General features: G+C 42.3%; 2 protein-coding genes across 2 annotated transcripts; both read left to right on the top strand.

The window, feature by feature from the left end:
* Positions 1-21,727: 21,727 nt before the first annotated feature.
* LOC306894028 (putative nuclease HARBI1) lies at positions 21,728-28,311 on the top strand (the record flags this gene model as incomplete). Its single annotated transcript, XM_079456247.1, has 4 exons — positions 21,728-22,160; positions 22,323-22,438; positions 27,739-27,850; positions 27,938-28,311. The coding sequence occupies 4 exons, from the start codon at positions 21,728-21,730 to the stop codon at positions 28,309-28,311; spliced, it is 1,035 nt and encodes a 344-aa protein (XP_079312373.1).
* Positions 28,312-32,789: 4,478 nt separating this feature from the next.
* On the top strand, positions 32,790-41,514 carry LOC306894281 (galectin-3-binding protein A-like). The gene is made up of 5 exons (XM_079456697.1): positions 32,790-32,939; positions 34,178-34,378; positions 35,103-35,234; positions 39,926-40,184; positions 40,263-41,514. The coding sequence occupies exons 1-5, from the start codon at positions 32,876-32,878 to the stop codon at positions 41,299-41,301; spliced, it is 1,695 nt and encodes a 564-aa protein (XP_079312823.1). The 5' UTR covers positions 32,790-32,875; the 3' UTR covers positions 41,302-41,514.
* Positions 41,515-72,089: the final 30,575 nt, after the last annotated feature.

Genomic DNA, 72,089 nt, shown 5'->3' with positions numbered 1-72,089 from the left:
ATGGAGGACCCAAGTGCATGCAGCCAAAACAGGGATGACGGGGTTAACAAAGATTTTAATTATTAAATAAACAAATCAAAAACCCACAAGGGGGTAAAACAAGACAAGATAACTAAAAATTACAAACAGGACACGGACTAACTAAACTAGGAACATAAACACTAAGGACAAGACTAAACTAACTCACCAAAAACACGAGGTAACAAAACTAGACACGATGCAAGACTTTACCAAGCTTTCAAGGAAAAACATTGGACGTACAAAGGACAAGGTACAGCACACAATGAACGAGCACAGGACTATAGACAAGAGGAGGCTTTAAAGGGAAACAAACACAGGATAATTGACAAGGGTCAGGTGCGGGTACTGAAACACTCAGGGAAGGTTAACGATGAAACGAGATGGCGGGAAACACTGTCGAGACACGAGAAAGAACATGGCAAGTCTACATTTCATAACAAAGCCATGCCTTTCTCACACAAAACCTAAGGCTATGCCATGACTCCGCTGCAAGACCAAGAATAAACATGACATTATAGCGGAGTCATGACATAAGCCCCCTCTTAAATGAACACCTCCAGGTGTCTAAATTACGTCGTTACTGCGTACCTAAATTACGTCATATGCTGTCATCATCAGATGCGGAGAAGCTTATACATGCCTTTATGACATCAAGACTAGATTACTGTAATGCACTATTAGGTGGTTGCCCTGCAGGCCTATTACAAAAACTCCAACTGGTCCAAAATGCGGCAGCTCGAGTTCTTACACGTACAAAAAAGTATGAGCATATTAGCCCGGTTCTGTCAACCTTGCACTGGTTACCTATAAAGCATCGTGTAAACTTTAAAATCTTGCTTATTACCTATAAAGCCTTGCATGGTTTAGCTCCTCACTACTTGAGAGAACTTCTTACGTATTATAGTCCATCACGTGCACTACGCTCTCAGGCGTCAGGTCAGTTGGTAATACCTAGAATTTCAAAATCAAGTGCAGGCGGCAGATCCTTTTCTTATCTAGCGCCTAAACTTTGGAACAGTCTTCCCTGCAATGTCCGGGAGGCGGACACACTCTGTCAGTTTAAATCTAGACTAAAGACGCATCTTTTTAATCTTGCATACACTAGATTATCATAATATATGTATTTCAAAGATCTAGGCTGCACTAGTTAGATCAACCGGAACCAGGGACACTTCCAATAACAACTGATGCATTTGTTGCATCAAAGAGTGCAGAACAGTACTCTACTCTCAGCCAGTCTTGTCTCATTGTTCCAAGGTTACAAGAGCGGAGCGGGCAGGGCGCAATCCATTCCTAGACCTGACAAATGCTGGACGAAGGAAGTGACGTCCCTACAAAACTTCAGCCACTATTAGATTATTAATGATAATTTTAAATCAAATTTTTTTATTTTCGCCTTGTTGTGCAAGCACTGTTGAGCTTGTGCAGAGGCTGCAGTTTTTGCCAGAGGGGAACTGGAATCCCCTGGTTAGGCCTGGTTTCCCTCCGAGGTTTTTTTTCTCCTCCAATGGAGTTTTGGGTTCCTCGCCACCGTTTACATACTGTTTTGCACTGTTTTGCCTGGCCGGGGGGGCTGCTAGAATTTGTTAGTCTTATTTAATTAACACTGCATATAGGAATTTATTGTGTGTCTGATATTTGACCTGTGTTTTGAATTCCATAACCTTTTATGTTTTACTTATAGTCATTTTTTCTTGTACAGCTGCTTTGTAACAATGAAAATTGTAAAAAGCGCTATATAAATAAAGCTGACTTGACTTGACATGATAGCGGAGTCATGACAGTAATACAGTCAATATACTCAATATTTCAATAACTAACTGCCATCAAGTGCATTTTGATGTACAGATGTGCAAATGTTCATCGAACTACAAATGCACTCAGTCATGATGTTATGAAAACAAAACACATCGGCATCAATCTGGCAAAATTGACCCACTACATAGTCACAAAAGATAAATAAGCAACGACTTTCAAAGCATCCAATATTTATTTAACAACACCTACTCCAAACACAAATGATTGAATTGAATTGATAGAGCCATCACAGAGGAAGTTCACAGACAAGACACAAACAAAAATCCATAGAATCCATCTCCTAGAATCAAGTAGCATTTTGGTCCTCATCTTATTTTAAACAGAAATCACTGTCACCTCAGAATTCAATAGGACTATCAAGTTATAGCGCAATATAAACATTTTTACATTTACATTTTAAAAAAACAAAATGTACAGCATTTACATGGAGCCACCACAAGGAACAAATGTATCAAATGCAGTATCATCTGCTCCTTCACCGCTCATCACCGCTTCCCTCAATGTCGCACTCGCAGCAGAATCCGGGTCGTGGTTGAAGATGCTGCTGGGGGCTCTTTGCTCTCGGGGCTGTGAACATTAGCTAGAGCCGGCAGTGAAGAAATGTCCTGGTTAGCTAAGCTGTCCTCGTTGACGGATGGTGCCTTAGCAGACTAGTTGCTATCGTTTACTAGCGTAAAGAAATTCCCTATTTTCGGTCTATATTTTAAATTTTCTGCGTTCCTGATATCCTTCTCTCTTTTAAATTTCCGATTAGCGCTCCCACTTAGCTACTCAGTGTTTGCATTTTTGAGTTGTGTTGTAGCGCTTGCCGTCACGCGACCGGCTCAGTGCACGTTGATTGGTGTCACCGCACGCGGGGCCCTTTAGAGGCCCCTTGCCCAATTGCCCATATGGTTAATCCGGCCCTGCTTTCGTGGGATAACATGGAATTATTTTTGATTCCATCATGGATTACATGCTCACACACAATAATGTATTTATGACACAAACCCGATTAAAAGCAAGACAGATGTTCTCTGGTGTTTAACCTCACACACGTCATCTCCACAACAATAAACTGTTGTGCTTTCCTTTGCTTTGCTTTTGTGTGAACATTTGTGGTTTGCTCATACTGTATCTGATCTGCTATTCTGTTTTTTACTCCACAAAAAAACAATAAGTATCAAGCCATTATGTAGCTGTATGAAGGAAAGAGATGAAATACTCTCATATGCTCATATCTTTCAAAAAATTATTTGGTTCATATGTTTTTAATTTTTAAATGCAAATAATAGTCTTTGATATGAAATAAAATCACTGTCAAAAATAAATGTACGTAACTGAAAGAATTTGTGTGTAATATTATTTTATTCGTGCGTAATTTTAAAAATTGTATGTAATTCAACTTTTTGTGAGACTTTGATTTCAAAATCTTCGGCCACAACAGTTTACAAGTACGACAATTTGTTTTATTTGTTAGATTACAACTTCAAATTCTACGACTATGACATTTTACAGACACAACCGCAACTCCGTTACGTGCACGAAGTGCGAATTACGAACACGAAGCACTGTGTGCGAAGAGACTGTCAAAAATACGTCATCAGCTCACAGGCATTACTATCCGAAGGAAGATTGATCGATTCCACGACGTAGTGCGCATGCGCCCCCGCTTAAACAACTAGCGCCAAAATGACAGCTCAACAGCCAAGCGTCTCAAGTTTTAATTTTAATTCGGACACGATTAACAGTTACTTATTTCTAGTAACAGATAGGAGATATATTATAGAGACAGATTCGGTTACGTTTAGCTGCTCAAAGAATAGTTTAGCCCCCGACTCTAATAAAACAAACACAAACAAGCTTAATCAGGTTTTATTATGTCTTGCGAACCTACTGATCTTCACTGCATTCCTACTAGGGTGGCCATTTCCATAACACCAAAAAGGAGGACACTTTGCGGCATTTAGTGAGGCAAGAATAACTGCATCTGGTGTACTCGCAAATACAATACAATTTTGTCTATCATATCTATGGTATCATGATACAGTGATTCTGAAATAGCCTACTCTATTCATTACCAGACAATTTGATCAACAACATATCTTGATGTAGACCTATGTGTAACAGAAGAGGCAAAAAAGTGTTTGTTCACAGTATTTGTATTTCTTCAAGACACTCCTGTATGACTGGTGATGCTTGACTGCATGATAGACTTTACAAAGCTCTGCAGCGGAGATTTTGTCATCCTGAGGTGATGCTGCCTCTCGAAATTAAGACCTAAGGGAAGACGCACCAGCAGCTCTTTGGTTACCTTTATGTTTTTCAGTGCTGGCATGTCGGTCAATGGCGGCTTTCCCTTTACTACTAACGTCCACTACACAGCGACATAGTGTGCAAAATCCATGGAAAGCATCTCTACTGCTTTTTGATATGAATTCGTGGTCTTGTGTCCATTCCGGACTAAATGATGTTGGACGTTTCGGCATGTTAACGTTATGATGTGACGTAGCCTGTACGTGCCCCACCTACACGTCGTGAAGGCTTGTTTACGTTTTTAACCAATTATATATCAGATATTTATTTGACATCTCTTTCAGCCAATCATCTGTTTGACAGGAGATCTTACGGTGTCAGACGCGATGCTGCTGCGTCCCAATAAAGGTTTTACAGCGCGTTTTTTAAGGCCGATTCAGCGCAACTCCGAAAAGGAGGACAAATGAGTGTCCGGCTTGAGGCTGCGCCGGACGCCAGACAGGGGGCTTAAAATCCGGACTGTCCGGCCAAAAGCCGGACGTATGGCCACCCTAATTCCTATGCTTGCAGTAAAGCATGTTCGATAGCATTTGGTTGTCTGCTTCATGAATACATAACAGTGTCCGAATTAAAACTTGAGACGATGAGTGAGCGCTTGGCTGTTGAGCTGTCATTTTGGCGCTAGTTGTTTAAGCGGGGGCGCATGCGCACTACGTCGTGGAATCGATCAATCTTCCTTCGGATAGTAATGCCTGTGAGCTGATGACGTATTTTTGACAGTCTCTTCGCACACAGTGCTTCGTGTTCGTAATTCGCACTTCGTGCACGTAACGGAGTTGCGGTTGTGTCTGTAAAATGTCATAGTCGTAGAATTTGAAGTTGTAATCTAACAAATAAAACAAATTGTCGTACTTGTAAACTGTTGTGGCCGAAGATTTTGAAATCAAAGTCTCACAAAAAGTTGAATTACATACAATTTTTAAAATTACGCACGAATAAAATAATATTACACACAAATTCTTTCAGTTACGTACATTTATTTTTGACAGTGATTTTATTTCATACTTTGAAAGCAATCACTTTTTTGCCTCCTGTTAGAAACATTTCTGTTGTCCTTTCTGTTGTTTGCAAGCGGGTTTCTGTAATTGGTATTCGGTTTGGTTGTTTTTCAATTTGTTCACGTCACAATATGGTGCACTTTCACAGGTTACTACTGTTTATAACTCATTAATAAATGGTTCACAGTCGTTCACTTTGACAAAAAGACAAATGGACACTTCTAACATATTAGATACTGTATATATCATACTGTATATAACATATTCATCCATCAATCGCTGTATTCGAGGCTGTGTGGCGAAATCTGGCTTTCTATCATTCTCAGAATCTCAATTTAATATTGGAGCGAGTCTGAAACAGGAACGTTCTTCTATTTATGAAACCTTTGAATAGCCCCTGTGAAGTCGTGGTTTACAGTGATTTAATAAGAGGCCCACAGCTTTTATAAATGTGTGAACTTCATCACGATGAAACCACATGAACAGATGACAGATTTCATCAATACCGACACCACTCACTTCATCGATTGTTAATGGATGTCCTTTTTCCAGTCAGTTACTGTATATATTTGGTCCCCGGTGTCATTCTGCTCTACTTTCCTGTCGCTGTGTATTTTGTGTCTGTGCTAAATGTGACAGTCACTTAGAGAGTGTTTTTTTATGATCGATCGTGTCCATTACAACCAATCCTACATCTCATAGCACTACAGCAAATACATGCCAATCATTAACTGTCTTCGTAATAACAGTCACGCATTCTCTTTTACGTTGCACCGTTTATTTATGCTATTATATTGTATAGCACTATTCAAAATGCATATTGTTTGAAAGAAGTTTTAAAGCCCTCATTGAGTTACCCAAAGCAACAGTTGGAAGAATTGAAAATATATAAGCTAGTAAAGGTTTATGAAAAAACAGCCCATGTCAAATGTCAAATATGATCTGGTTACATAATGTCAAATTCAGTGGCTGAGGAAAGACATTTGCTCATGTTATTATAACTGTGAAAAAGAATTCAGCAAACTGATATTCCAGTCATAGCGATTATTCGATCTGCGTCCACAGACAAGCGTCAATGTATTCAAAAGCTTTTGGTGTAACATCATTTTCAGTCAACAGTCTAATGCAGGGCTATTCAAATACATTTGCAGAGGGCCAAACTAGGAAATTCCAAAATTTGTGAGGGCCTGACGGACATATTTATACATTACATTATTCTTTTTGTTTCCTTCAACTTGTATTGATTATGTAGCAAGTGGCGGTAGCGGGTGTGTCGACTACGCCACCCCAAGATCTAACCCGGGGAAATAAAAGTAACCACCAAGGCTTCTATAGATTTAAGCAATCAGGTTCGGGCATGGAATAAACAGAGAAATGCTTCCATATTAAACATACAATTTTATTAATCAAATACACAGCAAACGTAGTAAACACTCTGGAAGCTGACGTCAGCCTATTCTTAAAAACACTACAATCGGGGCGAAGGTCAATACCACATCAAAATACATCCAAATTCACAGCAATCCAAACAATTCATACAATCCACAACGCACACCAATAAATAATACACAAAGATGTGTAGTTCAGTATACCAACAGACTCTCTCATACACTCACAAAACCGGGCATGAGGCTTACTGGTGGGCGTCCAGCGGCTCGGGCATGAGCGTCCAAATAATCCACTCCAAAGCACGTGTACAGCCACACAACCAGCACAGCAACGGTCACACTGTGAAAGTACCCACACTGCACACAAAAGAGGACCCACCACCTCGAGCACGCTGTCCCCACCGTCAGCACTCAGCTCCTCTACATATAACAAAGACAAAATAAACCAAATTTAACTTCAACAACAATAATACTGATAAATGAAATAAAGAATGAAGTATTACGATAAACCAACAAGGATCATGAAATAACGTTACGGAAACAACAATACAAATAAACAAAAGGGCGAAAGAAATAACTTTAACAAATGACTATAACGCTGGTAAATAAGATAAACACACGAAAGGGGCAAAAGAAATGACTTTAACAAATGACTTTAATGCTGGTAAATAAAGTAAACAAAAAGCAAAGGGAATGATCTGGCCAAACAGCTAATGCTGGAAAATGAAATAAACAAACGAAAGGGGCAAAAGAAATGACTATAATGCTGGTAAATGAAATAAACAAACTAAAGGACGAAAGAAAATGACTTTTACGAAACAATTCTCACTCAATCGATCACAAAATAAATCACAACCACATCCACTCGTGAATATTACACATCCGAAAGCAGATATGCAATCGGCCACACAAGTGGCCTATGAGGTATTTTCGCTAGCCAAATGAGCGCAGTCCATTAACTCTGACTCGATGAAAAGCCCAGAACAGGAAGGTGACGTGCGTTAACCGCACTTTGAGCAAAGCAGCAGTCGCCCCAAGGCAGGCCGCAAGCGCTTCCTTGCTATGATAGCTATCCCCGAACAGCCATACACAGCTACACGAATCTTGCAGACAATGCGCTGTGCGCAAGTTAGCAAAGTTTGTTACTCCGTTCAATTAAATAACAAAATGGGGTAGCCACAACACAGCAAGGGATTCTGCGACACCACCACAAACTAGGTGAACCGAAACATGAGCCTCTAGCGTCACGTACTGCCACCAAGGGGTACGTTCGGGTTATAACACCCCCCTCCTGACATGATTGGCAACCAAGACTACACCAAGAGCCAATCGTAACCAAGTGGGGAGGAGGGGCTACAATTAACCACAGTCCATCCTGCCACAATTAGGTCTACAACAAAGTGCAAAACTGCAAAGACTGAGACACATACACAGCTTTTCCCCTTAAAACAGTAAACATAAGTAATAGCTTATATGTTGATAAAAATCAAACAATCAAAATAAAGCTGTTATAAGTGCAAAACTGCAACTGCAGTTTAAAGTATCAAATCTTATTTGGGGAAATAAGAACATTCAAATATCCCTGATATTCAGTGAAGAGTATGTGACTCAGTGGGAGAAGTGCTGACAACGATTTGTTTTTGCCATTTTAACATCATCTGGCTCAGAGGCGCAAAAAGTGGCTATGCGCTATATGCGGCGCATAGGGGCGCCGCACCATGGGGGGCGCCAACGCGATGGTTTAAAAAATTAGAAATAATAAAAGTTATATACATTTTTATAACTTTTTAAAAGTTATTGTATATATAAAAAGTTATATACATTTAAGAGGACTAACAGGCTAGGCGGCACCGGTGCCCTCATAAGATTCCATCATATAATTTATTTAGACATAGAAGGGTAAAATCGCGAGTGGGCGGGGCGCCGTGAGTTACTTTAAGTACGCAGTAACGTCAGTGAGTTGTCGTTGAAATTAGAATTTGAAAAAGATGGATAAACCAAAAAAGCTGTCGGGGGCTAAAAATAGAAAAAGAAAGATGGAAAAAGAAGATGGCCTGTCAAGGGATGCGACAGCAGCTAAATACGTGGATGGTGAAAGGCAACAGGTAGGATTCAAAATGTGACGTCTATTCTTGCAAATACAATATTCATGTTAACAGACTAAGGCCTGTGACACACTGGATGCGTGGCGTGAGCGTCTCAGAAGCATGGCGTGTCCGTTTTTAAATCGGCTCCCATGTTAACAGGTTAGAGCTTGCACACTGCCTGCGTGAGACGCGCGGCTCGAAAACACGTGCATGCTAGGAATAGGACCGACGCCTATTTTTCACGCGACACGCAAGCGTGTTGGAAGCGTTTCCAGGCAAAATAGAATAGGAAAAAATTTTGCATTTTTGGAGAAACAACAAGTGAATATTGAAATAAATTATACATTAATATTCCTATTAAGTTTGAGATATTATTACTAAAATTTTGCAAATTAATACTCCAATTACACTACTTTTTTTCCATTAAATCTTCCTCCAAGAAAATGCTTATTATATTTGCATAAAGTAAAATCGTGCATCAATTAATTACGTTACATCTTTAATAACATATCTGAGAATCATCTTAATACGAATTGTGGTTCGTATCAAACCCCAAAATGTATTGGTGACTGAATTATTTTTGTTTTTTATGCGCTTAACAATGTGATTAAAATGGAAAAAAATATGACACACTACAATAACAACGTAGTCTAGTGTGTCATCTGAGTGACGATCCAACATCAGGTAATAAAGTTACAAAACATTTGGAAATGTTATTTAAATAAACAGACAGCCCTATTACTTATTTTTCGGATTTTGGAAGGTGTAGGTTACTTGATAAAAGTTTAAACTTGTTGTGAATACAAGACCCTTGTCTGTCGGCGGCCTCCCTCTACGTCACCTATAGCAGCAGCAGCGCGCCAGTGCCGCGTCAGGCACGGTGCTGGTGTGCAAAGATACAGAAAACGTGACGCAGCCGCCACGCAGCTGACACGCAACAGAAACGCCACGCTCACGCCACGCATCCAGTGTGTCACAGGCCTAACGTTAGCTAGTGAGCTTGCTGAGCAACCGACCATGGAATAAATAGATTTGCTACCAAACTTGGAGGCTTGCGAATATAAATGTTGACTGGCAAGTGTTTGCTAACTTAATGCAAAGTAATGTTGCTGCTGATATCTACATTTATATTTTGGTTAAACCCTATTGTACCAATGCCATGCATGACATATCTAAATTTTATTAAAGTAAAATAAGAACTGGTAAATATAAGGTAGCATGCACAATAAATGACTAGAAGCTGGAAAACATTACTTATGCAATAAAGCTGGTTTATCATGGATTGTTTTTACCATTAGCTTCATGTTAGCTCAGCTGTGCTGTCAGACATACAGGCTACTTTACATCTGCTGGGTGACATGGAAGCTGCAAGGGCCACATTTCTCTCTCTTTAAAGATCTGTGCTATATGTGTATGTATGTATATATATATATATATATATATATATATATATATATATATATATATCAGCACAGACCTTTAAACAGAGAGAGATGTGACCCTGTAATGACTTTTCTATATGTATATGTGCAGAGCCGGACAGTAACGGAGTACATTTACTCGAGTACAGTACTTAAGTACAATTTTAAGGGATCTGTACTTTACTTGAGTATCATTTTTGGGGAGTACTCATGACTTTACTCAAGTACATTTGAGAGGCAAATATTGTACTCTTTACTCCGCTACATTTCTATCTATAACCGTAAGTACCCGTTACTTCTAAAAAGGAAAAAGAAAAATCTCGGAAACCACCAATTTGTTTTGTCCCTCTCAAACGTGATTGGATTGTGCAGGCGCCACTTATTGGGACAGCCTATCAGCAACAATCACCCAGACCTCAGAGCTCTTTCATTTGCTGTACACAGCTGTCAATCATCTCACGTCTGCATGACACGTCCTGTGTACACTTCCTCATTCAGGACATCCGCGATGAAGCTAAAGTGACATTTCTTCACCAAAACAAGAAGCTAATAAATGCACGATTGAAGAATATGTGTTTTGTGTGTATTTTCATGCGATTTGGGGGTATTTTTATACGAATAAAGAATAAAGGTAAGGGAAGAGTAGCCAATAGCGTCATATAAAATGCTAAATATAACATGAAATGAACTTGAAAACATCGCGACCGGTCAGCTGATTTTCTTTAATCATTATTATCTTCTCTTCTTTGCTCTATGCTGCGTGTATAACACGGTCAGGTTCAGAGGTGTGTCAGAACATTGCTATATCACCTTCTTTGCTGTTTTAGGTTTATTGATTTCAGGGGCGGCGTTTGTGTATGGCCCTAGCGTTCAGAAAACATTGTTGAAATAAAGTACGTGTGCATAATGAGACTCATTAAAGATAATTAAACTACTTTACACTGATGTGTACATGTAGCATAGGCGTCGGAAGCATGTGTATTTGAGAATGTATAAACACCGTTAATTCACATAGCGTCATTGACGTATAGTCGGTAAGACCGAAGATATGTAGTTTTGACGTGACATCATCGTAATGTTTGTTCGAAGCTCTTTTTGGCTAAACTCGTTTGTCTGCATTTTCCACATTTAAGATCATATACAGGCATTTATTTTCAATAAAACAAAGAAACTGTCTACAAAATGCCTAACAGTGGTTTTGGAATCAAGTGTGAGGTTATGGGTAGTGGGGATGGTCTTTATTTTCCCAATTAGTTGGCATCCATTTAATAATTTTAATAAATCGAATAATTTACACTATTGTTATTGTATTTCATTCATAATGTACAACGCTATCTGTGAAAAATTAAAAAAATATATTGTACGGAAAGACTTTGTAGTGCAGTCGCAGTTTAGGCTATTATGTATTTTGCGATTTGCCACTAGCTATGCCAGGATTAGCTTAAAAATGAAAAGAATCGAGGCTTAACAACCCTGCGACAAGGTAAGACATGTTTTATATTTAATCTTGTTTGCTGAATCTGATCAATGGTTGGTTTATATTTTAGTCTCATAGTCGATTAACGTAGTCGTTGGTGGTGGTTATGACAACATCTGGCTGTGGGTTATTTTTTACTACTTTAAGTTTTGTGGTTACATATATGTGGTATCATTTGGTTTCATTGTGGTTCGTTTTTTTGTATGGTCTGAGGAAATTTCGCCATACCCTAGGTTTTGATGAAACGCCACTACTGATTGATGAAAAAACAGAGAAACTCACATGTACACACAATTGTTAGCTGAATTGTATTTTCTAATATTACTCATTAATGTAAGCAGAGTATTTGCTTTGATGTTCTTGAGTATGCGGTGTGTTGTTTAAAACTGTTCGGTTCAAATGTGGGTGCAAAAAATCCATTAAAACTCTAGCAGAGGTGAAAAGAATAAAGCATGGTAAAAAGATTAAAATTACTTTATTTTACTTTAAATTCCTTTAACATTCTCCAAGGTATTAACATTAACATTTTTCATAACTCCATGTAGGACGTTTCTGTACATAAATGTAAGCACTGTGGCAGTAGTAATGCAATATTTAGAAAATGTACTCTTGTACTCTTGATACTCAAGTACTTTTAAAAACATGTACTTCAGTACTTTTACTTAAGTACACATCTGACTGTAGTACTTTTACTTGTACTTGAGTAAAATTTAGCAAGGGGTATCTGTACTTTTACTCAAGTAATGAACCTGTGTACTCTGTCCGCCTCTGTATATGTGTGTGTGTGTCATATTAGTACTTTTTAAAATCCCAAATGTTAATGTAATTTCAACAGCAGCACAACCTTACTGCATTATAGTTGTCTATCTGATGCCATCCCTAGGCTGATTTAAACATTTTATTTAGGCTGCTATATTTAACAGCGAGTTCATTTTATTCAGGTGTGAGGATGGTGGATCAGGAAAGACAGGGGAAAGCAACAGGATTGGGTCTAACATTAGGTGGAAGTGTAGAGGGAGCTTGATACCAACTTGATACCAACAGATTAATTTCTTAATATTATTAATATGGAAAAGGTAGGGGTGTAACGGTTACAACGATACACTTGTGTTTCGGTACGGATCGGTACGTTTTAGATGCAGCAAAAAGAAAGAAATGGCAGAGAAATTTCCATGAATAAATTTTTATATATTTGTGTTCATATACCATATAATTATGGTAGGCTTACAGTAGCTTAAAATATACTTTTAAAATAAACCTTTATTATTTCAAGCCCATACATGATGATGTCCGGCACACTTTTTTATTTAGCAGGGGGGTGCCAAAACTGTTTTTGCATACCCCCCTAACATTGGGTAGTTGCGCCCCTGATCTGGCTCATATTTGGTAAGTGCAATTCTCAGGCACTGGGATAACTTATCACTATTGTCCATAGTGTTTTTTAATTCACCGCTGAGCTTCGCGCGCAAGACAGACTCGTGAATAATGCCGATAGCTGCCACAGCTGACAGTCTGGCTGCTAGTCCTTGCACTCTTCCGAGCATAGCTGGTGCTCCATCCGTTACTAGCAAGCAAACCTTTTGTATATCCAGTTTATGCTCACTGAAAAATGCAACAACATTTGGAAACAGCACTTCACCTGTCGTATGTCCCTCCAGTGGAATGAGTCCCAGAAGCTCCTCACGAAAGTGAACTCCATCGTAAAATCTCACATAAACGCACATCTGGGCCACATCACTTGTATCTGTCGATTCGTCAATAGCAATGGACATCAGCTCCGTTTTTTTAATGTTCTCCAGTAGTTTATCAAATACCTCCTTTGCTAGTAGATCCACTCGACGGAGAGCTGAGGTGTCTGACAGTGGTACTTTTTTAATAGATGAGGACACGTAGTCTTTCATTTTTTGGTCAACAATGATTTTGTCAACAACCGCCAGCATGCAGTCTTTAATAGTCTCTGACTCGGTGAAGGGCCACTCGTAGAGAGGCAATGAAAGCTCTCTCTTGTTCGGTACAAAACCCGCCAATTGCACGCTGACTTTGCTCAAAAGAAGTTACCAGTTGTCTCTCCACAGAGCCCTCTTGGTATTGCGCAGAAAAAGACGAATGTTTTGTAGTAAAATGTCTCTTCACATGATATTCTTTTGCCACAGCCACTGATTCGTTGCACAGTAAACACACAGGTCTATCGGTCCCTCGCTTGCTTGCCGTAGTTGGCACAGTAAGTCAAGTCAAGTCAGCTTTATTTATATAGCGCTTTTTACAATTTTCATTGTTACAAAGCAGCTGTACAAGAAAACATTGACTATAAGTAAAACATAAAAGGTTATGGAAGTCAAAACACAGGTCAAATATCAGACACACAATAAATTCCTATATGCAGTGTTAATTAAATAAGACTATCAAATTCTAGCAGCCCCCCCGTCCAGGCAAACAGTGCAAAACAGTATGCAAACGGTGGCGAGGAACCCAAAACTCCATTGGAGGAGAAAAAAAACCTCAGAGGGAGACCAGGCCTAAACAGGGGATTCCAGTTCCCCTCTGGCAAAAACTGCTGCCTCTGCACAAGCTCGACAGTGTGCGCACAACAAGGCAAAATAAAAAACAAATTTAGATTTAAAATTATCATTAATAATCTAATAGCGACTGAAGTTTTGTAGAGGTAAATAAGTACTTCTCCGTCCATTCACTCTGAAACTTACGATTTTCTCTGTAAACTTTGCGGTTTGGCTTGGACAACGCCCTGTTAGATGCATGTGTCACAGGCAGCGTGAGAACATCGAATCAGCGAGAACGAGAGTGTAACACTCCCGTCCGTTTCCCTGCCGGTTTTTCCCCATGGACTTATATTCACTATCCCGCACCTGTCCGTCATTTGTGATCACGCTGTTCCCGCACCTGCCAGCCATCATTGTTCGTTATCAAAGACTATTTATACTCTGTGTTTCCGTTTTTCCCATTGTCAGTTATTGATTGTCTTGCGTTTTGTGTACCAGTCTGTGTTAGTGATTAAAAGTTTCCCGTTTTTTGTATGCCTGCATTCTCGTCTGTCTCGATCCGGCACGACACCGTGACAGAATAACTGACCTAGTATGGATTACATCTACGTCTCTCCAGTGGACCAGCTCGTGGGTCTTCTTCAAGACGGACGGCCACTGGAGAGGTATGTGGAGGAGTTTGTTGAGGTGTGTTACCGGGTGGGTTGGGACAATCCCACACTTAACCGTGTGTTTTTGACCGGTCTGGACGACGACCTGCTCGCCGCCGTTCTGCTCCCGTACGCGGACGACCTTCCCCTGGAGGAGTTGATCAATCAGGTTCTCCCGGGGGAGGAATCCGTGGACCGCGTTGGGGAGCTGGACGGTGGCTTGAGCGGTTCGCGTCCGGTACCGGTCATCCGCGTGGGGGTTGTTCTGACTCACTCCGGGACCGCGCCTCACTCCTCCACGAAGTCCCGTCGGCGCCATCCACGTCGGAGGGCACTACAGCGCAAGCATCGCGAGTGCGCTCCTGAGATTCCGCAGCAGCGGAATATGGAAGGCCGTGAGGGTCAAAATCCCCGGCCTTCCCAGGCACAGCTACCGGTCCTGATCGCACCAGAGGCACTCCGGGAGTTGGATTCCCTCTGGTGTTCCGAGCCAGCGCCCCGATGCACTCCCGTGCCAGCGCCCCGATGCACCCCCGTGCCAGCGCCCCGATGCACCCCCGTGCCAGCGCCCCGATGCACCCCCGTGCCAGCGCCCCGAAGCACTCCCGTGCCAGCGACCCGAAGCACTCCCGTGCCAGCGCCCCGAAGCACTCCCGTGCCAGCGCCCCGAAGCACTCCCGTGCCAGCGCCCCGAAGCACTCCCGTGCCAGCGCCCCGATGCACTCCCGTGCCAGCGCCCCGATGCACACCCGTGCCAGCGCCCCACCAGGCCTCCGTACCCGTGCCCGAGCCTCACCAGGCCTCCGTACCCGTGCCCGAGCCTCACCAGGCCTCCGTACCCGTGCCCGAGCCTCACTATCAAAGACTATTTATACTCTGTGTTTCCGTTTTTCCCATGGTCAGTTATTGATTGTCTTGCGTTTTGTGTACCAGTCTGTGTTAGTGATTAAAAGTTTCCCGTTTTTTGTATGCCTGCATTCTCGTCTGTCTCGATCCGGCACGACACCGTGACAGAGAGTTTGTCACCATGGAGACGACGTGCTCCGCTCTAGAAAATTTGCCTGTGCGACGCGGCTGATTCAGAGATTTTTTTAGACTTTTTTTTATATTTGTTTTTTAATCTGCCGCGGGCCAGAATAAATTCATATCGGGCCAAATTTGCCCCCGGGCCGCTATTTGAATAGGCCTGGTCTAATGAGTCAGAGACATGCAGTTAACACAGTTATGTTACCATATTCCTTCTAGCGATGTAACAAATAACATTCCAGCAATGTCACTTTGTGATGACAACATAACATTGGCCGTTACTGGAACGTGGTGATTACATCCAAAGACGCACCTGAGGGGTATTGTACAAAAGCAAGATAAGGGATTAAGCTGGGATTTTCCAGTTATCCTGGCTGAATTTAGCCCTTACTCAGTTGCATGAAGGGTGGCTGAATTAATCTATGGAGATTTACACTTTGCAGCTAGCCTGCTCCTCCCTAAATCCTACTAGATATTAATGTGTTTTAGTCACTTCTAAAATACTAGATATACAATCATTCATATAAGTATGCGTACTGTTATTTTAGTTATTATTGAAAACTGCTGTTCATTTCACTGTCAGAGGTTTGATGAATATATATATATATTATTCGAGATTTAAAGCGTTTATTGTCATACATCCAGTGAGGAAAGCAGATTTTTTGAGCAATTATTACTTTGCTGTCGCAATGAATGCCAACACAGGGCAGAAGAACTATACTATACTATATGAGAAATAGAATGACTATGTATATGCAAGTATAGAGTAGAAATGTACTGTTGAATGAGAAAAAATATCAATATATTATAGCAGTTGATGAGATAATGGAGACAATGGCTCATGAGATAATAATGAGACAATGGCTCATGAAGTTGCAAATGTGGTTTCAATTAAGTCCGTAACGAGGTCAATATGTAGTATATATAGACTAAAGATTTGTGTTTCTCCGATTCACAATGGCTTGCCCTTTGTTGAATGATGTAGTTGATGAGGAAGTTTTCATACTCAGACGAGCATTCAGGCATGAAAGAGTCTTCAGAGATAGGGCAGACCCATTGGCCTTTTCAGACCAATATCTGACTGAGAGGTACAGATTCTCAGGTGATGGCATCAGATATTTGTGTAGGCTGCTGGGTCCAAACATACAGCACAGGACAGCACGGAGCCATGCTCTCACTGTCCCACAGCTGGTCTGCGTAACACTGCGATTCTTTGCAAGTGGCATGTTTCTGTATTCTGTCGGTGATGCAGAAAACCTCAATAAAGCCACTATTTGCCGCACAATAAGAAAGGTAAGTCTGGCATTGAAATCTCTTGTGCACATATTTATCACCTTCCCTGGTCACAGAAGATTCATCCACATCAAGGAGGATTTCAACAAGATTGCAGGTAACACGAATAATAACATTGACTGTGCTAATGTAACATTTTGTAGTACAGTATGACACTCATTATTTTGTGTTACAGCTTTTCCTAATGTAATTGGGACAGTGGATTGCACCCATATTCGTATCCAACGCCCCTCAGGGGCACATGAGGGAGATTATGTTAACAGGAAATCCTTCCACAGTGTCAATGTTCAGGTAAGAATGAGTTATGGTTATGGTCAGCTACATAATTATTCTGTGCATTAAATGACCTTAATAAGCTATATATATTTTTACAGATGATCTGTGATGCTGCCTGCCTTATCACAAATTTAGAGGCAAAGTGGCCTGGCTCAGTCCATGACTCCAGAATCTTTCGGGCCAGTAGAATTTACCAGAGACTCTCTCTAGGTAAGCCACCCCATTTTTTAAGCACCTTGAACATCAAGAGTACAGTACATGTAAGAATTATGTTTTGCATTCGCAGGAGAGTTCTCTGGCGTGCTGCTGGGGGACAAAGGCTATGCCTGTGAGACATTTCTGATGACTCCCCTTACAGACCCCCAAACCCCAGCACAGCAAGCTTACAACCATGCCCATGCCAAAACCAGGGCTCGAATTGAAATGACCTTCGGCCTCCTGAAATCATGATTTCAGTGCCTGCACCACCTGAGGGTCTCCCCAGACAGAGCATGTGACGTGACTGTTGCCTGCACAATATTGCCAGCCTAAGAAAAGAAAGGGCTCCCAGAGTTGCTTTGGATGTTGATTGGGACAATGGTGCCATATTCCCAGATAACAGAAATGGTAGACTTGTTAGAGAACAATACATTGCAAATTATTTCAGTTAATTTAGTTTTGATTTAGCCCATCTTTTAATAAAGGATAATGTAGGCTATATAACTTTTTCATGTGTACATACATTTTATTTGGCATCGGTAGCACACACTGTGGTCATCTTCCCAAATTCTAGTTCCACTTCACTGGATCAATAACTAAAGTGTACTTGACATTCATAAAAAAGTTACAAGACCACAATGGTTTTGGAATATTTTTCTTTTATTATTTTGGTGTCATCACTTGTCAGCTTGGAGCTTTGGAGAGAAAAAATGATGATTATTAATACATGGTGTTACAGTCATGGTTACAGTATGAACTGAAGTCACTTACTTCTCTTTCTAGTTTCTGGATTTCCAGTTCTAGTTTCCTCAGGGTCTTGTGTTTAATTTGCATCTCAAGGATGCGTTGTGTAGAGATATCTGACAGTTTGTGAATTCTGTGAACACCTTTTAGTTAGTATAGCAGAATTTTTGTATAATGTAAATTTACTTTAGGCAATACTCACTATGTTTCCAGGCTGCTTATCAGGCTCCCCAATGTCAGGTTCCTGTAAAAAATTATATTTTCTATTAGTACCACTTCCCTGACTTTTTATCTATTATGAACTTATGAAAAAATGTGTCTATTGCCACAAAATTTACATGATACCTCAAGCCTTCTGGAGTCCAGCGACACGGTCTCATCATCTGCAGAAGTGCACTCCACTGCTGTAGATGTGGCTTCCCTCTGCCATATTCAATACTTGTAATGATATTTTTGACAGGACATGCAAAGCCTATGATTCAATAAAGAGTTCTCACCGGCAAACCTGGTGGCTCCAAAAGTGTAAAGGTGTTACCAGCCACTGCAAGGTAAGGCAAAATCGCACAGTCCACATAAATGTATATGGATTTCAATATTTTCCATGTGCAGTATCATGGCAATAATGTACCTTGTATGAAGAGGTCAGTATCTCTTGCTGGGCCAGAGTCAGTGGCTGTCCCTTCATGGATCCCTTCAATCACTGGCTTCCCTTTATTTAAGTCCAGGGCCAGCTCCTCTGCTGTGGTGAAGTCTTGGGTTGGAGGGCCACCCCCGTACCAGATATATGACTTTTTTTTTTATTGCTAAAATCAGACAATAAAATTCCAGCAACATGTCACCTATGTTCTTTGCAAACAAGTCACTTACCAGCCTGCAAAATTTTCTTGAATTTAATCTTGACTTGCTGCCAAGTCCTTTTTTGGCCAGACATGTTTGTTCTTTAAGAGGAATGGATAGATACAAATTATAAAATAGATTAGATGTATAAAAAGAGCAAAAAAAGATTACAAATAGATAAGAGTAAAAAGATTATAGACATAATAGAAACTAAATAGATCAAATAGATGCCCATAGTGGGTAAGTGTTTGCAATTATTCTTTATGTTAAATGCATGTCCACTGGTCACATTTAAGTATACAATTATTTTTGAAAATGACAAGTAACTCCTTGAATTGTAATTATGAGGGTTTCAGTGGAGCACTGATTATTTGGACTACTTACGCATTCAATCGGTCCGCTATTGTTTGCCATGCATTCTCTCTTTGTTTTATCACAGCAGCTGTATTGCCTTTTTTACATATTATATGTTTCACTTCTTCATACGTTTCCATAAGAAGCTGTTGCTCATTAGGCGAAAAGTATGCCGCACGGGTTTTGTCCATTTCTGCATCAGTGATTCTTTGATCGATTTCGTGATCTTCTTAAGAATGCCGTGAACGTGCATTTATCCAAACTATATACACCTGGCTTGACATATCCGCGCGTTCTCATCCTGGCTCAGCAAACGTGCAACGGATTAAGCCAGGATGCACTGATTAAACTAGGTCAAGCCGCGACTGTTCTATTATCCTAGCTTTGTTAATTCTACTTTTGTGCAATACCCCTCTGGACCAGATCACGTTTGTTGCTACGATCTACCAAAATAATGTTTCTGAAGACCAAATGGGCACATTCTCAACATTGTTTTTAAATTGAATTGAAACATTGTCCCTCACAATTCACACATTGAATTGTGATTTAATTTGTCTATTAAAAATTCATTTCTTCCCATACTTGGAATAATTTCTATGTATAAAACACAGTAGGATGATGGATGAAACTGCACTGTACAAGCAGCATCACATTTTTGATTAAGATACTGAAGTTAATGACAAAAATAACTAGAGTTCAACATTTATTGACAGATTAATAAACTAGGGCTGTCAACATAAATGCGTTAATGCATGCGATTAATGTTTTTTTAGAGTAACACGTTAATATTCTTATTCAAATAAAGGCCTTTAAACAACTTGAAATGGTTTTATTGACACATCCAGTATAGATGAACAGCTTCTGGCTGTGGAACCTGGCTCAACACATCATGCCAGTGGTCCAGTCTGGTGAACACACAGGTTAAAGCACTGCGTCAGAATCTGTCTGACAGCACACCAGTATAAACTTCTCTTTGCAACTCAAAACACAGGTCAAATATCAGACAGAAATGCAGTGTTAATTAAATAAAACTATACAATTCTAGCAGCATAGTGTATGTTTAATTTCACTATACGTGTGTGATTAATCGCAGCTAACCGAGTGAAAAGTGCGTGATTAATCGTAGTCAACCGAGCGAAAAGTGCGTGATTAATCGTAGTCATCCGAGTGAAAAGTGTGTGATTAATCGTAGTCAACCGAGTGGAAGTGTGTGATTAATTGTAGTCAACCGAGTGGAAGTGTGTGATTAATTGTAGTCAACCGAGTGAAAGTGTGTGATTAATCGCAGTCAATCGAGTGAAAAGTGTGTGATTAATCGCAGTCAATCGAGGGTAAAGGGTGCGATTAATCACAGTCAATCGAGTGGAAAGTGTGTGATTAATCGCAGTCAATCGAGTGGAAAGTGTGCTATTAATCGTAGTCAACCGAGTGAAAAGTGTGTGATTAATTGTAGTCAACCGAGCGAAAGTGTGTGATCAATCGCAGGCAAAAGAGCGGAAAGTGTGCGATTAATCGCAGTCAACCGAGTGAAAAGTGTGCGATTAATCGCAGTCAACCGAGTGAAAAGTGTGCGATTAATCGCAGCCAATCGAGTGAAAAGTGTGCGATTAATCGCAGCCAATCGAGTGGAAAGTGTGCGATTAATCACAGTCAATCGAGTAAAAAAATGTGTGATTAATCGCAGTCAATCGAGTGAAATGTGTGTGATTAATCGTGAAAAAAATTGCAATCTATTGACAGCCCTAGAATAAACATTATCTTTAATGGGTTAGCTGTCTAATAAAATGTTAAAGTCAGTCAGAGGTGAAACGTAAAGTCAGTTCATGTTTAAATGATGCAAGTTTTCAACAGAGAACACGTGTTTTTTGGCGAAGGGCATGCACATACTGTATCAGAAAGGCCCGCATTTTGTAGGAATATATCCGTTGCTTGTTTTTTTTGGGAGTTTATCAGTTTACTTTTTGTATATGCTTACCTGTTATGGATTTTGGTGCTTCCTGTTTTTTGAAGAAACATCCTTGTTTTTTTGTACGCTCTGGGCATCTTTTTGGTCTTGGATTATTTTTACCTCCTATTCGCCTGGGGCCTGTACCATGAAGCTGGTTTAGGTGGCTAGCCAGCTATGTTTCAGTTTAGTTTGTTCCAACCGTGGGTTTTAGGTACCATTAAAGTAGCTCGGCTTTAATCGGTGTTCGTCGCCATGGTATCTTACGCTACACGGCTAACCTGCTCCGGGGCAGGCTATGTTCTGGATTCGAGATCTCAGACTGAAGTTTGACCAATCAGCTGTGAGCAAAGAAACATAAAGGTGACGTAACTAATTCCCAGCGGCTGTTCTCTGTTGCAATGGCTTCACCTTTTCTCCCAAATCCTGTGGACATCTCCGCGCAAATTGTTAGACGAGCACTTCGTAGAGAAAGAGTTTTTAGGGACAGACAAAATCCCCTTGACTTTCCTGATAGTTACTTGTACGAAAGATACAGATTTTCCGCGGAAGGAATATCTTATCTTTGCGAACTTCTTGAGCCTCACATAACAAATGTGACTCATCGAAGCCATGCCCTTACTGTACCGCAAATGGTATGTATTGCGTTGTGTTATTTTGCAAGTGGTACATACTTGTATGTGGTCGGTGATGCAGAGAATCTAGGGAAAAACACGGTCTGTCGAACCATTCGCCAGGTGGTCCTCGCTCTGCAGGGGTACATAAATAGCTTCATTGTGTTCCCTGGACATTTATCCACCATGTCCATAAAAGAGGGCTTTTATAAAATTGCCGGTAAGATATCTTGATAGGGTGACATCACATGAACAAATTTAACCTTTCACGCTCATTTTTTTGAATGCTCATATTTCACACTTAGAAATCTATTATACAATAGTATGCGGTAGCTACCTGTTAGGAATGGTTTGAAATAAATATTTTTCATTCCTATGATAGGATTCCCTAGAGTCATAGGAGCAATAGACTGCACACATGTTGCAATCTCCACAGCGCTAGGAGAACATGAAGCAGATTACGTGAACAGAAAGTCCTTTCACAGCCTTAATGTTCAGGTAGGGCTACTATAAAGCCTTTGTGAAATTATTTTTATTTGCATCGAGATCAATCTTTAAATAAATAGTAACTAACAGATAGGACAATTACTGTACATTTCACCTGCAGATGACTTGTGATCATGAATGTCAGAGATTTTGCCTTATGTTTTTATTTTTGGCCACTAGAGGTCCCCCTAGGACTCATGGCTACACAAGTGCCTTTTGGTTAACTGTGTTATTGATTTCAACTGTGTCTCGTTTTGTGCTAAGTATTTAAGCTGGTCTGGTACTCTCCATCCTTGCTTGGTGTTTGTTGGTTCTTAGCCTGTGACTGCCAGAAGTCTGCTATTGCTCTAAAGAACTTTATTATGTGTTTTTGGATTGTTCCAGAATTTAATTTCTTAATGTTATTCAAACCTGTTCCTGAGTTTCTGTTTTTCGTGAGTAACAGGAAGAAAGTATTTTTTCCCTTTTTTCCTTTTGTTGTTAATAAACTTATTTTTTGAAAGACCAGTGCAACGTGTGACTATTGGGTTCATAACTTTCTGTGGTCAAGCGGTGGAATCTAGGACTTTCGCACCGAAGACCCGAGTTCTAATCCCGGCCGTGACAGAATAACCAAGCCACATAATGAACCCAGAGACGCTTAAATCTCAAGAACTCTTTTCCTCAGTTGCACAGCATGAGTCTACAGTTCAGCGCCATGAGACAGCCCTAGCACAGCAGGAGACATTGATGGCTAAACACTCACAGGTGCTCGGCGACCTCATGACTTCGATTCGTCAGCTCTTTGACCGTCTGCCCTCCACTCCAGCTGCTGCTGCCCCTGTACCCCTTCCGGAGTCTCAAATATTATCCCCTCTGGCTGAACCTCGCTTACCTCCACCTCAACGCTTCTTGGGTGATCCCCGTGTATGTGATGGGTTCCTGACTCAATGCTCTCTCACATTTGAACTACAGCCACCTTCCTTCCCCTCAGATCGGGCCAAGATTGCGTACGTTATCACCCTCCTCTCTGGTAAGGCTCTCTCCTGGGCAACAGCGGTCTGGAAGGTACAGGCGTCCTGCTGTTCAAGTTATGCTATGTTTGAAGAGGAGTTCAAAAGAGTCTTTGACCACCCTATCGGCCCTCGGCAAGCCTCTAAGAGACTTCTCACCCTTCGACAAGCTAACGGCAGTGCCGCTGAATATGCCATACAGTTTCGGACAGTGGCGGCTGGGAGTGGTTGGAACGACGAGGCCCTCATGGTGAGTTTCCTGAACGGTCTATCTGAGGCGATCAAGGATGACCTGGCTATCAGAGAACCTGCCAGTGATCTCGAGGCACTCATTGACCAAGCAATCAGGCTAGATAATCGCCTGAGGGAAAGAAACCTGCATCGCCAGTCTGTTTCTACACTGTCTGCAAGCCCAGCTCCCCTCCAAATGCTAACGATACCTCAAGATTCTCCTGAGCCCATGCAGTTGGGCAGGGCTCGACTGTCTCCTTCAGAGCGAGACCGTCGCTTCAGAGATCGTTGCTGTCTATATTGTGTATTTCGCTCAGCCTGTCCCGAGCTCTCGGGAAACGCCAAGTCCCGCACAGGCAAGGAAGGACTGTAACAGGAGTAACACGCGCTGCTTCACCTTCCAACGCCGGGTTGCTACTTCCCATCATACTCACTTGGGGAGACAATAAACATCAACTCCAGGCCTTGATTGATTCCGGAGCAGCTGGGAACTTCCTGGATACTTCCCTTACCAAGAGTCTTCTTATCCCTACCAATTTCCTCCCTGCCCCTCTGACTGTAACAGCCTTAGATGGAAGACCGTTAGCACCTGGGAGAGTAACCCACATCACCTCTCCCCTTAGTCTTTCCATTTACCAGCACCAGGAGAAAGTGTGCTTTCACATAATTCAGACTCCAGAGTTTCCTGTTATCCTCGGTCACCCCTGGCTCCTCCAGCATAACCCACACTTTGATTGGCCCACAGGCACAGTTCTCAGTTGGGGTTCCACCTGTCAGGCTACATGCTCCCCTGATCCTGTTCTCGAGTCTCAGGAACCTTTAGACCTGTCTCAAATACCTACTCAGTATCACCACCTTAAGCCGGTGTTTAGCAAGAAGAAAGCCACTTCCTTACCGCCTCACCGTTCTTATGACTGCATCATTGAGCTACTCCCTGGAACCGTTCCCCCCAGAGGTCGTATATTCTCTTTGTCTCCCCCTGAACGAACTGCTATGGACAAGTACATTGTCGAATCCCTTTCAGCAGGAATCATCTGTCCTTCCACCTCTCCAGCTGGAGCGGGATTCTTTGTTGGGAAAAAGGATGGAGGACTTCGGCCATGTATTGATTACAGGGGCCTTAATAAGATAACTGTTCGAAACCGCTATCCCTTGCCGTTAATGAGCACTGCCTTTGAAATTCTGCAAGAAGCCAACATCTTCACTAAGCTTGACTTGCATAATGCCTACCATCTTGTGCGTATTAAACAAGCAGATAAGTGGAAGACTGCCTTCAACACCCCCACTGGACACTATGAATACTTAGTCATGCCTTTCGGTCTCACTAATGCTCCTGCAGTCTTTCAAGCTCTCATTAATGATGTTCTCAGAGACATGCTCAACCAATTTGTTTTTGTCTACTTGGATGATATACTAATCTTCTCGAGTTCCCTCCAAGAGCATGTGAAACATGTCAGTATGGTTCTCAGACGCCTTCTGGATAACCACCTTTATGTCAAACCTGAGAAATGTGCGTTTCATGTGACTAAGGTCCAGTTCCTGGGGTTCATCATCCAGCCTGGCCAAATACATATGGACCCTCAAAAGGTTAAAGCAGTTGTGGATTGGCCTACTCCCTCGTCTGTTAAAGAGGTACAGCGTTTTCTTGGGTTTGTCAACTTTTATCGCAAGTTCATCCTGAACTTCAGTACAGTAGTGGCACCTTTAACAGCCCTCACTAAGGGAAAAGCAGCCAGCTTTTGTTGGGGGTCTGAAACTGAGTTGGCCTTCAACAAACTAAAACGCCAGTTCATCACCGCACCGGTCCTTATTCAACCCAACCCAGATATTCCCTTCATTGTGGAGGTTGATGCCTCAGACGTTGGGGTTGGAGCAGTGCTGTCCCAAAGGGGGGAGGACAACAAGCTGCATCCTTGTGCATTCCTTTCCCACCGCCTTACACCGACTGAGAGTAACTATCATGTGGGGGATCGAGAGCTACTGGAAGTTAAGCTAGCGCTTGAGGAGTGGAGGCATTGGCTTGAGGGGGCCAAACACCCATTTCAAGTGCTTACAGACCACAAGAACTTAGAATACATTCAGCAAGCTAAGCGACTCAACCCCCGACAGGCACGTTGGTCCTTATTCTTCAACAGATTCCAGTTCATCTTGTCTTACCGCCCTGGCTCCAAGAACCTTAAACCTGATGCATTGTCCCGAGTATATGTAAGCACTCCTCATGAAGATTCAGTTACGCCAATTATCCCGAGTTCCAAGGTAATAGCTCATATCAGGTGGGAGCTAGAAAATACTGTAAAACAAGCTCAGGCCCGAGAACCTGACCCAGGAGGAGGGCCAACCAACTGTTTGTTTGTCCCGAAAGCTGTCCGCTCCCAGGTCCTTCAGTGGGGCCACTCCTCCCGCCTCACCTGTCATCTGGGCACTGCTCGCACCCTTGAGTTCCTCCAGAGACGGTTTTGGTGGCCAACTGTCAAGAAGGATGTCACAACATTTGTAAAAGCCTGTCCCACATGCAACCAAGGTAAAGTCCCTCATCGTGCACCCCAGGGGCCACTGCATCCTCTTACCATTCCACACAGACCATGGACTTCCATTATCACAGGGCAACACCACTATCATGGTCATAGTGGATAGGTTCTCCAAGGCGGCACGATTTATTCCCTTGCCCAAACTGCCCACTGCAAAGGAGACTGCTGAATTGGTTGTCAACCATGTCTTTTGCGTCTTTGGCATCCCACAAGACATTGTCTCTGATCGAGGGCCCCAATTTTCCTCCCGGTTCTGGCGGGCATTTTGTCAATCTCTGGGGGCTACAGTGAGTCTATCTTCTGGGTTCCACCCAGAGTCCAGTGGGCAAACGGAGAGGCTAAACCAAGATCTGGAAACTACTCTAAGGTGTATGTCAGCTAACAACCCATCTTCTTGGTCTTCCTTCATCAAATGGGCAGAATATGCGCACAACTCCCTTCGCTCCTCGGCTACGGGCATGTCTCCTTTTGAGTGCCAGTTCGGGTATACTCCTCCACTATTTCCTGAACAAGAAGTAGAGGTCGCAGTTCCCTCCGTACAACAGTTCGTCAAGCGTTGCCGCCAGACATGGAAGAAGGTCAGACTTAAGCTCCTTAAAGTCTCCCAGCAGTACCAGCAGCAGGCTAATCGAAGACGTCGACCTGCCCCACCTCTGCGCCCTGGCCAAAGAGTCTGGCTGTCCACAAAGAACATTCCCTTGCGGGTGGAGTCCCGTAAACTTTCTCAGAGGTTCATCGGACCCTTCAAGATTGCCAGGAAAGTGAACCCAGTTACTTATAGGTTATACTTACCTAGGTCTTTAAGGATAAATCCTACGTTTCATGTCTTGCTGTTAAAACCAGTCTTCTCTTCTCCATTTCTTGCGACAGGTAAACCTCCCCCTCCTCGTATCATTGGTGGCCAGCCAGCCTACACAGTCCACCGGATACTGGATGTGCGTCAAGTACGTGGGTCCCGGCAGTATCTGGTGGATTGGGAGGGCTATGGCCCTGAGGAGCGCTCCTGGGTCCCTGCCAGGGACATCTTAGACCCGAAACTAATCCGAGAATTTCATGCTTCCAAGTTCAGTCGTCCTGGAGGGAACGTCAGGAGCCGTTCCTAGAGGAGGGGGTCCTGTCAGAGATTTTGCCTTATGTTTTTATTTTTGGCCACTAGAGGTCCCCCTAGGACTCATGGCTACACAAGTGCCTTTTGGTTAACTGTGTTATTGATTTCACCTGTGTCTCGTTTTGTGCTAAGTATTTAAGCTGGTCTGGTACTCTCCATCCTTGCTTGGTTATTGTTGGTTCTTAGCCTGTGACTGCCAGAAGTCTGCTATTGCTCTAAAGAACTTTATTTTTTGTGTTGGATTGTTCAAGAATTTAATTTCTTAATGTTATTCAAACCTGTTCCTGAGTTTCTGTTTTTCGTGAGTAACAGGAAGAAAGTCTTTTTTCCCTTTTTTCCTTTTGTTGTTAATAAACTTATTTTTTGAAAGACCAGTGCAACGTGTGACTATTGGGTTCATACCCCTCAAGCGGTGGAATCTAGGACTTTCGCACCAAAGACCCGAGTTCTAATCCCGGCCGTGACAATGAATGCATGATCACAAGCTTGGATTCCAAATGGCCTGGCTCAGTGCATGACTCAGGCATTTTCCGTGAGTCTATTTTGTGTCAGCGCTTTGAGGAAGGCAAGTAAAATTTGGAACAGTACACTTTAAAGTTTAAATGTTAATAGCAAAACTTAAATAATTTTCCCCTTTTCTGTTCTATGACAGGGCTTTTTGATGGCCTGTTGGTAGGAGATAGAGGTTATGCATGCCAGAGGTTTGTGCTAACCCCCTATCCTGACCCTCAGACAGTGCCACAAAACCGCTTCAATGTAGCCCTCAGTAAAACCAGGGTCAAGATTGAGATGACCTTCAGCATCCTTAAGGCACGCTTCAACTGCCTTAGGCGTCTAAGAGTGTCACCAGAGCGGGCATCACAGATATTGGCTGCATGTGCCATTCTGCACAATATAGCCACGATCAGAAAGGAGCGAGAACCACCACAAAACCAGCTTCTCCCTGATGAAATTGACCCCATCACACTTGACCACCCAGCTGGCGCAGCTGTCAGAGATGCAATCACAACACAATATTTTACTTAATAAAAGCACACTGACACTGCAGATAGGTCTCAAACTGTTTAATTGGTCATGTGGAGGAAGAAAGAGAGCAAGAGAAAATTACATTAATAAACAATCAAAGTGTTCATACTAAAGGGTTACTTGGTTAAAAAAAAATTCACATACTGGAATCAGTTTTTTCCAGCTGTTTGATCTCCAATTTGATTTTTTTATTTGGAGCCTCCTCAGCTCACAGTCCAGCTCCTTCAGTGAACAGTCTAGTTCTAGACTCCTTTTGTAAAGGGCCCTGACAGAGTCTGTTTCCACCTGAAACAATTCCACCACAAACAATCAAAGGTGTAAAGCATTACCTTGTTCACATTCCTTCTGTAGCCCATTGAGGTGGAGGCTTCAGTTTCTGGGGCAGGTTGTGAAAAATCCTACAGTAAAAGAGATGTGTAAGGGCCAGTCACTTAATTATGACATTCAAATGTGTGCCATAATAAAAAGCCCAGTGCATTCACCTCAGCAACTGTCTCAGAACACACAGACAGAGTGTCTTCATCATTTGGTTCACCCTAATAAATTAAAGGCCAATGTACAGCATAACTGTTATAAAGCAGGTTACGTTCATTGTGTTCTGTCTTCTGCATACTGACTTCTGTGCATGAGACTGTGTGCATGTGTGCTGGCTTCAACAGAGACACTGTATTTCCCTCTACTGCAGAACAGAGTCAGCCATATTTAACTCTTTTTAAAACATTAGTAATGCATTGCACACACATACCCAGTGTCACTTGCTTAGAGGAGCCAGCACCAGGGTCAGACTGTACAGCACTTGCAATCCCATCCATAATCGGCCTCCCCTCATTGTTACTCAGCGCCAACTCCTCCGCCACAGTGTAATCTTGAGGAGGAGGCCCTCCCCCAGTTTTCCTCATTTCACACTTTTTTCTGTTTGCTGCAAGCAAGCGTTTGTGACTTAATGTTCACAGAAATAATAAAAGGTTGTGGTAAATACTCACCACTTTGAATTATATTCTTATATTTTGTCTTGATCTGCTGCCAGGAACGTTTGGAGTTGGGGTTGCATCTAAAAATCAATGAATATCAATAATTCTTAGGATCTAATAGCTTAGCCTATACATTCACATTTTATATACATACGTATGTATGTAGAGTATGCATGTATCGAAACGAATACACATATTTTCATTTTAGCATTTAATATATTTTTTATATAGCCTCATTAATTTCACATTAATTTTTTAACGTATGCATTAACGCAATCAGCAATCTTCCTCCAAGATTGTTCTCTTGCTTTGGCAGCAGATACCGTGTTACTGCGTGCTTGGAAAACACTTTTATATTCTTCAGATTTGTGAAGAATAATCTCTTGCTCCTGCGCAGAAAAATATATCGCTCTCGATCTGTCCATATTGAACGCGATTGGTTGTTCGGTGCCGACGTCACTCTTTTAAGTGCACGCGCGTGTGGAGTAATCATAGCTTAAGGATCAAAGCTTGGGTTGACAGAGAAAGTTCATGAGCTGCGTCATGGTACCAATAAAGCCTGATTGCATCGATTTGGTTTTGTCGACTCAAAACCAATCCTGTAACCCAGAGTTTGTTCAACTACCATCATGGTACAGGCCCCTGTGGTGTGTACATCTGTCCAAGCCTGGCGTGACAGCAGCATCTCATTGAAGTTCAGTTTAATCAGTCAGCTGTGAAAAGGTGGATTTATGCCATTCGTCTTGACATTATAACAGATTTCAATCTGATCATAATTTTCCCATTTAATAACATACAAATCAGAACTGACCAGGTACATTAATAAAATGACCAGTGTCCAGGTTATCTGGAGGCCAGTATACTATGTCTTTACAATGTTTGCAGTGCAACACGTTATTTCAAAATGGCTCCACAACGTTTCTGGGCCAAGAGTCAACACAATAGACCTTAGATGTCCTCAGAACGTGGTCACAAAGTAATGTCACTCTAGTCAAATGAAGACTAACTGAGATGTGTTCAGAGCACACTGGGTTTGCTGGCCTGTGACTGATCTGTCAACATTTGCCCTACACATATATATTTTGAAGTTTCTTTTGGTTACCTTACCAAATATTTAGTTAGACTGACCTTTCTTAATGAAATGTAAAGTATCTTTACAACACCAACATGATCCAGAAAAATAACTCATCTCACTAGAGGCTGTCAGGGTTTACCCGGTGTTCTCTTTTTGGCCACTAGGGGTCCCATTGAGTGTATTTTTGCCCTTCACTTGTGTCATTAATGGCATCAGTTTCACCTGTGTCCTGTTTATGCAGAGTGTATTTAAGCTCTCTGTTTCCTTAGTTTTGTGTTTGGTGTTTGAGTGTGTGTGACCCATCCGTTGCCTTAATCATGTTATTGATGCTTGTGATTCAACTTCAATAGATGTACAAGCTGATCACAGTGTTGGACTTTCCTTGTGGATGGACTCTGACTGAGTCTTTTTGAGTTAATTGTATCTTTTTTGAATCATTATTATTATTATTTGGAACTTTGTGAAGCATTTTCCCTCCATTGTATTGGATACAACAAAGTTGCTTGCACCTTGAATAATGTTAAGTGCTTAAAAAGCCTTGACTTGTGGTTTTCATCTCTGCCAGTGCTTACAACTGGAAAACAATCTGTGCCGGTACGTAGTGCTTAATACAACTTCTGACATTGTTGAAAGACAATAACCACGAACACATTGTTCAGCACTCTTGCTTTGAAATGATGACTGTATGATTTCTTGCTCCACCTTGTGGTGGTTTTTCTTCAGCTCGTTCAGTTCATTGAGATTTTAATTTTTCTGAGACTGTGTTATATAAAGGTCAACATTGTCCTCCGTGCACTCAGGTATGGAAATGACGGGTGTAAAAGTGAACTTTGTGATTTTGTGAATGTAACAGTGTCATTGTCCTGCAGTTGTTCTGAGATTCGTATACTTTGTATGGGCATGCGCATATTGACATGAATTTATGTACCGTCAGTCTTGAAAGCGAACAAAACTTTCACATTTACATATATTTATTCAGCAGACACTTTTATGCAAAACAATGTCTAAATAAGAGAGCATTTGTCTAATTGTCATCTGTAATGTTTAATAGCCAGGTTTGTTTTCTGCACTTTTCTCGTTCTGTATGGGTGATTTCAAAATCCAGCAAGTCAAATAAAGTTTTGTTTATGTTAAACACTAAACTATATATAATATTAAAAGCTGTTACAATTCGTTTTGTTCATTTATAGAGAAAGAATTAGCGTGAATTAGCTGTTGTTTAGTGTTTACAGGGCTCCAGAGAGACTCACTTTTTCACTAGGAGCAAGAGGTTATTATGTGAGTATAGGTGACCATAAGTCTGAGTGGACATGCGGAGTCCCTCAAGGCTCAATTCTTGCGCCTCTCCTATTCAACCTGTACATGCTCCCAATGAGCCAAATAATGAGAAATAACCAAATTGCTTACCACAGCTATGCAGACGACACACAGATATACTTAGCCCTATCGCCTAATGATTACAGCCCCATTGACTCCCTGCTCAAATGCATTGATGAAATAAATAGTTGGATGTGCCAAAACTTTCTTCAGTTAAACAAAGACAAAACTGAAGTCATTGCGTTCGGAAATAAAGATGAAGTTCTCAAGGTGAATGCGTGCCTTCACTCTAAAGGTCAAACAACTAAAAATCAAGTCAGGAATCTCGGTGTGTCTCTAGAGTCAGACCTTAGCTTCAGTAGTCATGTCAAAGCAATAACTAAATCAGCATATTATCATCTGAAAAATATTGCAAGAATTAGACTTAGAGAAACTAGTGCATGCTTTCATCACCAGCAGGGTGGATTATTGTAATGGACTCCTAACTGGCCTCCCCAAAAAGACCATAAGACAGATGCAGCTCACACAGAACGCTGCGGCAAGGATTCTGAGCAGAACCAGAAGATATGATCATATCACACCAGTCTTTACACTGGCTACCAGTTACATATAGGATAGATTTTAAAGTTTTATTACTGGTATATAAATAAATCGTTCAATGGCCTAGGACCTCAATACATTGCAGATATGCTCATTGAATACAGACCCAAAAGAACACTCAGGTCATTAGGATGGCATCAGCTAGAAATACCAAGGGTTCTCTCCAAGCAAGGAGAGTCTGCATTTAGCTATTATGCGAGCCGCAGCTGGAAGCAGCTTCCAGAAGAGATCAGATGTGCTCCCACAGAAGTCACATTCAAATCCAGACTCAAAACACATCTGTTTAACTTTGCATTTAATGAATGTGAACTGTGCCTCTGAATGTCTGACTGTTTGTGCTGTACTTTATTTATTTATTTTCTATTCTTAACTTGTTAATTTTTATTTTTCTTATTTCTTCTAAACGATGTTATTTAATTTTTTATTCTTATTTCTTCACTGTTTTATCAAATGGATATTTTTAATTTCTTCTATGTAAAGCACTTTGAATTGCCATTGTGTATGTGGCTCCTCCCATAACAGACGAAATCCCGCCTTTTGAGCACATGTGGTCGAGAGTGTCTTCATCTTTAATGCGATTTTCTTTAGCGTGTGAGGAATCATGCTGAATATTGTATGGCCTCTCTTGTTTCTGCAGGTTTCAGCACAGCAGTGGACTCTTTTCGGTATGTAGTTACAAATGCTTTTACATTTTATGAGAACAAAAAGAACTACAGCAACTGATTAAAAGTATGGCTAGAGTATTGAGTTTTGAATGTCCTTCCTATGTTTTGTCAGTTACGTGTGTGTGTGTGTGTGTGTGTGTGTGTGTGTGTGTGTGTGTTAAAAGAAACGGATCCATATAGGACAAAGAGCACCTTCTGTAACCGCCTGTGTTTGTGTGCAAAAAACCAAAGAAGCAGTTTTAGATCAGCCTTTTCACTTGACTTTCAGTTGATTTCTGTTTACGTGTTTAGCACTTTTGAATGTTGTTTCAGCTGTAGTGAAATAAGCAGTTTTGATTTTCTTCCGTTTTAATCTTGCACATTATCTGATCAACTCAGTTGTATTCAGTGCTGTGGGTTCTCATGATAAAGACCTGACACACCGACAGCAGGTTTGATATATATATACAGTAAATGCATGAAGTAAAGTAAAAAAAAGAACATTTAGTTCCCCATATCAACATTAAATGATGTTTGTGAATTCAGCTGCAGTACATACAGTATACTGTAGATAAACCAGATCAAAGTTCATTGTTTCATTATACATAAACAGAAGCATTCAGTGGAATGAATTGTAGGTGTACAAGCAATAATGAAGAAAACAATATTAATATCCAGTCATGGCCAAAAATATTGACATTATTGGAAAATATAAGCCGTGAAACATCTGCATTGTTTAATAAACTTTTATTAAAAACAAAATAATCAAAAAATATATTAAATTTCATTGACGTTTGAAAGTGGATGGAAAGTCACATTGTTAACACATGAGTTAATGCATTAGATAACATACAATAGTTATTCATGCTGGGTAATGTCAATTTCTGCATTTATTTAAAGGGATACTTCATCCAAAAATTAACATTCCGTCTTCATTTCGAGTTGTTCCAAATCTGTATGAACAGGGAAAAGAGATTTGGAAGAAAGCTTATAATCTCAACACCCGTTGACTCCCACAGTAGGAAAAATACAATGGTAGTCAAAAGTGGCCCGGAACTGTTTGCTGTCCTACATTCTTCAAAATGTCTTCTGTGTTCAACTGAACAAACAAAATGGGCGTTTGCTATGTAATTTATACAGATTTGGAACAACTAGAAGGTAGGAAATGATGACAGAATGTTCATCAATGTACAATGAACTAACACTCTCTTCTGTGTGGTAGAACATTGATATGAAAGTTTTTCTGTCCCCTGCTGCAGATGGGCGCACAGGGCGTCCCACACGGGAGGGCAGAGTGAGGCTGGTGGGCGATCTGGCTTCATCTGGTCGTGTTGAGGTGTATCATGATGGACAGTGGGGTACAGTTTGTGATGATGGATGGAAACTGTCTGAAGCTCAGGTGGTGTGTCGTCAGCTGGGTTTCTCTGGAGCAATATCAGCTTCATTTAGTCAAAATCCTGGTGAGCTTCCATACGTGTGGAGGAGAATTTATGCATGGTCATAATATATGTCAAGTCAAGTCAGCTTTATTTATATAGCGCTTTTTACAATTTTCATTGTTACAAAGCAGCTGTACAAGAAAACATTGAATATAAGTAAAACATAAAAGGTTATGCAAGTCAAAACACAGGTCAAATATCAGACACACTATAAATTCCTATATGCAGTGTTAATTAAATAAGACTACCAAATTCTTGCAGCCCCCCCGGCCAGACAAACAGTGCAAAGCAGTATGAAAACGGTGGCGAGGAACCCAAAATGCATCAGTTGTTATTGGAAGTGCTCCTGGTTCCGGTTGATCTAACTAGTGCAGCCTAAATCTTTGGAATATATATATTATGATAGTGTAGTGTATGCAAGATTAAAAAGATGCGTCTTTAGTCTAGATTTAAACTGACAGAGTGTGTCTGTCTCCCGGACAGTGCAGGGAAGACTGTTCCAAAGTTTAGGCGCTAGATAGGAAAAGGATCTGCCGCCTGCACTTGATTTTGAAATTCTAGGTATTACCAACTGACCTGACGCCTGAGAGCGTAGTGCACATGATGGACTAAAAACACATGCTACATGAGTTTCACTTAGCCAACAAATACTCTACAAATGACTTGAATATATTGTTCAATGTAAACTATAATAAATAACGGCACCAGTCTAATGTGAACTTTGCAATGTCGTGTTGTTTTTTAGGGTCTGGTCCAATCTGGCTGGATGATGTGAACTGTGAAAGCTCTGAGAGCTCACTGTCTGACTGTAGTTTTAAAAACTGGGGTGTTACTGACTGTACACATAAAGAAGATGCTGGAGTCGTCTGTGACACCGGTAAGTCAACTAGTAAATCTTCCAGAAATTACATCTTGTGAAGAACAGGTTCAGAAAAAGACCTTTTATCAGCATTTCAATACGTGTTGTGCTCTTTCAGTTTGAACAGATACTTCAGGAATAACCTGATTTCACCCAACGGCAATGTAAAAGACACATGAAAGCTCTCATTCAAAATCAGACTTATGCCATCCAATATTCATTTGTTTTAGCATTCAAGAACAGAAATCATTGGGTATTTCTTATCCAAACATAATTTGTTTTGTCAGATGTTGACAGAATGCACCACATAAGGATGTTGGGTGACATTCTGTGTATTATTTTTGCTTTAGCCCTTTCATGAGTTTGTTAGATGGAATTCTGTCTAGTCTAGAGATTCGGTTCCTAATACCAAGTTGAGAGACAGAAATGATGTTGAGTGTTACTTCTCCTGTTTACACTTTCTGTTCTCTATTTTTAAGAAATGTCTTTTGTTTGCAGTTATTTAGTCTGTCTGGGTTTGATTTCTGCCTCATTTCCAGACTTATCTCGCCTCACTGAGTGGTTTCTAGTCATGATATATCAACTGACGCATCACAATACCTAGTTGTATCACAAAGCTGTGCAATGTGGCGGTGATTTGTAATAAAATGTTAAATCTATTTACATAGAATTTCCAAAACAAACAGATGAAAAAGTAGCGATTACTAATATTCTATTAATGATATAGAATAACTGGCTATATGAAATCCAAACACAGAAGTATGACGACACTTATTTAATGTACACTACTGTGTTTTATAGTATTTGCAATGGTTATTTGATAAACTGCAGTAAATACTGTAGGGGAAATCACTTAGCATTACAAGCACATAGCAAGAATCAGCATGAGCATTTTTTTTATTCAAGAAATGTCTTACAAAAGTGCAAATATACATTCCATAGAATCTAGAACATTTCCGAAATGCATATAATAAACAACATTTACACCAACATAGGACAAAAAAGGAAAGAAAAAGAAAAAAATATATATATAAAACATTAAACTGCAGATATATAAATCATGGTACATGAAAGATCTCATCATATTTTTTCAAAAAAGATGTACATTTTCTATTATCAATTGTTCTTAGTGATTTGATTAAATATTTAACTTCACATATGAAATCGATAAAAGTAGGAATTTTCTTAAGAAACCTTTGTTTGTGAAAGTTCAACTTTGCCACAAGGATAAAGAAGTTAACAGTAGATTCAAAAGATTTGTTTGGGTTTTCAAAAAGACCATATTAACTTTAGAAAAACAATAAGAGCTCAAATCATTCCAGAAAATTGAAGAGACATTACAAGATAAAAATAAATGACAGTTGTCTTCAACTTTATTATTCCAGAAGGTAAATCACAGTATTTGGACAAAAGTGCGTTACAAAGTTATATATTATGCATAATTTTAAAATGCACATCTTTCATTTTATTGGGTATACAATATTTAAATGGTAGTAACCATGTTTTCCTCCACTGAATGTTCTCTATTATAGAATTCCAAAATAATTTCCTTTTGGAGTACATAGATTTCTAGATTGAGAGATTTGACGAATACATTTATTATTACAATCTTTACTTCAAATTGAAACACGTTCCAGACATAAAATGGATAATTGCTTAGAACATGCCTCATAGGTAAGGGAAGCTTTCATCAGACATATTAATCCACTTGGAATAGCATTTATAACAGATTTAAATTCTTTAAACGGGACAGGAAATTGGTAGACATTAATAAAACTTTCATGGTTTTATGGGGTGAAAAGTTGTGGTTGTAAACCAACTTCCAGGCTAACAAGGCTTGTTGATGAAAACTAGCCAATTTAATGGGTAATTTACCAGTGGAGTAATTACATTTCATCAAAAAAGAAAGGCCACCAACCCTTTTAAATATGTTATTTGGGATAAAGTTCTACAAAGAGTCTGACCCAAGCAAGCGTCTCTTCAACCAATTAACTTTGAATGTTTTGTTGGTATCATCAAAGTTCAGGACTTCAAGAACACCCTCACTTCTTTTGTTTGCAAAAATATATTTCTTCAATTCTACATTGTCAAATAAGCAAATCATTTCACATTTAAATTAAGTTTGAGAATACTGGAGAAACTTTCTCTTTATCTTTTAAGAATAAATTAGTATCATCTGTGTAAGATTATTACTTTGTCTAGGTATACAGCTTTCATGATTTGAAGGGCCTAGTCGATGGAGCAATCAGAGGAACCGGATCCGGGGACAAGGAATGACAGAGACACAGAAGTGTAGTTCACTCAAAGTCCAAATTGACAAAATATGGGTATGCATAAATGAGGAAGTGACGAACATATTGTCTAATTGTCTAATGGGGTTAGCTGTGGCCTGGTGGTTAGAGCGTTGGGTTGTAATCAGAAGGTTGCTGGTTCTAATCTCAGTGCCAGCAGGTCATGACTGAAGGGCCCTTGAGCAAGACACCTTACCCCTGATTGCTCTGCAGTAATGTGACACTGTATAAAAAAACGACTTGTAAGTCGCTTTGGATAAAATGAATAAATGTAAATGTAATTGTGATATACGAATCTCTTTGTTAAAGACACCAAGACCAGCAAAGTTATTATTGTGCAAAATATCAACGGATAGTGTTTCTACAATAACTAAAAATAACAATGGGCTTAAAGGCCAACCCTGTCTTATTCCATGAAGAATAGGGAATCTTGGAGATGTACGTGAATTTAAAATTATACAGCTATCAATATCTTTGTACAACATTTGGACAACATTAAGGAAATTGGATGGGAATCCAAAAGCCCTTAAAGATCTTATGAGGAACTGACGGACTTTTCACTTCAGTCCTGCATGTTCAAAATTTGAAGGAAGTCGAAGAGACAGTTTTTCCCAAAAAGTTTAAGTAAAATGTATTATCAGATGTAAAAGCTTCTTTCCAGCTGGGGTTGTTTTTCCTCACAGATGAGTTAAAAACAACTAAAAAACAAACTTCCGGGTTACAGATATTTATAATATGTGTGATGTCGAATCTCTGTTCAGGCTCTTTGATGCACTTCAGTGCTGATCCCTAACACCCTAACCCACAAAGTGCATCAGGTTCAGTGCATTCACTAAGACACTTCTAAGAGTTTAATAAAACTAATATGAAAAGAGTTTCCAAAACACAACAAACATTAACATTAAGTACATCATCACATCATCTTGGTTAAATGAGTTACTACAAATCCAATAAATCTAGGAGTTATACACACATTCATTTAAACTACTTTGGGTCAATGATTAAGACAGACATAACAACAGGAACATCTAAATGTTCATATATTCATTTATAACCTTTCCATGTAAATGTACTGTTTATAGAATTGTATGTCTGTCCCCAAAGTCAGTAAAGAGAGCGCATCTCTCTACATTCCATTGGGTCGTAAAATAGTCTTATCATGATGGTTTGGTGTGGGTTGTTATGGTCAACAGAGATCTGGTCCTGCGCCTACGTGTTAGTTGCAGATTGGAGTAGACCCCCCTGGTCACTAGTTTGCTGGGTGAGGGGTCTCAGGCACTAAATATACCTGTGTACTATTAATTATATTTTATCTGTAAAAAACATTTTGTAATAAAACATAACATAACATTTATATAACATATAAAAAATTAAATATAAAAAAAGACTAAAAACAGTAAAACGTTGTCACGGACTGCTCTGAGACAAAGAGAGGTTGAGCTTTAATAAACATAATCCTCAAAACAAGCAAAAATTAGAACACGCAGATGGAAGCAGGCAATGGTCAGGGCAGGCAGCAGAGATTCACAAAAAAACAAAGAACAATCCATGGTCAAAACACAGTAATCCAACAAGGGTAAAAAGCTCAGAAATGAGGTTGACAACAAACAAGACAGCAATAAGTGACTAAAATGACTGACAGTGCTGCACCTCTGCCTATTTAAACCCAGTCTCAATTCAGTCTTAATTCAATTAATATGACTGCAATTCAATTTAACCACTAACTTCAAACAAATAACAAATTAGATAATGGACTCTGACGTCAACCACAATCTCCAGTTACACCGGCTACACGACACCGCTGCAACAGAGTTTCTGAAAATCTTCACACTGGCAAGAGTTCGGTTTCAGTGACCTGAAGCTGGGTTTGTGTGTGGATGAACGGCCAAACAGCACAGAAAAAGCTGCTGTTTGTGAAAATACCTGTGTTCATGTGTATCGGTTTACATTGCATTATACTAGAAGTATGTGCAATGACTGGGATTGAACACATGACCTTGGGGTTGCTAGCGTCACAATTGACTCAACTCATCAGCTGGTAAATGTGGTAATTGTGAAGGCTAATTAACACACTGACTAATATAAGAAGTGAGGTCTGATGAGTTGAACAGGTGTTTTTATATAGGTAGACATGGAAAACATTATGGGGGAGGACTGGAGTTGAGAAACGCTTCAGTTTTGACACACTCATCTGGGGTCTTGGAGTCTTACTAATGAGCCAATAAGTTCAAAAGGTGTGTTTGTTTAGAGAGATATGGGTGCTTTGTGTACTCCAGGACCAGAAACACTCACGACGGCACATGTTGTGAAGAGAAAGCACGCGTAAAGAAGTTGACATGTTAAAGTGCAATTGTGCGCAAAAGGATTCTCTTTCTTTTGTTTTTGACATTTTTTATTTAATCTCTTTTTCTATTGCAGGTAAAAATGTAAGCTATGATCAACAGTTCTCTCTGGATAACAGCCTGGCATTGTCTGAGGAACTGGGTGCTCTGTTTGACAGTGAAGATGGATGTGATTTCAACATTACTGTACGTGATGTCAGTGAACAGGCAGAAATGATGTTTTGTGTTCACAGTGTGATCTTTCAGATGTTTCCAGAGCTAAACATAACACAATCCAAAATCCTCACAGTGGAGGTCAGTGAAACGTGTCATCCACACGTCTCTGCTTTTCTCAGGTAACTTTTCAACACAAATTCAGGAATCTGAATGCTACTGCATTAGTACTGTTAGACATACCTAAAGAACATCATTAGCTATTTGTACACACGCCGGATCGATGTTTCCATCACATCCGCCCAATGTCTCCATAAGCTGGCTTATATGTTTGGAGTGAAGAAGCTTATGGAAGATGTTGGCAGGGTCTTTACTTTACTCATTCCTGAAGACAACAGCTTCCAGACTCAGGTGTCAATGTACCAGTATGGCGTTCACACAGGTGACCTGGTTCTGCAAGAGAATATCCTTCAGTACCTTTCCTGGAACTGTGAGTTCCTTATAGTCTCTTCGGTGTGGAAAAGCCTCTCCTTTTCCACGATGGACGCTCTGCTGTTGCGCTCAGATCTGGTTGTGAAGGATGAAGCGCTTCTTCTGGATGCGCTGGAGTGCTGGATCCAGTATAATGGGGATGTAGTTAGTACAGAACAACAGGCCAGACTCCTCAATCACATCAGATTCCCCATGATCCCTGTAGATAAACTCTACCAAATACAGTTTGCTTCAAGTGTTCTCCATGATAATCATGAGAATCTGTACTTGACCGGCCTGCTCAGAGGCTTTCAGTACAATGCTCTTGCCTTCTCTAAGATCATGAAACACATGGATAACAGCACTGATGAGTATCTGCCCAGGATCTACACTGGAGACGGCTGGAGTGTGTTTATCAATGCAACTGATGTCCGTTACCCCTTTGATCGCAGTTACAACTATGGCCAAAACAACAGAATTCAAACTCTCTCCACTCCTGTACACAGCAGTGCTATTCTCAGAGACAATAGCGTTCAGTGGCAAGCACAGGTTTTTCTTAGTTTCCAGGAATGCTCTAACTATGGTATATCCTGCAATTCTGTCCCTGTTGCAAGGTTCTACAAATATAACAACCAGTATAGTTATAAGAGCACCATTCGCTACAACAATAGATTGATTCTCACCTGTAAAAGCAAAAACAATGTCTTTCATGTCCAGGATTTTAAAAATGACATTGCCGTCATTCCAGTCAACAGCAGCATGGCTCTGCCCAACCCCTGTCCTGATGACTACACTTACAGATTTGTAGTGCGTCCAGAGTATATCTGACTACACAGATTTGGGTTTTATTTCCATTTCAGTTCAGTCTAATCAATTAAATGTTATCTCTCTAAATGCTTCTATGGTAAATCTATTCATTGAATGAATAGAATGAAATCCGTTTTATAATCTGTGATATTTTCTTTTTTGATGATTTTCCCAAATACATTTTTTTTATTCTATCATGCATCTAAAAAAATAAAAACATGTGTTATGCTTATGGATTATTGTTATGATTTCCTTAAAAGATTAACATAGTTGTTTATAGTTACGCACCTTGCCATAAAGTAAATATATATATGCTGTAATTATCCATGACAGTAGCCATATTTCCATCCATGGCTTTTTTAATAAAAAAGTTGAGCGCTTCAAAGTGTTTAGCGATATAGCTGATGGAAATGCCATTTATCTATAAACATTTTTTCATTTATTTTTAGCACATCAATAACATATAAAATATTGCAAAAGATTGTTAGGAAACAGTTTTGGTCGAGAAAATGTGGTGTCACATGACAGAATTCGCCTATACACGCAGCATCTGCGTTCGTGATGTTGCCCGGTTAAAGCACTGATTCTCTGTAAAAGGTGCCTTGCGCGTGGCAGTTCTAACTTCCAAGGCGCCCAGGGCGAAACCCCCTTTCAGTGCCCCTCCAAAAAAAACTAACACCTTGCTTGTATACACCTAGAGTTTTATTTTTGATTACAAGATTTGGGAGGGTTTAAAATAAATAAAAATAGAAAAGAACTGAATATTAACAAATGAAATCATTAAATGAAATAGATAAACAACAAAGTATTTAACTGCAAATCTTAAAAAGAAACACTGCGGAAAAAAACAAGCAGAATTCTAAACTACATTTTCAGAAAGCTAAATTTCACTCCAAATAAACAAAATTGATTTGGTTTAAAATTGATACATTGCTGAGAGTTCCCTTTCAAGTCTAGTCAAGTCAGCTTTATTTGTATAGTGCTTTTGACAATTTTCATTGTTACAAAGCAGCTGTACAAGAAAACATATAAGGTTATGCAAGTCAAAACACAGGTCAAATATCAGACAGACAATAAATTCCTATATGCAGTGTTAATTAAATAAAACTATAAAATTCTAGCAGCCCCCCGTAAAAGCAAATGCCATTGGACGAGAAAAAAACCTCAGAGGGAAAGCAGGCCTAACCAGGGGATTCCAGTTCCCCTCTGGCAAAAGCTGCAGCCTCTGCACAAGCTCGACAGTGCTTGCACAACAAGGCGAAATAAAATAATTATTAGATTTAAGATTATCATTAATAATTTTGTAGTGTCGCCACGTCTTTTGTCCAGCTCTATCATCACAGCATTCGCCGCATTTTGGACCAGTGGGAGTTTTTTAATAGGCCTGCATACAGTAATCTAGTCTTGATGTCATTAAGGCATGTATTAGCTTCTCTGCATCTGATGGTGACAGCATATGACGTAGTTTAGATATATTTTTAAGATGGAAAAACGCAATCTTACAGGTGTTGGCGACCTGGTTCTCAAATGACAGAGTACTATCGAATATAAAGCCGAGATTCTTAGCTGAAGATGAGGGCTTTATGGAACATCCATCAATAGTTAAGCAGTATTCTTGGTTGTTACATAGGGCGGTTTTCGGTCCGATAAGTAACACTTCAGTTTTGTCAGAGTTCAGTAATACAATATAGCTACTCATCCACTTTTTTATATCGACTATGCATTCCACTATTCGATGGAATTGCTGTGTTTCATGAGGCTTCGAGGAAATATAAAGTTGCGTATAATCAGCATAACAGTGAAAGCTAACTCCGTGTCTCTTTATTATATCTCCTAGAGGTAGCATGTATAATGCGAAGAGCATAGGCCCTAAGACTGAGCCCAGTGGTACACCGTACTGGACTTGCGATTTGCGTGATACCTCATTGTTTATTGCTACATATTGAAAACAGTCGCATAAATAAGATATAAGCCATTTCAAATATATTCCCTTAATACCGAAATCATTTTCGAGTCTATGTAGGAGCATGCTGTGGTCAATGGTGTCGAATGCAGCACTAAGATCTAGCAGCACCAATAAGAAGATACAACCTCGGTCGGACGCCATAAGCAGATCATTTGTAACTCTAATCCGAGCAGTCTCTGTATTGTGATGTGCTCTAAATCCAGACTGGAAATCTTCATTAATCTCATTCCTTTGGATGAAGGAACATATTTTAGTTGAGAGTACTTTTTCCAGAACTTTAGATAAGAAAGTCATACATCAATAACATAAGATACCTGTCTGTATGAAACCCCTGCGATCGTGGACAGGTATCTGATGTCATAGCTGTCTGTATGAAACCCCTGCGTATGCGGACAGGTATCTGATGTCATAGCTGTCTGTATGAAACCCCTGCGTATGCGGACAGGTATCTGATGTCATAGTTGTCTGTATGAAACCCCTGCGTATGCGGACAGGTATCTGATGTCATAGTTGTCTGTATGAAACCCCTGCGTATGCGGACAGGTATGTGATGTCATATCTGTCTGTATGAAACCCCTGCGTATGCGGACAGGTATCTGATGTCATATCTGTCTGTATAAAACCCCTGCGTATGCGGACAGGTATCTGATGTCATATCTGTCTGTATGAAACCCCTGCGTATGCGGACAGGTATCTGATGTCATATCTGTCTGTATGAAACCTCTGTGATTGCGCAAAGTTATTTGATGTCATATTTGTCTGTATGAAACCCCTGCGATCGCAAACAGGTATCTGATGTAATTGCTGTCTGTATGAAACCCCTGCATATGCTGACAGGTATCTGATGTCATATCTGTCTGTATGAAACTCCTGCAATCGCGAACAGGTATCTGATGTCAAATCTGTCTGTATGAAACCCCTGCATATGTGGACAGGTATCTGGTGTCAAATCTGTCTGTATGAAACCCCTGCGTATGTGGACAGGTATCTGATGTCATAGTTGTCTGTATGAAACCCCTGCAATCGCGAACAGGTATCTGATGTCAAATCTGTCTGTATGAAACCCCTGCGTATGTGGACAGGTATCTGATGTCAAATCTGTCTGTATGAAACCCCTGCGTATGTGGACAGGTATCTGATGTCAAATCTGTCTGTATGAAACCCCTGCGTATGTGGACATGTATCTGATGTCATAGTTGTCTGCATGAAACCCCTGCGTATGCGGACAGGTATCTGATGTCATAGTTGTCTGTATGAAACCCCTGCGTATGTGGACAGGTATCTGATGTCATAGTTGTCTGCATGAAAACCCTTCGTATGCGGACAGGTATCTGATGTCAAAGTTGTCTGCATGAAACCCCTGCGTATGCGGACAGGTATCTGATGTCATAGTTGTCTGTATGAAACCCCTGCGTATGTGGACAGGTATCTGATGTCATAGCTCTCTGTATGAAACCCCTGCGTATGCGGACAGGTATCTGATGTCATAGCTCTCTGTATGAAACCCCTGCGTATGCGGACAAGTATCTGATGTCATAGCTCTCTGTATGAAACCCCTGCGTATGTGGACAGGTATCTGATGTCAGTTGTCTGTATGAAACCCCTGCGTATGCGGACAGGTATCTGATGTCAGTTGTCTGTATGAAACCCCTGCGTATGCGGACAGGTATCTGATGTCATAGTTGTCTGCATGAAACCCCTGCGTATGTGGACAGGTATCTGATGTCATAGCTCTCTTTATGAAACCCCTGCGTATGCGGACAGGTATCTGATGTCATAGTTGTCTGTATGAAACCCCTGCGTATGTGGACAGGTATCTGATGTCATAGCTCTCTGTATGAAACCCCTGCGTATGCGGACAGGTATCTGATGTCATAGTTGTCTGTATGAAACCCCTGCGTATGTGGACAGGTATCTGATGTCATAGCTCTCTTTATGAAACCCCTGCGTATGCGGACAGGTATCTGATGTCATAGCTCTCTGTATGAAACCCCTGCGTATGTGGACAGGTATCTGATGTCAGTTGTCTGTATGAAACCCCTGCGTATGTGGACAGGTATCTGATGTCAGTTGTCTGTATGAAACCCCTGCGTATGTGGACAGGTATCTGATGTCATAGTTGTCTGCATGAAACCCCTGCGTATGTGGACAGGTATCTGATGTCATAGCTCTCTGTATGAAACCCCTGCGTATGTGGACAGGTATCTGATGTCATAGCTCTCTGTATGAAACCCCTGCGTATGCGGACAGGTATCTGATGTCATAGTTGTCTGTATGAAACCCCTGCGTATGTGGACAGGTATCTGATGTCAGTTGTCTGTATGAAACCCCTGCGTATGTGGACAGGTATCTGATGTCAGTTGTCTGTATGAAACCCCTGCGTATGCGGACAGGTATCTGATGTCATAGTTGTCTGCATGAAACCCCTGCGTATGTGGACAGGTATCTGATGTCATAGTTGTCTGTATGAAACCCCTGCGTATGCGGACAGGTATCTGATGTCATAGCTCTCTGTATGAAACCCCTGCGTATGCGGACAGGTATCTGATGTCATAGTTGTCTGCATGAAACCCCTGCGTATGCGGACAGGTATCTGATGTCATAGCTCTCTGTATGAAACCCCTGCGTATGCGGACAGGTATCTGATGTCAGTTGTCTGTATGAAACCCCTGCGTATGCGGACAGGTATCTGATGTCATAGTTGTCTGTATGAAACCCCTGCGTATGCGGACAGGTATCTGATGTCATAGTTGTCTGTATGAAACCCCTGCGTATGCGGACAGGTATCTGATGTCATAGTTGTCTGTATGAAACCCCTGCGTATGCGGACAGGTATCTGATGTCATAGCTCTCTGTATGAAACCCCTGCGTATGCGGACAGGTATCTGATGTCATAGTTGTCTGCATGAAACCCCTGCGTATGTGGACAGGTATCTGATGTCATAGCTCTCTGTATGAAACCCCTGCGTATGTGGACAGGTATCTGATGTCATAGCTCTCTGTATGAAACCCCTGCGTATGCGGACAGGTATCTTATGTCATAGTTGTCTGTATGAAACCCCTGCGTATGTGGACAGGTATCTGATGTCATAGCTCTCTGTATGAAACCCCTGCGTATGCGGACAGGTATCTGATGTCATAGCTCTCTGTATGAAACCCCTGCGTATGTGGACAGGTATCTTATGTCATAGTTGTCTGTATGAAACCCCTGCGTATGTGGACAGGTATCTGATGTCATAGCTCTCTTTATGAAACCCCTGCGTATGCGGACAGGTATCTGATGTCATAGTTGTCTGTATGAAACCCCTGCGTATGTGGACAGTTATCTGATGTCATAGTTGTCTGTATGAAACCCCTGCGTATGCGGACAGGTATCTGATGTCATAGTTGTCTGTATGAAAACCCTGCGTATGTGGACAGGTATCTGATGTCATAGTTGTCTGTATGAAACCCCTGCGTATGCGGACAGGTATCTGATGTCATAGTTGTCTGTATGAAACCCCTGCGTATGCGGACAGGTATCTGATGTCATAGTTGTCTGTATGAAACCCCTGCGTATGCGGACAGGTATCTGATGTCATAGCTCTCTGTATGAAACCCCTGCGTATGCGGACAGGTATCTTATGTCATAGTTGTCTGTATGAAACCCCTGCGTATGTGGACAGGTATCTTATGTCATAGTTGTCTGTATGAAACCCCTGCGTATGCGGACAGGTATCTGATGTCATAGTTGTCTGTATGAAACCCCTGCGTATGCGGACAGGTATCTGATGTCATAGATGTCTGTATGAAACCCCTGCGTATGTGGACAGGTATCTGATGTCATAGTTGTCTGTATGAAACCCCTGCAATCGCGGACAGGTATCTGATGTCATAGCTCTCTGTATGAAACCCCTGCGTATGCGGACAGGTATCTGATGTCATAGTTGTCTGTATGAAACCCCTGCGTATGCGGACAGGTATCTGATGTCATAGTTGTCTGTATGAAACCCCTGCGTATGCGGACAGGTATCTGATGTCATAGATGTCTGTATGAAACCCCTGCGTATGCGGACAGGTATCTGATGTCATAGATGTCTGTATGAAACCCCTGCGTATGTGGACAGGTATCTGATGTCATAGTTGTCTGTATGAAACCCCTGCGTATGTGGACAGGTATCTGATGTCATATCTGTCTGTATGAAACCCCTGCGTATGCGGACAGGTATCTGATGTCATAGTTGTCTGTATGAAACCCCTGCGTATGCGGACAGGTATCTGATGTCATAGTTGTCTGTATGAAACCCCTGCGTATGCGGACAGGTATCTGATGTCAGTTGTCTGTATGAAACCCCTGCGTATGCGGACAGGTATCTGACAGGTATCTGATGTCATAGTTGTCTGTATGAAACCCCTGCGTATGCGGACAGGTATCTGATGTCATAGTTGTCTGTATGAAACCCCTGCGTATGCGGACAGGTATCTGATGTCATAGTTGTCTGTATGAAACCCCTGCGTATGCGGACAGGTATCTGATGTCATAGTTGTCTGTATGAAACCCCTGCGTATGTGGACAGGTATCTGATGTCATAGTTGTCTGTATGAAACCTCTGCGTATGTGGACAGGTATCTGGTGTCAAATCTGTCTGTATGAAACCCCTGCGTATACGGACAGGTATCTGATGTCATAGTTGTCTGTATGAAACCTCTGCGTATGCGGACAGGTATCTGATGTCATAGTTGTCTGTATGAAACCCCTGTGTATGTGGACAGGTATCTGATGTCATAGTTGTCTGTATGAAACCCCTGCGTATGTGGACAGGTATCTGATGTCATAGTTGTCTGTATGAAACCCCTGCGTATGCGGACAGGTATCTGATGTCATAGTTGTCTGTATGAAACCCCTGCATATGCGGACAGGTATGTGATGTCATAGTTGTCTGTATGAAACCCCTGCGTATGTGGACAGGTATGTGATGTCATAGTTGTCTGTATGAAACCCCTGCGTATGCGGACAGGTATCTGATGTCATAGTTGTCTGTATGAAACCCCTGCATATGCGGACAGGTATCTGGTGTCAAATCTGTCTGTATGAAACCCCTGCGTATGCGGACAGGTATCTGATGTCATAGTTGTCTGTATGAAACGTCTCGGTTACGTATGTAACCTCCGTTCCCTGATGGAGGGAACGAGACGTTGTGTCGACAGAATGGGGTTTGACTTGAGAACCTACCTTCTCTGACTGACTTGAACAGGCCAATGAAAATTGGCGAATGAAATTTGGGATCCGGGTATAAAAGGGAGCCGGCGTGCCGCATTCATTCACCTTTTGTGCTGAGGAGCCTGAGGATCTTGCCCCGACTGCTGCAGCGGGCGGCCAGTGTTGTGGCATGAAGGACCCTTTCTGTCGGTCTCTCGACGTTGTGTCGACAGAATGGGGTTCCTCGGAAAACGCCACAGCGCTGTGCCGCGAAGCGACGCTGACTGGCCTGGGCGTGTCAGACATGAGCGCTTTTGCATGAATTGCAACCTTCCAGTGGAAGGGAAGGAGTCCAGAGCTTTCCTAAAAAGATGGGAGCCCCTTCCACCGGCCGTCACGGACGGCGGCCTAGTTCTCTTAACAGCGAGAAGCCGCCCGGCACCGTAAGGGCCACTGGGAAGCGTCATTCCCCCCTGAGGGAACGCGCTACGGAGACCACTTCCTACCGCAGGGAGGAGCTTTAGTGGAGATTCACACACGGTCTCACCGGGTAGGGGAGAGCACGTGGGAGACATGCAGACACGAGAGGGTGTCGCGAGCAGGTGAAGTACACCTTGGAGAGGTCATAGGCCATCGATTGAGAGCCATTCATGAGAAGACAACAGACGGAACCGCCCAGTGGGGGGGTTACTACGTGTGGAGCACTAGGCCTTGTTTGAGTCACTGCTAGAGCTCAGAAACAGGCCAAGGGAGGCAGGGCCGCTCCGCTGGGCCCGCCGCCGAGGAGTGCTTAGTGATGGATGGAACGCCTACTCTTCACCCACGTGGGGGGAAGAGGGGAGGCTAGATAGCGCCGCGTCTCACCTAGGGAGGGGCGCTATCGCAGGCGTACGCCCACCGGCTGCCGGACTTACCTGGCGGTGTCTCGTAAGACTCTGGCTGATACCGGTTCCACGCGGAGGCTGTAGAACCTCGCGAAGGTGCTGGGCGTAGCCCAACCCGCAGCTCTACATACGTCTGCCAGAGGGGCGCTCTGAGCCAGTGCCCACGAGTAAGTAAGTAAGTAAGTAAGCTTTATTTATATAGCACCCATCACAGAAAGAATCACAGAGTGCTTTACATGTAGCAAGCAAAACAATATAATAAGCATCATACAAACATAAAAACAAACGTAAAAGCTCAATCAACTAAAAGCATGTCTAAACAGTAGTGTTTTCAGCTGTTTTTTAAAAGAATCAATAGAATCGCCCACACGCAACGACAAGGGCAGTGCGTTCCACAATTTTGGAGCAACTGCCTGGAAGGAGCGGTCTCCCCGAGTTTTAAGGCGGGTTTTAGGTACCATCAGGAGATTTTGACCTGAGGAGCGAAGAATGCGAGAAGAAGAGTGGGGGGTCAACATGTCTGCGATATATTGAGGTGTCTGTCCATGTATTGCTTTAAAAGTTAAAATTAAAATTTTATAATCAATTCTGAATTTTACCGGAAGCCAGTGGAGACTAAATAAAATTGGAGTAATGTGTGCCCTTCTGTTTGTTCCCGTTAAAAGCCTGGCTGCAGCATTTTGGACCAGTTGGAGACGTTTGAGAGAACATTTGTTAAAACAAATAAAAAGAGAATTACAATAATCCAACCGTGAAGAAATAAAAGGATGAATGATCATCTCCATATTAGTTTTTGGCAGTATTGTTCTCAATTTAGAGATATTTCGCAAATGATAGAAACAGCTTCTGACCAGCTGTCTAGAATGACCATCTAGAGACATTGATTGGTCGAACAGAACACCAAGGTTTCTTAGGCTCGTCTGGACGGAGGAGTCCAAGGAGTGTAGGTGTTGTTTGATTTGGGGAATTTTTTGTTCTGGAGCAATGATCAGAGTTTCTGTCTTTTTTGTATTTAGTTGTAGATAATTGTTATATAACCAAGTCTTAATGCAAGACAGACATTCCAACAAATCTGTTAATTTTCCGAACTCTGATTCATTGAATGTGCAGTACAACTGAATGTCATCAGCATAAAAGTGATAAGACACAGTATTAAAATTTCTAATTATTTCACCAAGAGGGCTAATATATAACAAAAACAAAAGAGGACCTAAAACCGAACCCTGAAGAACTCCATATAACAGAGGGGTCATATCTGACAGAATGTTGTTGATAGACACACAAAATGATCTGTCAGTCAGGTAAGAGGTAAACCATCTAAGAACATCACCAGAAAACCCCATTTCATTGCGTAACCGATTTAACAGGACCGTATGGTCCAATGTATCGAACGCAGACGATAAGTCAAGTAAAATCAACACCGTGTACTGTCCTGAGTCAGCAGCCATCAGAATGTCATTTGATACTTTAAAAGAGCCGTCTCCGTTGAATGACTTTTCCGGAAACCTGACTGAAATTTATCAAGTATATATATTTTTTTTCCATCAAGAAATGTAGTCAGCTGGCCAGCGACCACTCTCTCAAGAATTTTAGATAAAAAAGGCATTTTAGATATCGGCCTGTAATTAGTTGGTACAGAAGAATCCAAATTTGGTTTCTTTAGTAAAGGGCTGACAACTGCTTGTTTAAAATGACTGGGGACTGATCCGCTGAAAAGGGAAAGGTTTATCATTTTAACAACAAATGGTCCAAGTAAATCAAACACATTTAAGAGCAACGACGTCGGCAATACATCGAGCGGGCTTGCAGATGGTTTTACTTTACTTAATAGGCTCATAATATCATCTAGAGTGATAGGTGAAAAAGTATCCCAAGAGTATGAGGCAGTTGACCCACATGATATGACATCAAGAGATGGATTTATAGTCATTCTAATATCTTGCACCTTATTTACAAAAGCATGTAAAAACCTATTGCAATCACTCTTAGAGTGTACAGGCACTTGGGAAGCAAGGGGAGATATTATCTTAGATATTGTATCAAACAGGACCTTAGAATTATTCTTGTTCTGAGTTACAAGATTTGTAAAATAATCTGACCTTGCCTGTTTTATCTTAACATTTAGCAATGTGATAAGCTCCTTCAGATGCAATCTGTGTACTTCCAGACTTGTGGATTTCCATAAACGTTCAACTTTACGGCACGTTCTCCTGAAAGACATTATTTCATCATTCATCCAAGGGCAAATATTATTTGGGAATGTGCTTTTACTTTTCAAGGGAGCAACTAAATTTAAAACCGACAGACAATGATTATTAAATGACTGAAAAAATCGTTCAGCATCACTACAATCAATAAAAGAACTAGGGTCAAATGACTCAGAAAATTTTTCAGCTGTGGCTTGAGTAATAATGCGTCTTTGCAGCATCGGTCTACAAGGAAGACAGTCAACATTAGAAGACAGATTGAAAAATATGCAACAGTGATCTGTCACATTAATGTCCATAACACTCAATTGGTTGATGCACAGACCTAATGAAAAAACAAGGTCCAGAGTATGACCTTTTATATGTGTAGGCCCAGAAACACATTGTTTAAAATGAAATGATTCAGTGAGTGTTAAGAACTCAGGTGCCACAGAACATGAAGAGTCATCAACATGCAAGTTAAAATCCCCAAGTATCAATACTTTTTCAAGTTTGATAATTGATGATAAAAACTCTGCAAAATCATCTAAAAACAAGCGAGCAGAACCAGGAGGTCGGTAAATTAAGACACAGTAAAATGAATCAGTATTTCCAACCTTAGTCATCTGTAGCTCAAAGGAGTCGAAAGAGTCTGAATTTATCAACCTGCAACAGAAACGGTCCCGGTACACGAGTGCGAGCCCGCCTCCTCGCCGCGACACACACGGTGTCCCATACACAGAACAGTCCGGCGGACACAGTTCATTGAGATGAGTGTATTCCATATCTTGCTGCCAAGTCTCAGTTAGGAACATAAAGTCAATTTGTTCCTTTGTAAATAAATCATTGAGTATAAAGGCCTTGTTGGCAATTGAGCGCGCATTAAACAGAGCAAATCGCGCCAGCTGGGCACGTTCCGATGGGTCGGCATTTGCTCGCTGGAATGTCACAGCACTCAGAATCCGCAGACGCGGAAATGGATTTCGGGGCCGCCGAGTCAGGAAGAGACACAGCTATTTGTTATCAGTGCTGATAAAACAAAGAACAACACTAGAAAAACCACAAATACACGTGAGGACAGAGACCGAGCAGAGGCAAAGCCGAACACAGGCGCCATCTTGCGAGCCCCTGGTGGAGTGTGCCCTCACTGCAAGCGGGCACGGGAGATCCTGTGATCGGTAAGCCATTGATAGCCTCTGGAGGCCCGCCAGGACCACATTGAGGTCCCAAGAGGGAACGGAGCGTGGACGGGCCGGATTCAGCCTTCTCGCGCCCCTTAGGAACCTAATGACCAGGTCGTGCTGTCCCAGAGACTTCCCACTAACTGGTTCATGATGAGCGGCAATTGCGGCTACATACACTTTCAGCGTGGAAGGGGAGAGATTGTTCTCGAGTCTCGACTGCAGGAAGGACCGGATGCTCCCGATCGAGCATATCCGTGGGTCTTCTCCACGAGAAGAACACCAGGACGAGAAGAGGCGCCACTTAAATGCGTATAGCCGCGTCGTGGCCGGGGCCCTAGCCTGAACAATGGTCTCTACCACCACTGGGGGTAGACCACTCAGGATCTCCTCGTCCCGTCCAGGAGCCAGACATGGAGGTTCCAGAGGTCTGGTCTCGGATGCCACAACGTGCCCTTCCCCTGAGAAAGAAGGTCCTTCGTCAGGGGAATCGGCCAGGGGGGAGTTGTCGTCAGGAGCATTAGCTCCGAGAACCAAGTCCGGTTGGGCCAGTAAGGCGCAACTAGTAGCACTTGATGCTCCTCTTCCCTGACTTTGCACAAGACGTGTGCAATGAGGCTCACTGGGGGGAAGGCGTACTTCCGCTTGTCCCGCGGCCAGCTGTGCGCCAGGGCATCCGTGCCGAGGGGGCCCTCGGTCGGGGAGTACCAAAGCGGGCAATGGGTGGTGTCCAGGGAGGCGAACAGGTCCACCTGTGCCTGCCCGAACTGCACCCAAATGAGCTGGACTGCGCGGGGGTGGAGCCGCCACTCTCCGCGGGGCGTCGACTGACGAGAGAGCGCATCGGCTGTCTGGTTCAGGTCGCCCAGGATGTGCGTGGCTAACAGAGACTTCGTCACCTGCTGGCTCCACAGGAGGAGGCGTCGGGCGAGTTGCGATAGCTGCCGTGAACGAATACCACCCTGTCGGTTGATATATGCCACGGCAGTCGTGCTGTCCGACCGGACCAGCACGTGCTTGTCCTGCACGAGGGGAAGGAACCTCCTCAGTGCAAGTAGCACCGCCAACAACTCTAGGTGATTGATATGCCAGCGCAGGCGGGGGCCCGTCCAGAGACCCGACACTGCGTGCCCGTTGCACACAGCACCCCAACCCTGCAGGGAGGCGTCTGTCGTCACCACGACGCGCCTCGAAACCTGCCCAAGAGGGACCCCTGTCCGCAAAAAGGTCATTGAAGACCATGGGGTTAGGGTGCGCCGGCAGAAGGGCGTGATTGCGACGCGCCTGTTGCCGGTGTGCCACGCACTCCAAGGAACTCTGCTCTGTAGCCAGTGCTGTAGCGGTCTCATGTGCATCAACCCGAGGGGGACCACCCCCGCCGAGGACGCCCACCCCCGCCGAGGACGCCATGTGTCCCAGGAGCCTCTGAAAAAGTTTCAGCGGGACCGCTGGCTGCTGCCTGAAGTTCCTCAGCCAGGTCAGCACTGACTGGGCACGCTTGGAAGAAAGACGTGCAGTCATGGAGACAGAGTCGAGTTCCATACCGAGGAAGAGGATGCTCTGCACAGGGGAGAGCTTGCTCTTCTCACGGTTGACCTGTAACCCCAAATGGTCTAGGTGCCGGAGCACCAGGTCCCTGTGTGTACACAACAGATCTCGCGAGTGCGCCAAGATGAGCCAGTCGTCGAGATAGTTGAGTATGCGCACCCCCTGCTCCCTGAGGGGAGTGAGGGCGGCCTCCACGACCTTTTTAAAGACTTGAGGAGACAGGGACAGACCAAATGGGAGGACGCGATACTGATATGCCTGTCCCTCGAAAGCGAACCGTAGGAACGGCCGGTGACGAGGGAGGATGGACACATGGAAGTATGCGTCCTTAAGGTCGATCGCCATGAACCAATCCTGACGCCTGACGGACGTCAGAATGCGCTTCTGCGTTAGCATCCTGAACGGCAGCTTGTGTAGGTGCTTGTTAAGGGTACGCAGGTCCAAGATGGGGCGCAGCCCGCCACTTTTCTTGGGGACAATGAAATACGGGCTGTAAAACCCGGAGTACATCTCGGCCAGAGGGACGAGCTCGATCGCCCCCTTCGCCAGAAGGGTAGCGACCTCGGCCCGAAGCACGGGAGCATCTACCCCTCCCACTGAGGTGAAGAGGATGCCCCGAAACTTGGGTGGGCGCTTGGCGAACTGAATCGCATAGCCGAGACGGATCGTTCGCTCTAGCCACCGTGCTGGTCTGGGAAGAGCCAACCAGGCTCCCAGGTACCGAGACAGGGGGACCAGAGGTTCGATCTGATTCATTGCCCCCGTGGGGGGTGGTTCGATGGCTGGCAGTACGGCTCCCTCGTCGTGGGGGGGACCCCGGGGAGGAGAGCGGCTCTGCCGAGGTGCCTGTCGGGCGATATCGCGGCCCACCGCACCGTCTGACTGAGGGTGCTAGTGGCCACTGAGAGTATACCCAACCGTGTGTCTCGCCGAAACACAATGTGGGGTTGCCGAGCACCGTCCTGCGGAGGGTGAGAGCTGCTGTGAAACAGACCCAGGGAGAGAGACAGCTCTTTTCGTGAGAATGTGGGCACCAGGCCCTGAAAAGGGCCCGGCTGGTGTTGCTGGGACGGGGCAGGCACCGTCCCAATCCGACCCTCCAGCGATGTAGTTGCTTGGGTCGGGCCCGGTGAACTCGATCTCCCTGGGTTCACCCCGTCAGGAACGCTTCTGCTTCCTCGGAGGTTGGTGACGGGATGGTGCTCTCCTCTTCGACGTCCTTCTCCGGGAGGCCGCCTGTGCAGGGGGCGCTGGGGCCGGAGTCTGAGTCGGAGAGGGGCGGGGCTGCTGGGACGCAGACGCCGCGCGGGACCTCGACGGACGATAGGCGGCCGGGTCGCGGCGGGGCAGGATATGCTTAATCGCCTCCGTCTGCTTCTTTACAGTCGAGAACTGCTGAGAGAAGTCCTCGACCGTATCACCAAACAGCCCACCCTGCGCGATGGGAGCGTCGAGAAAGCAAACCTTCTCAGCGTCCCGCATCTGCGCAAGGTTTAACCAAAGGTGTCTCTCCTGGACCACCAGTGTGGACATTGTACGACCCAGGGCTCGCGCCGTCACCTTCGTCGCCCGAAGAGCGCGGTCAGTGCCAGTGCGGAGCTCCTGCATTAGCCCCGGGTCGGACATTCCCTCATGCAACTTCTTCAACGCCTTGGCCTGATGGACCTGCAGGATGGCCATGGCGTGAAGAGCCGAGGCAGCTTGACCCGCAGCGTTGTAAGCCTTCGACACCAGTGATGCCGAAAACTTACAAGACTTGGAAGGGAGCCTTGGTCGATCCCTCCAGGTGGCAGCTGTCTGCGGGCACAGGTGCACCGCGACTGCACGTTCCACCTGTGGGATGTCGACATAGCCCTTAGCTGCCCCGTCATCGAGGGAAGTCAGGGCGACCGAGCCAGTCTGACGTGCACGCGCCGAAAAGGGGGCGTTCCAGGTCCGACTGAGCTCCTCATGCTTTTCCGGGAAGAATGGTACCGGTGCTGACCGTGGCTTAGAGTCACGGCCGGCTCCAAGATACCACGTATCCAACCGCGAGCGTTGGGGAAGAGGCGGTGCACTGCAGCCCAATACTCGCGGCGGCCCGGGAAAGCATGGCTGACATCTCGTCCGCTTCATCCTGAGCTCGACCCCCCGGGGGAGTAAGCTCCAAAGAATCGTCGAGGTCGGATGCCAGGAGGTCGCCCTCCGATGCTGCGAGCGACATCTCATCGTCGTCACGCCCCAGTCGTCACGCCCCGTGTCCGAGTACGTGACGGAGGAACAAGGCGGCGTACCGCCTTTTCCGGGACGGTCAGACGAGCGAGGCGGGGTGTGAACGGTCCGCGAGCCGGTGGCTGACGGATTGAGGCTCACGGTAATTCCCCGATCACCCTCGGTGCTTGCCGAAGCGGACGGCAGGGCTGATGCCGCTGCTGCCGCAGAACGGGAAGCACTCGAGGTGGCGGCTGATTCTCGCAAGAACACAGCTACCCGTGACCGCAACGTCTGAATCACCATCTGCCCGCAGTGCGGGCAAGATGAATCCACAAATGCTGCCTCAGCGTGCTGACACCTGAGGCAGACATCGTGTCCGTCCCCTTCCTCGATGAGTGCGCCGCACCCACGAGCACAGCGGGACATGCCGCGCTGAAGAAATATTAAGCCCTGAAAAGGGCTCGCTCTTTAGAGAGACGCTTTGGCAGTTGCCGAGACGCCCAGGGGAAGTCACAGGAAAAGGGACAGTCCGCTGCACCACGACGTAAGACCAGCAACACGTAGATAGTATCTGCAGAGTCGTCAGCATCAGGATGCGAAGGCTCCGAAGAACAAAAGGTGAATGAATGCGGCACGCCGGCTCCCTTTTATACCCGGATATCCGGGGGCGGAGTCCGGCATGCAAATTTCATTCGCCGATTTTCATTGGCCTGTTCAAGTCAGTCAGAGAAGGTAGGTTCTCAAGTCAAACCCCATTCTGTCGACACAACGTCGAGAGACCGACAGAAAGGGAACCCCTGCGTATGCGGACTGGTATCTGGTGTCAAATCTGTCTGTTTGAAACCCCTGCGTATGCGGACAGGTATCTGGGGTCTCATTTATAACAGTTGCGTAAGCACAAAAAAGGCACTGAAACAGGCGTACGCCACTTGACACGCATAAATTGTGATTTATAAAAACAAACTTGACGGGAATATTTGCGTACCTGCACGCAAACTGTAACCCATGCGTACAAACATTTTGAAGACGGAGCAGTTTTGGCGCCAACCGATGGTGAGCTGAGGGATTGACAGTAGATTAATGAAATTAAACACATTGAATTTGAAAAGTTGCGCATATAGACCTATCCATATAACCATAAACATACAAATCACTTTCAATCCTCATTATGCGTCCTAATCATAAAACATGCATGTCCACAATACCACTTTATATAAATAAATGGTAATAATTTATCAAATAAAAGTGCATCAATTTAATTTATTTTACTTTCATTTGCTAATGATCTAAGGGTGGGCGTATGGGTTTAGCACTCATTGTCTGATTGGTATGACAGGTGTAAAGGCTTGAATGTGATCGCTGCAAACATAAATACTACGGTGAAACCCCTGCATCTACGACATGATGGATGCGCTGGCATTGCTGGAGGACTATGCCAATGGCAGACTAAGGATGGAAAGAGTGTTTAGAGACCACGAAGATTTCCTAGCCCACGATGATGACTGGCTAATAAGCCCATTTAGATTCCCTAGAGCCATGCTTTTGGATCTGTGTGCTGAATTGGGGCCAACATTACAAAGGCAAACTACACGAAACCGCGCCATCCCGGTACCATCCCAAGTCCTGTCAGTTTTAGGATTTTTGGCAACCGGGAGTTACCAGCGGGAGTTAGCAGATAGGCAAGTTAACAATATGATGATACTATTTTCTTCATGCGCAAAGCTTGATGTGGAAATTTATAATTCTGTTAATTTGACATAGGTCTGGGATTTCACAGCCATCACTGAGCTCCTTAATGCCTGCTGTTTTGAAAGGGATTATTAAAATGACAAATCGATACATAAAGTTTCCTTACACTATTGGGGAACAGGCCAATATCAAAAGGCAATTTGCAGCAATGTCTGGATTCCCAAATGTAATCGGCGTAATTGACTGCACTCATATTGCTATAAGGGCTCCACATGAGAACGAGTACATTTATGTGAATCGAAAACATGTGCATTCCATAAATGTGCAAGTTGTTTGTGAGGCCAACATGATTTTTACAAACGTCGTGGCGTGATGGCCTGGTTCAACACATGACTCGTTTATTGTAGTGCACAGCAGTGTAGGGAATAGACTTGAGGCAGGTGCTGTGCACAATGGGTGGCTTCTTGGTAAGTGAAAATTAAATAATGGTCTGTTTTCCAACAGTTCAAGCCTAGATTGTAAAATGAATCTGTTATACTGGTAGGTGACAGTGGTTACCCCCTGAGACGTTGGCTCCTCACCCCATTTCCAAACCCTCAGAGTGCCGAGCAAATGCGTTACAATGATGCCCATGCTCGTGCGCGCTCTGTAGTTGAGAGAGCCATTGGCCTCCTCATGTGTCCGTTGATACTGGGACTTGATTTTTTACGTCCACTGGGTGGTGCTTTTGTGCGTCCATGCGTATTTACTTTGTTTATTTATTGATAAGTTTAACTTGTCTATTTTTATATTTCAACTATTTTATGAGGGTTATTGGACACATACCGAACATTATCGCTCATTTTGTACAATCGATTCCTTTATTAAAGGGTTTGCGTTTATTTTATTTTTTGGCATTCCCATGATGCCTTATGGTAGATGTCACTTCCGAGTTTTACCATTTTCGAGAGAAGAAGATGCGATGTTCCTTTCAAAGTATATAACGGGTTTATGAAGACATAAGAAGATTATAATCCACTCTTAACTCACAAGCAGGCAAAGTGGTATGTAGATTTATTTTCTGTTTATGTATAAAATTAATGTCATGTTCTCTATTTAGATGAATGTTTTCTTCTGTGTGTATTGTCCACTTAGTTCTACGGTGTTGGTATGGATATTGTCGTTGACGTCCAAGAGAAGTTGGTGTTGACGTCTTAAGTGTATTAAACATCTGTGAAAAGAACCTTGACCTTCGAGTTGTGACTAAGAGTGGAACACCTCAAGTGTAGATGACGTTGCCTTGATGTTTCGGGTGGTAGACTTTTATATCAACCAAAAAAAGTCTGCCAGATCATCATGGTATGCGCCATTCTACACAACATGGCACAGAGGAATGGTGTCGCTCTCCCTCTGACCTCCCTTACCTCCAGCATGAGGAGCCTGACCCACACCCCAATCCCCAACTTGAACGGCATCATCAGGGAGCAAGGATCCGCGAGGAAATGAAGGAACAACACAAAGGTTCATTTTTTAAAACAAGATCTTTTAATGTAGACGCAATGTCGCCCAAAACAACCCTTATTTGTTTTAGCTCATCTGCTATAACCATAATTGCGTCAATAGTGTCCCTCTGTGTCTGAGGGACAGCCTCCGTTAACACCCGGCCACTTCCAACCGTGCCATGGGGTCTGGACACGCTCCTGCTGGGGACCTCCTAGTCCGGACACTCCATAGTTGCTGCAGACCTCGCCACCTTGTGCTCCCATGTCCTCTGGAAAAACAATACCACAATTACTTATTGTGCTATATTTTATTTAATTGTGCTAATGCAATAAAATAATTTACCCGTTTCTACCATGTCTGTGTCTCCCTCCGTGTCAGGCACAATACCGCACACAATGGTTTCTCCAATTATAGAAGTAAGCCTGGTCTCCAAGGGGGACAGATCGGACGTCCAAGGACCCCCACCAGTCCCAGACACACTCTGTCGGTGACTGGCGAGCCTTTTTTTTGCCCCCACTTTTAAGTCGGACCACTTCTTTTTTATTTCGGGAACCGTCCGGTTAGCTGAACCAACTGCATTTACAGTTGCAGTCACATGCTGCCATTCCACACTTTTTTTTGTTTGTGACGCCAATACTGTGGCTACCAAACAAAATAAATTTCCTTTCCTCCACCTCAGTCACAAGAACCTCTATTTCTGTGTCTGTGAAATTTATTTTTCTCCCCTTAATTTCCATTACCACGCATAAAGAACCTCGCTCCTTTATATTAAGATGCACGGCCATTCATGAGGTGATTTGCATGGGCTATATATGGTTGAAAAGGGGCGGGTAAAGGGCGGGATGTCGATTGTTTTTTCACGTGTGAAAATTATCAGGTAGACTGTGATTTATAAATGGAAAATTGTGTGCAGGTGTACATGCGCACGGTTTTATAAGTCTCAATTTTTGTTTGCGTACGCCATTTTTGGGCGCACGTACACTTTTAGTAAGGATCCTTCACACAGTTTTATGAATGAGACCCCAGGTGACAATTCTGTCTGTATTAAACCCCTGTGATCGCGGACAGGTATCTGATGTCATAGCTGTCTGTATGAAACACCTGTGCGCGTATCTGATGTAATAGCTGTCTGTATTAAACTCCTGTGATCGCGCACAAGGGTTTCATACAGACAGCTATGACATCAGATACCTGTGCGCAATCGCAGGGGTGTCATATAAAACAACTATTCTGCCTGTCTATAGGTGCAACAATTGAACATGACATGTGGAACACAGAACAGGTCCAGTGCACATCCTCACCTCCCGAATACATAACCACCTTCAATCAACATCTTTCTGACTTCAAGGGACTTGTAAACTTTGCTCTCCTTCAGTCTTTGAACCTACCTATCACAAGATGACTCACTTGGGGCGTAGCTATTTCACAAAGGTAATCAAGTAGTTAATTTTGCTCAGAGAGGGACAAGTTGTTCTTTGCTGCCAGGGAGAGTCCAGGGGAAATAAAAAGTAATACCTTCCCAAATGTATTATTGTATGGTGTAGCATTAAAATTGATCCACGTGACTGAGAATGAAGGGGATCTCCACATACATACATAAATACTCTTAGATAAAATACTAATTACTCACCCGGAAGTCATATGATAACCCTGGACATCGGTTCATCTTTGTAACACAAATTCTGCACTTTGAATTACGGTTACGTTGCTGTCTATGTGGGAGGCAAAAAGCTCCCGGAACTAATCAAAACTATTTTCATTTGTGTTCCGAAAATGAATGGATATCCTATAGGGTTAGCATACAACTTCAGTGTGAGTAATTCATGACATAATTATATTTTAATCTCTTGGGTATCCCTTAGTGTGTGAGATGTATCTCAAAGCTGCTATTAATAAATCAATTAAATAAACTATCTACTGGGCTGTGAGAGGTTATGGCAATTTTGGAATTTCTAAAATAAAATGCAATTGTTCATTAAAGTGTACTAGTAACCATAAGTAAAAACAACAATCAATGTACTGTAACATTTTATGCCTTTAAAGCCAAATCAGAGTCTTCAGATTCTGGAAATTCTTTGTGTCCTGTTTCACTTCAAACTTTGGAATAGAATGGTCACTGTTGTTCTCTGTGTATTTCTGGAAAAAAAACTTGCCACTTGGATCTGCTAGTTTCCATTCATTTTCTAGCAGAAGGTGATCAAAGCCAGAGTATTTTTCAGAAACCAAGTCCTTTTAATTGCATGAATTTGTATGCCCACCCAGTCTCCAGGTTTGAACTTAGGAGTACAGGCTCTTCATTTGAGGTCTGTTTACGTTTTCATCTTCTTTTGAGACAATGACACTTTCTGATTCACAGCAGGATCCTTACAAGTAACAGGAAGAGGGAGAACATTAAGACGAGTATGCAATTTTCTACCACAGAGTAACTCAGAAGGAGACCGTAACAGAATGGGGAGTAAGACTGTAAGTTTGCAGAAACTGTGTTACTGTTGATCCACATGGCTTTCCAGACAGAATAGCAGATTGAATAGAACTCATCAGTACTTGATGGAATCGCTCAATAGCTCCATTTGCAGCTGTATGATAAACTGACGTATGTATGTGTTGAATATATCTATCTTTCAAAAATGCAGCAAACTCCACTGTTTCTGACAATGGATGTCAGTTCAAGTCAATGTAATCAGGATTTCCAAATCTGCTGAAAACTGATGTCAAGAAGATGACCACATTTTTACTTGTCATTGAAGAAGTGAATGCTAATTCTGGCCACTTACTATGATAGTCAATCAATGTCATAACGTACCGACAATCCCAGGTAGCCCATGGCATTCATGGAAAAGGTACAGGTTGCAAAGGTGCAGCACGAACAGTTGTAACCTTATCGTTCCGCAGTAGTCAATGTTCTTGAAGCAAATGCAACAATGTGCTCCGTGTTGTCTTCATGAATTTGAGAAAATACAGCACCTAGTCCATAATCTGATGCATCCGTAGAAATGACAGTGGGCAAGTTAGGGTCAAACAATGCTAACGCAGGGCTTTGGAGTACATTTACATTTATTCATTGGGCAGATGCTTTCCAAAGCGACTTACAAGTAGTTTTTGTTTAACAGTGGCACATTACTGCAGAGCAATCAGGAGTAGTATAATCATATACTATGTGTCAAAATGTTTGATTGATTTATGACCCTCCTGTCAAAGGCCTGTCATCCTGACAGCCTGTCACTCAAATGGTTCTTTTATGGCCTGTCAATCTTACTGACATTTATGTTTTATGACTGTTGTAGGGGTGCCTATTGCCCCCACCTTCCTACAGCCCCTCACCTTTTCAAACCTGGCTGCTTTTTCTATCAGGACACATGCTGTGAAATGTGTTTGTGTATTAGCAAATTAGAGCGAGATAGACTCATACATAGAGGCCTGGATAGAAGCATGGATAGGCTAACCCTTGTAATATGTTCGATTGTCGCGGGTGGTCTTAGTTTAATTTTGTAACATGAGATAAGACATGGTCCATGTCATTCAAATAGTTTTTTGTAACATGGAATGAATTTGTCACGCCCGGTCTTAGTTAAATTTTGTAACAAGGTGATGAGACATGCCCCCCCACATGTCATTCAAATTAGTTTAACGCCCTGTCACTCTAAAATAGGAGGTTTTTATGGCATGTCACTCCAAACAGGATAGTTTTATGGCATGTCAATCTAAAAACGATAGATTTATAGCCAACTTGTCTACCTAAAAACCACTTACCATCAATAAATGTGTTTTTCACACTACCTCGTGAAAAACCTGAAGGGTGTGTCGTAATAAAGGGTTTAAATAATGGAGGGTTTTCGTAAATTTAAAGCAGATACTTACGTTGTCTTACAAAGCAATACAATGGCTCTAAACAGTACCGAAACGCCTAAAAATGTTGCGACCGGCTCGTCTACTGATGCCTGGATGGAATCGGAAGATTTGACAAGGGCTCCGCGGCGTTTAGAACGTATGCACATAACCCGTTTTATACATGACGATGAAGAGCTTGTTATACGCGATTTTTCACTCGCCGGTAACCGCGTTGGGTGTTTCGAGTTCGACAAGACGAGACGCTGTGTATCATTGCACAGCACCGATTTGGGGATGGAGAGGTCCATCCTTGACCCCTGTCTGTTTCTGCCAGCGCAAGACTGGTCATTGTTTTACAACTACGTTTGGAGCGATCTAAACAAGTATCGTGAGGAACCTATGTTCGTCGGTGAATGGTGGAGCGTAATACCCGGTATATGTTGTCGGATGTTCGCCGACGGCTGTGGCAAGAACCCTGAAAATGCCCTGTATATATCATGCGGCTTTGATTCTGAGCCAAAGGCCCGAAGAATTGATTCTCCAGCTAAAGGGGTGCGTTACGAACTGCGGTTTATGTTTCAATGGAGAGATGTGTGTGTGCTTGATGACATTTTCGCGGATATTAACAACATGTTTAAATGGTGTAAGTTGCGGGACCGTTACAGCTCTGTGAGAGCGAACTTGTTTGATCCGGAAATGGATGTTGCAAATGACACCGCCCCCCTGCTATAACCTTTAAAAACAGACTGTTCAGACAAAACCCTCACCACAAAATCCAACATTCAACTATGTCCCAGGAGGAATCATCCGTATACCACAGTGCCGGACAAAATCCACCGGTGTGTGAGGCCGTCGCCGGGGTGGCCGAAGACACATTGCAGCAATCTACAAACACCTGGCTGGATAAATTCTGCGAAGAGCTGGGTTATCACAACCTTACATTCATCACTACAAGGGGTCAAGCCCTCTCGGACGCCTTCGTATGCGCTGGTGTTGATGGTGTGGACGGGTGTATCGGAGAGGTCGGATTTAAAATAATTAAAGCCATCGAAGCTGTTCTGATGTCCTGAAATTGCAGAGACTCTTGTGGATAAACATTGTGAGAAGGTAGTCAACGATGCGGTAGCTTGTTGGAAAGGGGTTACCGATAATCTCATTGTGTAGCTGTTGCGGAGGGATGGGGAACACATGCTGTGCGGGTTTTTTCAAAAATGTATTTAAGATGTGTTACAAACGTGAATTAACTAATCTTTTGTATTGTGTGATATATAACAATGTTGATATGTGTGATTTCTTACGAGTAGATAACTGAAAGAATGTACGAAATTGTTCGGACTCTTGGGTTAACATGACACAGGCTTGTGTCAATGGTGATGATTCAGCAACAGCGTTCATCAGAAAAGTATTAAAAGCATTGTGTGAAAACACTATTATATTTGATATTGAACATATCATAACGATGTTTACATACACAGTTGATGTTTGCACAAATCTGATATCCGTAAAAAAAGATAGTAATGATGTTTCTGAAATTGTTGAAATTGTGAGCGACTACATGCTTGATAAAGATATTGTTCGTTTTCTTGGCTATCTAGACAGCCTATGAAATGTGTTGTTTTTACTTTTTTTTATTGTTGTTGTACATTCTTAAATAAAAACCATTGTTTTAAAAAGGTATACTTTATATGTCTGTGTCTGTTGAAATGACAACATGTCAGATCTAATGAAAAAGGTTTATTACACACCGTCTAACCCGGGGTCTTTAGGTGGTAAAAACCGTTTAAAACGGGGTGTTTTAAATGACTCAGGCATTCGACTAACTGACAGACAAATTTCAGAGTGGCTTGCAGCAGAGGATGCCTATACATTACATAAAACGGCACCCCTAAAATACAAGAGAAACAGGGTATTTGTTTATGGTATGAATAAACAGTTTCAGGCAGATTTGGTTGATATGTCAGCATACTCCGAGGAAAACGACGGTATCAAATTTCTCTTAACACGTATAGATGTATTTAGTAAATACGCATGGACTCGCGTCTTGAAGAATAAGTCCGGATCTGAAGTCTCAAAAGCTTTTGTTTCTATACTTGCTGATAAACGCATCCCCCAAAAGTAACAGACAGATGCCGGGGGTGAGTTCTTTAACAAACAGTTTCAATCTGTTTCTAAAAAGTATAATATTCAACATTTTGCTACAGCATCGGATTTAAAAGCTAGCGTTGTTGAACATTTTAATAGAACTCTGAAAAGCAGAATGTGGCGGTACTTAACAGCCGCTAACACACGTCGATACGTAGATGTGTTACAAGATATCACGCTGGGTTATAACACCAGTTTTCATCGAAGTATTCTAATGAGACCCGTGGATGTTAACGAAAACAACGAAGACACAGTGTTTCAAAATCTTCACGGACCTAGGAATGCTCGATGTGTTAAACCATTGTTTAAATACAAAATCAGAGATATTGTAAGAATATCCAAAGTGAGGTCCATTCGCCAAGGGTTACGAGAAAAATTATACAGAAGAGTATTTCATGGTGAACAAGTGTGTACAACGAGACCCACCAGTTTACAAACTTTGTGATTATGACGGAGATATTATTGATGGTAGTTTTTACGAGCCACAAAAAATTACAAAAAATATCTGTGAGCAAAAACAATACGTTTAAAGTAGAAAAAAATCTTGGACAAGAAAAAGCAGGGTAAGAAGACCATTGTCTTGGTAAAATAGTATGGATGGCCGTCTAAATTTAACAGCTGGGTCCCCGAAAAAGAAGTGGTCGACGCACATTCGATTTAAAAAGGAGAATACATAGTTGTCTACGACATTCATTTAGAAAACAGCCATGGGTAGCGACGGCTTTTATGTCGTATTACCATGGAATGCATCGTTGGCGGTGTATCCTGACAACACTATTTCTATTTATAGGACGTGCCTAGCCAACCCATTACATGTGAAAGGTAAATGGGAAGTGGGGGTTGTTGAATTCGAATATCCTAGAACGTGGTATACGTTTAATACTGAAAATGCATTTTTTGAAATAAATGTCGGCCAACCCCCGCTCAGTGGTGGTCCTATGAAGAAGAAGAATAAACACGATGACGATTCATTGATGCGTAATAAAATGTCTCCGATACGTTACCGTATAAAAACAGGGTATTATGATGACATTGCTTCTCTGGCTAGAGAGATAAATGAGGCCCTTGCGCCGCATTCATCTTTCGGCTATGACAGTGTGAAAAACTGTGTGTTTCTGAATGCAAAACCTAACATATCTTTGACTTTTTACGGGAAACTAGCCAATATTTTAGGAGTGAAACCCGAGGCTCCATTAGGTGGCTCTTCATACGTACCAACGGATTTTAATATCGACAAAAACAGTGTAACGCACACTCAGCAACAGGCGGACAAACACGGGAATGCATACATATCTGCTGACTTTAATAACGACACGGATGTTGTGACGTATGCACCGCATCAATCAGATATACAAGGGGGCTTCTACACCTTGTATTTATACACAGACATTATCGATTACCAGTCAGTTGGTGATGCCTATGTACCTCTCTTAGGTACAGCTCATATAGCCGGAGAAAATAAGCATATGGTTTGTTTGCGATACGACAAAGTGCATTACGTTTCTTTAAACAAAACAACCATCACAGACATTGGTATTGAAGTTAAGGACGACCAAAATACACACGTAAAGTTTTCATACGGCAAAGTTAGCGTTAAGCTTCACTTTAGACCTGTGAAACATTTCATATAATAATGTCCTTATTCAACAATTATAATCATGATCCTGAACGCTACGTGGCTTACTATACGAACCAGGCAGGTGGCGCTCTACCAGGGTATGCCGGTGGGGCTGTTATGTACGGAGGAGGTGTTGGGGGTCTGTTTAGAGGCCTCTTTAGAATGGCTATTCCTCTGTTAAGGCGAGGTTTCAACATAGCGAAACCCCATCTTAAATCAGCTGCAAAAAACATACTTAGTGACGTTGTCAGTAACACAATGTCAAGCGCTTTTAACCATAACAAACACCCACAAGACGGTTCGGGTCTATTGGTAATGTCACGTAAACGTTTGCTACGACCCCCAGGTGACAAGAGGAGGGGTCATTCTCAAAAGAAAGCAAGACGGTCATCTAAGAAGGTCTCAGTTGTAAAACGAAAACGTAGGGTGTCGGTAAAGCGTAAAATAAGCTCAAAGAGAAATCCTACCACCATCTTCTAGATCATGGCATTGCTACACAGCATTTCAGAAGAGTGTGTTAAATCAGAATTGGATTTGTTCACGGTGCCTCTAACTCAAACGGCAATTGAAAGAAATGCCTATATTGAGATACCACCATTATCTGCAATATCAGACACAGCACCCCTGGAATTTTTTATAGCAGGGAATGGAGAAGATTATATCGATCTAAATAATACATTGTTGTTTTTGCGTCTCAAAATCACAAATCCGGACGGCACAGACATTGTAGATGGAGCACCTGTAGGTCTGATTAACTACGCAGGAGCCACCATTTTTTCACAGGTTGACGTATCACTTGGAGATAGACTTATCTCACAGAGTTCCAGCACATATCCATACCGATGTGTTATAGAGTGTCTTCTTAACTACGGAAAAGATGTTCTTCAAACAACGTTTTCCGCCGGTCTCTTTTACAAAGATACATATGGACTGTACAGATCCGGGGGGAGGAAATGCGGGTCTGACAAAGAGAGCTGCGTACACTAATGCCAGCAGTGTTGTAGAATTATTAGCACCAGTTCACAATGACATATTTTTTCAGGAAAAACTTATGCTTAATGGTGTGGACATCAAAATCCGTATGACTAGGTGTAAAGACGAGTTTTGTCTGATGAGGGATGACAATATAAATTATAAAATAAATATTCAGTCTGCGTCACTTTTTGTGAAAAAAGTTACCGTGTCACCAGCAGTACGACTGGGTCATGCTCACGCACTGCTCTCGGCAACAGCCAAATACCCTTTTGAGCGAGTAATATTAAAAAACCATTCGCTGCCCGCTGGTTCTCGCGTCGTGACCCAGGAAAATGTATTTCTAGGAACCCTCCCCAAGTCTTTGGTCATAGCCATGGTTGATAACGATGCATTCACGGGGGCCTATAATAAAAACCCCTTTGCTTTTAAAAATTACGATTTAGAATTCTTGGTCGTATATGTTGACGGTCAGCAACATCCGGCCAAACCGCTACAACCTGAATACGGGACCTGTTCTGCTATACGGGAGTACTATCAACTAGCTCTGTCTTCTGGAAGACATCTGAAAAACCAAGCATTGTCTATTGACCGCGAAGAATATTTGCACGGGTAGACATTATATTCATTTAATTTGACTCCTGATGAGGAGTGTTCTAGACATGTGTCCCTCATCAAATCTGGAAATATCAGACTAGAAGCACGGTTTCGACAACCGCTCCCCCGTACGATAAACCTTGTAATCTATGCTATTTATGATTCGATTCTTGAAATTTCAAATCGCAGACAGGTCTTGATCGATTAGTATTAAAATGAATACCGTACAGCTCACAGTCTTTATGGATAAAATATCATGCAACACACATTTTCTAGGTGTGCTGCCGTGTGATTATTTACCAGAAGAACGTCTAAGAACAGTACCATCTATGGTCATAATCAATACACACCCCTCAGGACTCCCCGGGGAACACTGGTTAGCCATATACATAACCAGGGAAGGGGTTGGGTGCTTTTTTGACAGTTTTGGAAATAAACCCGATCACCCCCGGTTTCCAACACAAATCAGTAATTTTCTATTTCTTAACTGCGACAGTGTGATATACTCAAACAAGCAAGTCCAGAATTATTCGTCAGACACGTGTGGGCAACATCGCATGTTCTTTCTCCGTCATATGTCCACTACTTATGATTATGAATACATGATGAGTTTGTACTCTGATGATTTAGATAAAAACGATACTATGGTGTCGTTTTTTGTGAAAAAACTAAAAACCTATAACCATTTTAACAAGAAAAATGTATTTAAATGTATTCAATGTGTTCAGACTGGCAAAATGTATAATTGTGTACTGGAATAAAACCATAATAAATAACAAATAGTGCAAGATTCTTGTTTTTGCGATGACTTATTTTTATTAACACACACACACACACAAAATATAACAGAATATTCTTGTTTATGTCAAAATAAAACGAAAAGATTAGAGATGCATCCATCGACAGCGTTTGTGACTAGGCGAAATGATAACATCGCCGTCAGAATGGTCGTTATCATGACGTGGGGTACTGGCTCTCGCATCTCTACCCCTCGGTGTTGTTGCATAACTATCAGGCGATGAACCTACTTTAAAATTATCGATTACACGCCGTATATGACGGTTGGGTACCGTAGATTGCGGTATATTTAGTGCTGCAAAAGTCTCCAGAAACTCTATCCATCCTAGAGGTCGGTTTTCATCTTTGACATTGAATGGGGCTATGACATTTTTAAATAAATCCAACATGTGTGATCCGGGTATGTTCCGGCCTTTAAATACAAACTCCCCAGAATCAGTCCATGAAGCGATGTCTTTAGCGTTAGTCATTTTATCTAAGATGTATCGAGTATTTTTCAAGCTCCTATGCGGTATATTCTTTAATACATCATTCACCACGTTGTCGTATAACCTAGTGTTTTCAGCATTCGGTACATGATTAGATGTTTCTTTATCAGACAGAGGCATGTTTAACGTAAACATAGATGTCTCACGGTCAGCTTGCTTAGCAAATGTTAGATATCTCTGTAAAATATTTGTGTACCGTTTAGCTTTTTCATGAGATGCCATTTCAGAGTTGTGTAGGATGTCCCTTATAGCAGAGTCCAAATCATTCTCCACCGACTGTTGAATAGACTCACGCGGTATACCAGATTTTAGTTTATCGAGTTGATGTTGTGGGACTAAAAACATCTTCTCGGCAAACTCCATTTATCTAGAAGTAACCAAACTAGTAATAAAGGGGATTGCTATGCTTAAGAGGGGCAAAAGGAAACCACCCTGCTGGTTTATCATCCGTCTCTTTCTTTTAATATCAATCTTCTTGTTTGTCACAAATTTAAGCACTGTTTTCCGGCGTTTTAGCTTCTGGTATCGCTGCGATGTGAGCGGTATGTTACCGTGAAGTACATTAAGGGCGAGCTCACACAGCGTTACAATAAGTTCATCGGATGTAGACTGTAAAATAACCCGTCTCTGGCTGGGTGTGGCTTTTAAAAGCATCTTTAACACGGGGAGGTTTCTATAAAGTTTAGCAGACATTTTAAATCGTCTCAATGTTTTCTTTTCTGTAGATACACTACCGGATTTGTAGAGAGTAAGTCTGTTCTGAGACGATATTGTTCAGGTGTTTTTGCTTTATAATCAATCATGAGATATCCGTAAGGTTTACCGGTTGCGTCCTGATAAGATTCCATAAAATATTTTGCACGGCCTGGATACATCTGTCTGGCTAGAACCATTACCTGTGTGGCGTCTCTGGGGTTTTTAAACAATATCAAATAGTTTGTGTTCAAGCTGATGGTCCTGCTGGATTTACCCTGACAAAATAAGTTCTGTACAATGTTAATAGCACTAAGATTTCGGTGGTGTACATACTGTGTAAACACCTTTTTCACTTCATTGTTAACACTGGCTTCTTTCATTAAATCATCAATAATAAGCAGATTTGTTTTATTGACAGGAAACAAATGATCATCATTGAGAGTCTGTGGTATACCTTCAACAAATTTAATTTTATACAGTTTCAATAAATCATCATACAATGGTTGCCAACAATCATAAATATATACAATATTCTCCACATTTTTAGAAATCAATGTAGCAGCATTTTGCAACAACGTTTTTACAAAAAAGGATTTCCCAGAGTTTGATGGTCCACTTATCACACATGAAAATGGATGTTGTAACCTGAAATCAAATGCCTCGGTGTCTAGCACACCTCGATGACCAAAAACGTTGTCAGTAGCCATATGGTAGTGTAGTGTAATCCCCAAGCAGAACTCTTTTATTGTAATTCACTCGAAAACGTTTGACTAGTGATTTGTTATGGAGTGTAAACCGCTTTTTATCCATCACAATACCGTCCATACGGGCCAGTATGTGACGACTATCACCATCCCCCACAACATAGTGATTGACAAGTCCTATCAGAGTGTCCAATCTGATAGCCTCAGAGTTTACTGCATTAAGCGTTATACCTTTGGCTTTCATACAAACTTTCCCTGTGTTGGTGCGATAACCATATGTCTTCGGGCCTCCTGAAGCATACTCGGTTATGAAGCCCCCTGACCCGATTTCATCGGTGAGATTACCTAGGTAAGGTCCCAATGGTGGCTCCCAATCACCGTCTTTGGATGTGAAAATGACACTGTCTGTGTCACAGTACAACAATCTATCGGACAACCTATCCATTAGACCATACAGCTCTAAACGAGCATGCGCTGTTGTAAATGCTCCTAAGAAAATGTTTATATCACGGGTCTGGCCACCTTTACCATCAGCATAACACCATTGAATTATCGCTACAGTGTCTGAAACAAATGAGAAATGTTTGATGTCATAGCCATTGCCAAAAATATGCTGAGCAAACTCCTCAGGGTCTGAAAGTAACTCTGTAGTGGGTAG

This window comes from Barbatula barbatula (assembly GCF_947034865.1).
Source record: "Barbatula barbatula genome assembly, chromosome: 5".
Taxonomy (NCBI): Eukaryota; Metazoa; Chordata; class Actinopteri; order Cypriniformes; family Nemacheilidae; genus Barbatula; species Barbatula barbatula.
This window is presented reverse-complemented; position numbering and strand designations above follow the sequence as displayed.

What these genes read in the sequence shown, in the direction of transcription:
- LOC306894281 (XM_079456697.1), top strand. Translation starts at nt 32,876, where the DNA reads ATGCTGAATATTGTATGGCCTCTCTTGTTTCTGCAGGTTTCAGCACAG. An exon ending in TGGAGTCGTCTGTGACACCG is followed by an intron (nt 35,235 to 39,925) that starts GTAAGTCAACTA and finishes TTTCTATTGCAG; the next exon opens with GTAAAAATGTAAGCTATGAT. An exon ending in CACGTCTCTGCTTTTCTCAG is followed by an intron (nt 40,185 to 40,262) that starts GTAACTTTTCAA and finishes GAACATCATTAG; the next exon opens with CTATTTGTACACACGCCGGA.